The 72,089-nt window shown below is 37.2% G+C and overlaps 3 protein-coding genes across 5 annotated transcripts; all 3 read right to left on the reverse strand.

The window, feature by feature from the left end:
* Positions 1-8,646: 8,646 nt before the first annotated feature.
* slc6a2 (solute carrier family 6 member 2) lies at positions 8,647-35,784 on the reverse strand. 3 transcript variants are annotated; one of them, XM_026173437.1, is made up of 15 exons: positions 35,631-35,784; positions 34,738-35,215; positions 33,519-33,650; positions 30,912-31,140; positions 23,858-23,996; positions 23,546-23,680; positions 22,826-22,929; positions 19,618-19,742; positions 19,318-19,430; positions 16,955-17,083; positions 16,209-16,308; positions 15,232-15,332; positions 11,930-12,094; positions 10,766-10,837; positions 8,647-10,482 (listed from the first exon to the last, which is right to left on the reverse strand). In XM_026173437.1, exons 2-15 carry the CDS (start codon positions 35,033-35,035, stop codon positions 10,459-10,461), a joined length of 1,866 nt encoding a protein of 621 aa, XP_026029222.1. In that variant the 5' UTR covers positions 35,036-35,215; positions 35,631-35,784; the 3' UTR covers positions 8,647-10,458. The 3 variants fall into 3 exon arrangements, with proteins under 3 accessions (XP_026029222.1, XP_026029242.1, XP_026029232.1); XM_026173457.1 differs by lacking the exon at positions 35,631-35,784 and adding an exon at positions 35,355-35,622; XM_026173447.1 differs by lacking the exon at positions 35,631-35,784 and having other exon boundaries at positions 34,738-35,622.
* Positions 35,785-41,362: 5,578 nt separating this feature from the next.
* Positions 41,363-50,587, reverse strand: lpcat2 (lysophosphatidylcholine acyltransferase 2). The gene is made up of 14 exons (XM_026173470.1): positions 50,059-50,587; positions 49,541-49,683; positions 47,615-47,832; positions 46,995-47,107; positions 46,766-46,826; positions 46,294-46,352; positions 45,783-45,817; positions 45,508-45,562; positions 45,214-45,296; positions 44,690-44,815; positions 44,407-44,560; positions 43,638-43,736; positions 42,764-42,905; positions 41,363-42,424 (listed from the first exon to the last, which is right to left on the reverse strand). Exons 1-14 carry the CDS (start codon positions 50,167-50,169, stop codon positions 42,246-42,248), a joined length of 1,578 nt encoding a protein of 525 aa, XP_026029255.1. The 5' UTR covers positions 50,170-50,587; the 3' UTR covers positions 41,363-42,245.
* Positions 50,588-50,998: 411 nt separating this feature from the next.
* Positions 50,999-64,985, reverse strand: mmp2 (matrix metallopeptidase 2). Its single transcript, XM_026173479.1, has 13 exons — positions 64,611-64,985; positions 64,183-64,409; positions 63,245-63,393; positions 62,461-62,589; positions 61,510-61,683; positions 60,589-60,762; positions 59,528-59,701; positions 59,229-59,384; positions 58,982-59,108; positions 55,346-55,479; positions 54,582-54,741; positions 53,531-53,640; positions 50,999-52,098 (listed from the first exon to the last, which is right to left on the reverse strand). The coding sequence occupies exons 1-13, from the start codon at positions 64,761-64,763 to the stop codon at positions 51,995-51,997; spliced, it is 1,971 nt and encodes a 656-aa protein (XP_026029264.1). The 5' UTR covers positions 64,764-64,985; the 3' UTR covers positions 50,999-51,994.
* Between the last annotated feature and the right edge of the window lie 7,104 nt (positions 64,986-72,089).

The following is a 72,089-nucleotide window of genomic DNA, read 5'->3' on the forward strand; positions in this document are numbered from 1 at the left end:
GCTGCCAGAGCTTCTCAAGCTGCTTGTAGGTTTGGAATTCTTCTCCTTCTTCTTCTTCTTTCATGCACTTATTTTTACCAAATTACCCTTCCATCTATTTACACAGCATTCCTTTCCACGAATACACATTGTTACACTTTGTTCTGCTTTGAAGAGTTTAACTCTTGGCAAATTACATAACAATTTACCACTCCATTAGATGCAGCCTTCCCTAGGTAACTTACTATGTCTTTGCAACATTTAATTTTCCAGTAAGTATTAAGCCAGATATCAGTTTTTTGATAGCAATTGAGCTATTTTTGACTACTTAAGTACAGTAAGACTTTTGGATAACCAAATCTACACCAGCTGGCTTAACAAGGTCCATGTCAAGTGTAGGGAACCAGGATATACTAATGAGAAATAATCTAATGGAGCAAGCTATACATAGACAAGGACTAACAATTGATGGAATAGTACTGTCCTGACCAACCCAACCCAAGGAGAGAATTATGGAACACATGTGGGAATTATGAATGAGCAGAAAGCCAACATCTACCCTGACCAAGAAGCACCTGGTAGCGTATTACAATAACTTTAATAGAAGACAGCTACTATCGAAGCTGGAGATCCAGAGGCTACAGCATCGTGGGAACAATACTGAAAAGTATGGACATAATGACCCAACCCTGGTAGAAAAGAGCAATGTAACTGAACTAGATCATGCTCAGCCACCTCCAATCACAGATGCATCTACTGAGCTGATGATGGAGATTCTAACCAAACTCCCTCAGCTCACTGACAAAGTCCCATCAGCGAAGATGCTTGCAAATGTGAACACTGCTCTGTGCACAATCCCCACAACCCATATCGCTGAATTCAGTGAGTGCATATACAACACTACCACAGTAATACTAGAATCACTTGGGTATAATTTCAAGGATGCATGCAGAAGAAGGCCACCACAGAGAAGAAGCCTAAACAACAAGATCAGGGAATCCTGGAAGGATGTTAGCTGGTTAACTAAGATACAGAAGAGCATCATGGCATTCATGTGTTACAAAGAACACCAGTCCATCAGTTACTTAGGTATTACTTAAGTTACTTAAATACTTTCTTAAGTACTTTCTCTCTATCTTACAGAGTGTTTTGTGGATTTACTAAGGTTCTGAAATATTAAGTATTGCAGAAATTTGCTGAAAACGTTAAGTTTTCAGTGTAGTGGTCCTAGACCAATTCACATGCAGTTACTTACACAACATACATAATGCTGCAAAGATAAGTAAATGTAACTTTACCCGAAATATGTCTGTTTAAGTTTATAACTTGCTTTCAGTGTTAATTCGGTTCCTTTAAAAAAAACCATCTGGGGCTAGTCGAGTTTAGATTGGCATAAAATGCCAGTCACTGGTGTAAAAGTCCTTAGCAAATGTAAACTATATTGTACAAACATACTTACACACTCACATGCCTGAATGAATCCATTTGTGTACACTCCTGCCACATTTACATCCAACGTAAATATTCACACAAACAAACAGAGCTGCACTGTTACCCCTTGAGGAGAACCTCATACTATATTATAAGTCACATGCAAAGGGTATATTGGAATCACTCCTTTTATTATTATTTACACCAGTTAATCTTTTCAAAGGCAAAATCATGAAAAACTCAAGTGGGAGAAACATTTTATGGGTCTTGCCCCACTTCTATGTTTCTGGCTCATATGTGAAATTAGATACACCCAGTTAAATTTCAAGACAAGACAAAAGAGCCTCTTGAAGCCATGTCCTAAACCCAGTCCAACCTGAGTCGAAGAATTTCATCTTGAGACATCATTTGATTCAGTTTTGGATTTGTTTGTAAAGCGAATGCAGATACTTTGTGAAATACTCATAGCATCAGTGTGAATGTAGTAAGAATATAAACTGACATTTGAGCTCAGTATTACTGAGCTCAGACTTCAAACTCACTTTGCTCACTATGTTTTCTGTATGTCTATAACATTAATGTGAATTTAGGAACAGTGATAGGAGTGCACACACCTTTGGTGAAAATTTAAGAACAAACAAAGGACAAATGTTGGCTAAATTGCATGTAAATGTCATAAAATACAGACATAGAAATATACCGAATGGAAAGAATTGTTGTCCTGTCCCATAGGTGCAGACCAGTGTACCTCAGTTTAAGTGATTTTCCAGCTTATGTTCAAAAGTTACTTCATGTGTAGACCAACACTGTGCCTATTTTTAAACATGAACTCCCAGAAGGATTTATATCAGATTTTTATGGTCTGCATGTCTGGAAGTATGTGCACATGCTTGTCTGCTTGTGTACAGTATGTGTATGTTTCTTTGCTCTTGAGATTTTTTTAAAATTAAAACAAGACATATACTTAAGAAAGTAAAGAAATTAAGAAAACTAATTTCTTGTTCTCAAGGTATACAGAAAGTACGGATGACTTTAAGAGCTACTTAACCCAAGGCAAAACAACCCAAAAACCTAATTTTAAGCTGAAAGCTATTTGTCTTCTATTTGATAACTGGTTTATCACACAGCCGGAAGGCCACAGATCAGTTATGAATTAACATTCTATTAGATAGAATATATATTCTATTGAACATTTACTCTTTTGTTGGTTTTAAACCTGGACTATCAGAAATGTTTACTGTACCAGGAATTTTGAAAAGTAACTATATGTAACCATATCTTAAGTGGGAATCAGATTTTGACGTCTATTAGATTTATGTCTCCTTTTTCTTGGAAGACAGGAAACAGGCACTACTCATTTTAATGGAAAATTTTGCTTCTAAGAATAATAAAAATGGATGGGCTTAAACTACAAAAGTGGAGGAGAGGGTCACATAAATTTTAGAGTTATCTCATTCTTTGGAAAGCAATTTCGATATAGTCCAGGGTTTTGGGGGGTTTTTTGGTACAAAGCTGATGGGGGGCCCCAAGAAATAAACAGGAAATACATCATCCAGAGAAGTGTGCCCTTGGGAGCAGAGGAGTTTCCTGAGGTATGCTGTCCATTGTGCTATGCCCATGCTTGCTCTGTGATTTCTGAATCTCCAATTCAGCTGTGTGATTAAAGACTTCCAAGCACTTAAGTGACTATTACTGTCTGTCATTTTTGTTACAGACACAATATTACAAGTGTTGGACAGAACTAAAAAAATAAAAAAGGTTTAAATTAATGTAATAATCAAATTTGGCACCCAATAATGGAAAATACCTAATGGGGCATTCTTTTCATTAAAAAAAAATGCCACATGCTAAAGAACCGGGAAATGTTGTTAAAGCTCAAACAGTAAAAGATTATTTTTCTCACAGCTGGAGGTCATGATGGAAAAGTTCATTGCTTGGTGAGTTTCCTTTATATTTCCAAGAAAAACAAGGCATTTTTGCTGCACTAAGGGGAGGAACTGATGTCTGGCATTCTGTTTAACCTTCAACGTCCACAGTAACTGTTAACCTAAGACTTTATCCATCAACACAAATAAGGTTTTCTTCAAACTGTATGCATCAAACATGTGTGAACAAATAAGAACTCTTAACTTTAAATAGGTTTCTGCATGATTGCCAAGCTAATGTGACACAAAAAAGGGTTGACATTATTAACACTATCTGAAGTCAGACATATTACTGTTTCTGTATTATTATTAATTTAATATTAGCACTTCTTAGCTGTAGAAAACAAAGGTTTTCTAATCTGAACCGATGATCTTATAGTGTTTTTGTAGCAGCACAGTCAATGCTCTACTTGTGTCTCCTTTTTTGAGTTGTCTCCAGGAAACAGAACACTTTCCCTCCAACCAAAAAAGGATTTTACTGCTCAGTCATATGGATTATTTCAAGACAATTGGATTGTGAACATAGAACAAGTCCTCTGTTTGAAGAGCTGGATTAAAAAATGAACCTCCTTTGCTCAAATCCTATTAGTGCTGTACACAGCTGACAATTAAGAAGCAGTCTATGTTGGTCTGGCCTGACTTTTATTAGCTTAACAAATTTGATGAAAGTTTGTGGTTTTGACCTTTTTGCTGCATTAAGGTAGAACTAAAACTATTCAAGCCCATCATCAAAAAATGATCAATTATAAAATGTTAATCATTAAATTATGTCATTCTGAAGCAGAAAACAGTATTTTCTTAGTCAGTGAAATTATGTAATTTCCATTTTGCAAGTATGTTTTCCATTCATCACTACAGTCAAACAAATCCAGAAATTGTATGCACCTTCTAAATGTGTTTGTGAAGTAATTTTTGTTAACATAAACATTGCCATACTGTTGCTGCCATTTATTGAATTATCACTGTTAGCCTAAGTATGCAAAAGTAAGCCTTTTGTTGTTGTTCTTGTTGGGGGAGGGGGTTGTTTTTTTTACTACACCCCCAAATTCATTCATCTATTAAAAAATGTCCTTTCCATTTTTTTTCATATCATTGAAATAATAATAAGAAAACAAAACAGTGATCTTTTCTCTGTGACCGACCCAAAGCAGCTTTTGCATAGTTTTGTTACTGAAAAGGCCTTTATAACATATAATCAGACAGCATGTCAAAGAAAAGCATTAAGGACTTTAAAGATCCATCAAATGAAATAAAATATTTTGCAACTCCATTTTAACCTTTTGATGTTCCTTTAATCTTTTTATTCTAGATGTTTAATGTCTCGTCTGGTTATGGAAATATAGAAATGTATCCCAGGGCATGTCAGTACGCTGTGCAGACAACAGATGGGTTGCATTCAGACTTCATGCAAATGGAAGGTAGAACAGACTCTTGCAGTTCTTAGCCAGAGAGATCAGTGAAAGACTGCTTTTCAGCCTGATGTTAATGGTTATGAGTTCCAGCTTACGCACAGTGCTGTGTCGCTTGTTTAAAATAATACTTAAAGAAAAAAAAAAGTTCCAATTTTTATTTTAAAAATCTGCATTCTACTAGAACTTTTCTATGAGCACTTTTTACACAACTCATTCACACAATGAAGCTACGCCTTTTAAAATCTCAATGTAGCTGATGATCTCCTGAAGAGCAATATATTCAAGCTAGTGAAAAGATGAATCACTGTTTGATGAATAACAGTCACTTCAAAATGGAGAGTGAGGTTAGTATCATCTTTTCTCTTGATAACACACAAATCAAACCAAACAATATAAACAAACTCACCATGGATATTATGTAATGGATATTAATTTGGGATCATAAATTGCCCTTTGTAGGTTTTGGTTTCTTTGCTTTTATTGAAAATGCACTATTTAGGACGGTACCTACATTTGCCACCTGCCTCCATGACTAGTTGGAACAGTGGCACCCCAGTGCTGTGATCCAGTTCAATTAAACTTAAATTTAATTCAGATCATTTTTATATTTATAGTGCCAAATCACCGCAACAGTTGCTTCAAGGCTATTTATATTGTAAGGTAAAGACCCTGCAATATAGAAAACAGAGAAAATCTAATCCAGATGCCATCACTGTACCTGCTATAAACACATAGTGGTTATTTTGTCATATATTGAACACTTAGCACTGTTTCTATTTGTTCTGCGTTTACTTATCAGTGTTGTTAATAGTTTGTAACAAGTCTTGTGTTTGTAAAATTGGCAATCGTTTGTTTGGTATACTTTGGTTCTTTGTGATTGGACCTGCACATGTAAGTGGTAGCTTCTTTAAGTAATGAACTGCAGTTTCCTTTAGCTTTGCTGCAATATGTGAACCTTGCACCTTGAGACTAGGTCATACTCTAGATTACTGCCTCTTGGCACATTGCATACATTCTTTAAATAAAAGTGTTTTTATTCATTTTGTCTGCTTCATTTACATTTTATATTATGACTGATAGCATTCCTGTCAAGTCAGAGCTGATGTTGGATATTCATAAATGAATAACACAATAACCACTCCATTTATTTAACCATTTATTTTATTTAATATTTGTTTATTGTCTATATAATAATAACATTAGTTTTCCTTTGCATATTTCATGTTAGGGGATGTAAAACATTTTCCTTAAAGGTTCAAGGTTCTTTATTTGTCACATCAGAATCAGAATCAGAATACTTTATTGATCCCTGGGGGAAATTATTTTTTGTTACAGTGCTCCATTTTAAACCAACATTAAGACAAGACAGACAATACGCTAACTAAGAATAGTACAATATATACATATATATACATACATACATACATAAGTCACTTATAAATAAATATTTGGAAAAGAAACATGTGTAGCTGTAGCAGCAAACAGTGTGTTAAGTGGATGCGTTGTACAGGGAGATGGCCACAGGCAGGAATGATTTCCTGTGTCGTTCAGTGGTGCTTTTCGGTAATCTCAGTCTCTCACTGAACGAGCTCCTGTGACTGACCAACATGTCATGGAGTGGGTGGGAGGTGTTATCCAACATTGTCTTTATCTTGGACAGCATCCGCCTCTCCGACACCACCTTGAGGGAGTCCAGCTCCATCCCCACAACATTGCTGGCCTTACGGATCAGTTTATTAAGTCTGTTGGCATCTGCGACCCTCAGCCTGCTCCCCCAGCATGCAACAGCATAGAGGATCGCACTGGCCACCACAGACTCATAGAAAATCCTCAGCATTTTCTGGCAGATGTTGAAGGACCTCAGTCGCCTCAAAAAATAGAGACGACTCTGGCCCTTCCTGTAAAGTGCTGTGGTGTTTTTAGCCCAGTCCAGTTTATTGTCAATGTGTACTCCAAGGTATTTATAGTCCTCCACAATGTCAACACTGACCCCCTGGATTGGAACAGGGGTCAAGTGTTTCCTGGTCTTCCTGAAGTCCACGATCAGTTCCTTGGTCTTTGCCACGTTGAGCTGCAGATGATTCTGCTCACACCACGTGACAAAGGAGTCGACATGCATAGTTATACAAGTATAACACACAGTGAAATGTAGCCTGACACACTCCTCGACATGTGCAAAAAAAAAAAAAAAAAAAAAAAAAAAAAAAAAATATATATATATATATATATATATATATATATATATATATATATAGTATAGTATATACATTGGGTATATATATATATATATATATATATATATATATATATATATATATATATATAGTATATACATAAGGATTTATAAGCCTGAATGGATTCACATGAAAATATATACAATTCTTCCATCCATCTGGCTATGAATCACTGTGACTGACTAAATCATGTAGACTCTCCTTACATCACCCCAGGCCTATCACCCAGGTCCTTTTGGTTGATTCTAAATTGTTTGGAGACCTCATGTGACATTCAAATAGTACTCCTTAAGACAAAAAAAGGCGACTATTACCGTATCTGCCAATACATGCTGCCCCCCAAGCTCTATACAGCAATTAAGAGCTAAACAATATTAGAACCTTCTGTTTCACCGTGATTCTCATTAACCTATGTGCTACTGAGCCTGTGAATTATCTTAGTGGCCTGCAAGATAATAGGGTAAGGGTGCTGGATGTCCTCTAGCCATGCTTTTACCTATGAATTGAAACTGGTCAAGCTAAGGAGTTCCTTAAAAGTAAGATATCTTTATGTCTGTTTCCATATCAACTTTTGAACAAGTGGGTGCCAGTCACAGGGTTAATGTATAGACAGAACCAATTATAGCTATGGACTCTATGGCGTTGCAGTCCAAACACACGAGTAAAGGTAAAGGTAACTGTGCCTTATTCATGTCTACAAATAAAAAAAAAATCAGCCATGTATTTCTGCTAATTATCTTGTGCAGCTGATTGAAAGGGTATGTACTATTCAGCCCAGTTATGTGTGTGACACAATGGCCAAAGAGGGTTTTTTTTTAAATTTACCTGTATGTACCTCTGTGTACTATGTACTATTATTTATTCAGGTATTTTTAGTGACCTGAAAAAGATTACTGACCTGATACCTCCTGTGCAGACACAATTAGACCAGTATCAGACTTATTAGAGCATCCTTATTCATACATGGTGTATGTTTGGTGGGCAATGAAATACTGAAAATAGTAGTTATGGAAGTGATGGCTTGCTTACTCACTGGAATCTTTCTTAAGCTTTAGCATCACCTTTCCATCAAATTAAATAAGGTTAAATGTAGACCTTGTCATTTGCAGTATGATTGTGCTAGTATTGGAAACAAACCTCTAGAGTACTGTCGTACTGCTGGATGTAATATTATCCTATAAATACTCTGGTTGATTTTACTTAAACCACTCATAATCATCCTGGGCAGTGCTCAGGAAGCCTAGAAAGCGATGCCTGATCCATTCTAAAATAGTATTTAGAAGTATCTTTTTTTCAATGAAACCACAGAGATAGCAGAGGGAAGTGTTCTTTTTAAACTCATCATGTTGAAAAAAAAACCTGGCGTGTATTGCAGATTATCACTGTAATTTACTAACTTTGTATTATAGTTTCAGAGTTTCTTTTAGAGTAACTGATGAACATGAAAATGATACCACCTTAAGGATACTGAACTTTAGTAAGCATTAACTAAAAAACAGAGTTAGTAGCATGAGTACAAAGGCACAGTGAACCAGTATTAGAAGTGCTTATCCAACAGTAAAACTAACTGTGTTCATAATGTCTATGACAAACAGATGAAGTTAGCAATAGCTGAATGCTTAAAAACTAAAACAAAAGGAAATAAAGAAAGAAAAAGCAATGTTAAACTGTATAGAAGAAATTCTTTATTATCATCGTGTTGATACTTCAGAATTCTTCATAGACATTTGTCACTCACGATCAATAGGACATTGGTGTTGTACATAGCATTACTCTAAACGTAGTCCAGTAAAGCCAGGGTGGGTTTTTTTTCACATTCATATGTGACAAAGTAGCCCAAGGTTACATGGAATATAATTTTTTTTCTTAGCTATACATCAAACACTATATTATGACTATGGACAGTTACGTTTAAAATACTTTACATTCACGGTTTGCTATAAACAAGTTGATAAATACAATATTAGCTATAACAAAAGAATATATTCATATATTTCTATATCTTCTTATATATTCCACATATATTTGTTTTTTTCTTTGTGGCTTTATTCCTTTTTCTGTTATGATTCAAGGTTAGACTCCTTTAACTTCATCCCAATAAAAAAAACAAACAAAAAAAACAAAAAAAAAACAGGAGAAGATAAAAAATATCACTAATACAAATTGTTGGCACTTCTATGATGATGAAAACAGGAACACTACAAGTCGTGTTTCAAATGAAAATATAAGTGTTATAATCAAATAACATAATCATTAATATACAGCACAAGAAAACGAGGCATTTGATTGTTGTATTCTGTGTAATGTGCGCTAACAGCATATAGCATGGTTTGCAACATAATCCCAATACACAACTCACACTCACACACACACACCCTCACACACACACACACACACACACACACACACACATGCTCTCACTGTCCTTTCTCTCATTGTCTCCTTGAAGGAAAAGCCACAGAGATTCTTTAGAAGCACTAAACAGACAAAAAAATGGAAGATAAAAGTCACACAACACAAATACAAAGCTGTTTGTAACAGTTACGCCATTTGTTTTGGTGAATTTTTTCCCCTGCACCTTAAGTGAGCAGCCAGAGACTAACCAGGTTATAAATTAGCCATTCTTTGAGGCTAAGATTTAATTATAAGTTTTCCTTATGCTTCTGAAAGCGTAAGAGCTGAACGAAGCCTGCCACTGTTCTTTGAAGCTTTGGAGTAATACATGCATTATTCCCTTTACTATAACACAGTGTGACACAAAAGGATTGTTTCTTCTTGGTTTTTCATTTGATAAAGAGCTTGACCTTGATGCACTGTTGACTCCCAGCTCTTTGAAATTTGTGTCAAAGGACTAGGAGATTGCCATCCACAAAGCGGTTGGATTGTAGTGGGTTCCTGAGTCGACACAGTGTATTTTATTTCTTTGTCTGTGAACTGTAAGAAACATAGAGTGTCTTGCTTGATAAGGCACTGACATTGATAAGTCACTGTGCACACAGAATGGTAAGAATAAAGACTTTCTTCCAATAACAACGCAATAATAAAGAATCTTTAAAACAAGTTTCAAAGTTATAACATTTTTAGTCCCCTGTTTAGTAGTATACAGGGAAATGGGATTGCTTCTGTTTTAAGTTTTATACCTTCCAAGAGATAATGAAAAGTGTACAAAATGAAAACTAAGGTGTATAAAAATCATGAGCAAATAACTGTAAATTTTTCCCACAGTGTGATCCTCCCTTGGTAGTGGAAGCTGTAGAATGATTTCCAAATGTTAGCAGGCAGGCTCTTGAATCAAAATGCTTGAAGCCACTGTTGACAACAAAGGCCTTGGGTGGTAAATGCAGAGAGAAGAGGGAGGCTGCTGAGAGAGGTTGGAGCCTACTGTTCTTCTTGTCTGTCTGACCACAGGTGGCACACAGGAACTTCAGACACCAGATGTGAGGATGGATGATAGCATTCTGGGTACTGTATTTGTGATCAGATGGCCAACCAGTGTCTGAGCTGTAACACAATAGATATACTCATCCATACTTCATTGCTTACTCACAAGGGTCTGTTTTATCAACATGCTAAAAGTACCTTATTATATTTTGATATTGTTCTCTGTTCAGTAAAATGACATTACATTACATTTGTAAGTCTACCATACATTTTGTTTGCCTCTCATGCACACTTTGAGACAATAGTCAATAGTCAATAGTTAGTAGACACACCTGTGTTCAAATCCAAATTAATTACAGCCATTTAGCCAGTTCATATTTAAACAAAAAAATGTGAGCCTTACTTTGAACTGCCGGACTTTTCCTTCAGCAACCATGTGATGTTCATGTTCTGGAGTGATGCAGTAAGCTATCCTCTGCAAAACAAGTAATTACGACAAATCAGTTCTAACAGAAGCATGTCCTCTATTAAGTACACACACACAGATAGATAGATAGATAGATAGATAGATAGATAGATAGATAGATAGATAGATAGATAGATAGATAGATAGATAGATAGATAGATAGATAGATAGATAGATAGATAGATAGATAGATAGATAGATTTTTTGAATGAGTTCTTCTAAAGAACATGCAAAATACTTTATCATGAGGAAACTTCAGCCAAAAAAATGAATAGGCATCATAATAGTTTTCAGCACATGCCCTGAGAAACCTGAGAATAATATTTATCACTGAGGATCAATGGGAAATGCCAGAAGGATGAAGGAATTGTTACAATGGAGTGGCGTTAACAATAGTTAACTGCTAAGTGTTCAATATAGGTCTCAAGAGTTTAACAAAAGCAAATTCACACAGCATTAGTGTACACCAATGGAAGTGACTGAATCTAGCTACTCTTATGTAAGATTAATTTTCACTGTGTTTGATGCTCTATTTTATGTGTATTGTATACGTATGAAGAGTGATACTTTTTTCACCAACTACTTATTTATACTTCTAGTTGCTCTTTGCACTAAAAAAGAAATAATAATTCTGAGCGATGATCCTTCAAATCAAAAACAGGTTAATCTAAGCAAAAAATGATGTTTGCTTTGGGTGCGAGATTGAAGTCCATGGTGAAATATTGGACTAGCAAATGATCAGAAAGAATGTTTTTTTTTCCAGTGACAGATGAGACCCATGAGAAAATATCCATCAAAGAATATAGATAAATTAGATTTTTGTTTTAAAATGTTTCTAACAAAGTGCTTCCTACAGTGAAAACGTCTTTTATATTTGCTTCTTTTCAATGATCAGCCTGCTGAAAACCTTAGTCAATATATATATATATGTCTTGATACACACTTAATCATCCAGGTAAGGAAATTCAAGAAAGTTGAACCTGTTTATCTGGAAATTGTGTTTTCAGTGGGAGAGACAAACTGAAGAAGTCACTTGGATGAGTCACGAAATTAATACAGTTACTTTTAAACGTTGTGTGCTGAACATATCCTGATACAAACCTCTCGGAAGGTTCCTGATAGACTGCAGAACTTATACATCGCATAAGAAGGAACCATCAGCATGGAGGACAATGCCACACCCCAGCCGATTTGGTTGGCCCATTCAGGGAAGACGTAGTTATCATAGCTCAGGTCTGATGATGTCAGACTGGCTATTACCACAAACTGTTGAAAATAGAACAGAAAAGAGAAGAAAAAGAGAATAATAGACACAATATAAAGGTAAGATCTATTTGGAGTGATAATGGTCTTAATGTCTGAAATAAAACATGCATAGAATTGTAAAACAGGCAACAAAGGCAAAAAAAAGGAAAAGAATAAAAGGCAGGAATGTAAACAGAAGAGTGAAATAAAAGCTCAGCCAGGTGAATGGGGAGTTGAAGGAGCTTAACATGTAACTGCTGACTAATGTTTTTACACAGGGTTACAGCTTGGCGGGAGAGTGTTTTGGAGAGGATGTGTAAGGTTCTTGTGCAGTTTGCAGTAGGGAGATTGCAAATACAACTAGAACTATTAATTGAGACTAATTAAAACTAACCTGAAACTGAGGAGGTTTTAGATAAGGAAGAATTAAAACGGATATAAAATGCATCTGGTCTTTAATTGCAGGTGTAACCATGAAGATTTTTGGTACATATTGCAGGTTGTTGCTCATTATAGAATTGTGCTCATGTTCATAAAAGCAAAAAGCTATACAAGGGGTCTATGATTTCGTTTGTGTTTTAATAATTTAGGTATGGTAAAATTAAAGGTTTCTAGACAATTTAGAGAACCAGTGAGAAGCATAATTAGATGATCAGAAACTGAGTACTACATTTAAATCACCAATAGGGATGGGAATTGAGAATTGATCTGATCAGTTCTTCAAAATTGTTAAATTGCTTGCCTGTTGATTCCCCTTTTCATTTCCACTTAGCACTTGCACTGCTACAATCAGCTGATTTCATTTCTTGTGGAGTGTAGAGTGTGGATATGACCATTACTTTTAAAAGGACGAGAGCACGATGGTAAAGTGAAAACCAGGACAGAAACAACTGCATTATGTTGTTAACCCTAGCTTTTTGCAACCATCTGCACAGACCCTGTGCTAATGCTAAGCTAGCCAAAAACCCAGACTGATGTTAAAGCTGAGTGCTCAAAGCTGGCAGCCCAGCAGCCAGACCCAAAATTTCAAAAGGTAGCAAACAGATGAGCAATCAGGCTGCAGCCTCCACTTATACCTGTCCATGTTTCTAAAGTAGAATCACTGCAGCGATCACTTTAAAGTCTCTTTGTGTCCATCTTTGCTTTGTGTTGTTGGGTTTGTGGTCATATCTCAATACTACGATAAAGATCATATACTGTATGTGTCATTAGGATAGAGATTTGTGTTGGTGTATGGGACTATAGCCCATAGATTTACATTGTTAAATTGTAATTTAAGACAATGTGTTTTGGGTCATTTTACAGAGAAATGCAAAAGTAATGTAACAAGTAATATAATGAATTACTTTCTCCTCAAATTAATTATGCAAAATACTCCATTACACATATTACACATATTACACAAATTTGTAATTTGTGTAATAAATAACTTTTTTTGAGTAACAACCCCAATACTGATTACAGTAAAAACAGTAAAGTTCTCCCACATGCACAAACATTTGCCCACACAATAGGCAATTAATTTGCATTAATGGAATGCCTTTGAAATGTTGCCTAGTGATGGTGGTGACACCAACAGAGCCAATAACAACCCAGTGAAAAACAAAAAGAAAATCAGTAAGGAATTAAAGCAATAAGACATTGATAATAGAATTGGAATCACTAACTCCTTATCAATTCTTATCCCTAACAAGCAACACACTTCTATGAAACCACACACCGCAAAATATGTGCAGAACATGATTGAAAAATGATATTTATGAAACTAATTTAATCTGTTTAACTGTTTATGCTTCAATAAACTGTTCTCCATCTCTCGTGTACTAATATATGAGAGGAAGGCATGTGATTGATCCCAAATTCTTTCAGCATTCATTGAGACAGTATTTTCCCAAGTCTTGTGAATGAATGAATGCATTCAGATTCTTTAATGAAGTTGGCTGTAAAAAAAACAGCAATGCTTCTAATGGCCACAAGAGTTTGTTGCCTTGTAAGACATTTTTGCCTGTAAATCTAAGTTATAGTCCAGAACAAATTATTACTTCACACAGAGAAACACATGGACACTTAAGTGTATTCACTGACTTAAAAAGTAAACACTGAATTCACTGCCATATCGCTGCCATATTACTTATCTCCTAGCTTACTAACAAATTAAACTTTTTAGTTTTCAGGAAGGATATGTATTCTGTTGGTGTACAAAAGCATGTAACCCGGGGAATTCCCTGTATACGAAAATGTATACATAAATAATGGTAACTTGTTATTATTCATTACAATATGTAATTTTACTAATTTCTGCAAACCACCACGCATATATATTAAAGGAAGCACATGGCTGTCTACACCCACTTTTGCATAACAGTGAATCGAGCAATGCGCTTCCTCTAATGCACGTGGAATAGCGCACTGCTAAATCCACCTGCCAGTGAGGAACTCGCCAGGAGGCACGCTAAGGTTCAAACAATTCTCCCTTATCCCACCCTCCTTCTGTGCTTATGTGCATATGTGCTCTCTCTGGTGTAGTAAATGTTTTTGTTTTTTTTAAGTTCTCTATTCTTTCTCTGTTTTTTATTATTTCTCATGTTACATCTTGCATGAGCTAACCAGTACTGTATCACTGAGAAGGAAACTTAATGCTGGAATGAAATGGACCTGCTGGATTATCGTAGGGTCTTTACCTAGCAATATAAAGCACCTTGAGGCAGCTATTGTTGTGCTTTGGTGCTATATGGCAGCCTCGCCTCTGTCAGTGCGCCCCAGGGCAGCTGTAGCTACAATGTAGCTTGCCATCACCAGTGTGTGAATGTGTGTGTGAATGGGTGGATGACTGGTTGTGTAAAGCGCTTTGGGGTCCTTAGGGACTAGTAAAAGCGCTATACAAATACAGGCCATCTAAATAAATAAAACTGAATTTAATTAAATTGAATTGAACTGGACCTCAATGCAGCTTTCAAACATTAAGAATGCAAGATATTCAAATTAATTAAATAAATAAATACATAAAGTAAATAATAATTCCAAGAAATCCAGTCACTGATTCTTGAAACATTTTAGTTTTATCTGGCCTTGCTGAGTATGTGTCTTGGTCTGAGCTCAGATACTATGCCTGTCCCAGAGTATCGGACTACAATCTTTCTTGTTGTTGCCGCTCTCACCAACAGAAAAGCAGGGCTGACATATTTCCAGCACAGCCTCCAGTAGAGTCCTGGCTTGAAGCCCATCATTCGCTCAATATCTTCACTGAAGCGATCCACACCTGGGGCGAGCATAAAAAGTTAAACAGCGAAGGTTACTAATCAGTGTAGGCTTCAGCCAGCTCTTTGTGCCAAGCATGTAGTCTCACTGGACACAAGGAGAAAATGCAACATGGTTTACACCCTCATAGTCCACTATTATTTTTCATGAGTGACCTGAGATAATCTAAACCTGACATAACCCATCAAGCATCTTATTCATATCATTATTTCAAAGAAATGACCATGTTGTTATCAACATTTCTTTCTGCCTCCTAGATATTTTAATCTATCTATATCTATCCAGTTTTGCTTGTCTACAGATGACTTAAAAGATTAGATAGGTGTGATGTGCCAAAAAGTATTCTGTCTTGGACTTGGTTTATTCACTTTTCTCTCTCTCTCTCTCTCTCTGCCTCTGTACAACTCTCTTAATGACACTTTTAAGTCAAGTATGTTATCTTGTTCATCCCTGTGCTGCAATAGTGCAAAATACAAACAAATGCAAACTGGATATGTGTTCCACTAAGGCAAAACTCATCACTAAACTTAATTTTCTGCTTGTTGGTCTTCCCTTGCTTAACCTATGACAGACTGTCTGCTTTTTTCCACCATTTAAATTTCTGTCTTATCTATCCATTTTCTTCTGCTAATCCAATTCAGGTTCACAGGACAGAGAACAACTAAGTTTTGCACTGATTTGCAGAGATCTTTCCCTCAAAGGAGACAAGTGGACCAATTCCATACCAGTAAAATCCTAACAGGATTTTAATGGGATAAATGTTCATCCTCTCACTTTAATTGGATACCTATCTGTATAATATAGATACATATACAGATATACAGATAAATAACTTAACAGAATATTAAATAATAAAGAACACCATGGGCATACCTACCATAAAACCACGACACTCCAATGGCCTCGATCAACACACCAAAGAGTATTGAAGTCCCTGCTGCATGCCTATCTAACAAGGTCAGGACATACATTCCACCCTACAAAGCAGGAAAGAACCATCATTTAGTGTGTGTGCCATATATAACTGTTTTACTTTGAAGATAATGCAGCTGGTGAAATCAACCAACAAGTCTCTCTCAACGTAAACGAACTAATAGACGTCATATACAAATTTTGTTCTAAAAGATTATTTAAAATTGAGTTTGTGGAGTTGGCATCTCAGGATGATATGCCATGCACATTTGACGTAAGTAAATCTTTGATTTGGTCTGTTTCCTTTCTCAAGGATACGCCAAAAGAAAGGCATCATTCACTTTACTAATAATTTTACTGATCTGATAAAGGGAATAAACCATGTGATTCACTAACACAATTTCATCCTGTCTCCAAAGTTTATATTTCCACAGTCAGCATGAATTTTACCTTGCTGGTGATACCATGTGAATGAAAACTGAATATTGGCTTTAAATAAATTATGATTTGTTATCAGAGCTGGTCTTTTTCTTTGAAAGAGTTTGTTTCGTGATGGCATCAAGTCATGAGACTTAGTCCCTTGCATTTTAAATGTCAGCTGTGTTTTACAAAGCAAAAGTATATTACAAAAGTAAAATATTTAAAACAATATTTACTAATTAGATATTCATGAATAAGTAAATAAGCAGATAAACATCCAGTCATACTGACGTTGGTAACGCAGAGCAGAGCAAACAGGAAGGTTCCAAAAGCTGTAGCGAAGGTGAAAAGCTTTCGGTTTCTTTTGAGAATCTTAAAGTCATCTGACAGGCCTGTGATGACTGCCTCCATGCCACCCATCTGGGAGGGGACACACAAAAAGACACAAGACACTCAGAACTGAATCTGAGCCATAAGTGAACTCCAATGGCAATCATACAACTGCAACTTTGCAATTTCAGTCAATACTGTTATGGCAGTGTTTTAGCTACAAGAGGTGGCTTCAGAGGAGAAAAACCTTAGTGAAATATCTACATATCACACAAAATGGCGATAGATATGGTATATTATAAAATAATTGGAAATCCTCAAATCTGTACAATATTTTATGAAATAATAATAATTGTGAAATAGTTATTACTCTGTCCTAAGATTAGAGTGGGATACAGGGATGCAGATCATCTTTAAATATGTTAATAATATCCAAAATACAAACTTTAGGTATTTGGCATGACTGACAGTCTAGATGACTTATGATATAAGAGCTTTTTCATGCAAAAATTCATTTGGTTATAGTGTAACAATATTTCTATTAATATTTATGTTTGTAGTTGTCAATTATCTGTTTATTTTATTCATTCACTTTATTATTATTATATTTCTGTTCTTTTACTGGCATGTTGTTCGCTAATCATTTGATGACACCTGAAGCCACACATACATTATGCTAGTTTCCTTTTGTTTAAATGTACCAACATTTTTCATGTTTTGTGCCAATAAAGAGTCTAATGAAATAAATACCGTTATACTGTTTAATATTTTTATTACACACCCCAATCTGTTCTATGCAATAAGTGATTGGATCGATAAGTTAATTTTTTATCTATCTATCTTATCTATCCTGTTGTTGTAGTTTAACTTGACAATGTTAACCTAACTGTCAAGTCGACAATACTGCCAAGCAACATACGACATGTCACACTGAAAGAGAATTGTGTACACATTAAGGTCAAACCATTGTGGACACTTTTGTGTAGACAGTGCTAAAGGAACTTGGCCATATGTGACCTCTGAGTATGGTGTGAGTGGAGCTCTATTGCTCCTCAATGTCTTTTTGCTGCATTTACAACTGTGCTTGGAGGTGTCTACTTTTGTTGCATCATTTGTGAACCACAGTAACACATTTTTCTCAGAGTGCACATTATTATTTACACTTTTTTCTCTCTTAATAAAATTATTTCTTGTTGTGCATACATAATAATGTATTTCAGCTGTAACATTCACCACACAACTGCTGCCTTATTTTTGTCTTTGGGCTTTTATATATTTTTACAACTTAACATATTTATTTTCCACTTGCATAATGTGTGAGCAGTGTTGGGAAGGTTACTTTTAAAATGTATTCCACTACAGATTACAGAATACATGCCCCAAAATGTATTTTGTAACGTATTCCGTTACGTTACTCAATGAGAGTAACGTATTCTGAATACCTTGGATTACTTAACAACTAGATTTTTAAATCTTAATATAAAATGAGTAACAGTAGGGTGGACATTAGGTAAGGCTGCACTTTTTGCAGCGATCTATAGAAAACTATTCCGCACGTATATAAAACAGGTCCGCGGCTCCGAACCGTAATAAAGGGACCTCTGGCTAATACATCGGGTTCGTGTCGGGCTCGTAGCCGAAAACTAGCTTTAGTTTGTTGTCTGGGTCAACTTTGCTAACGAGAGACAGAGAGAAGCGTTGAAAGGCTGCTCCAAAGGAACTTATTGTTTCGGAAGAAAACACGAACACAGTGTACAGTCCAGTCTTAATAGCTTACTTACAACTGGACTACACTGCCCATGAGGCTACATTCTTTAGAGCTATGATTGTAAACACTCTGCCTATTGCCTTCATATTAAATAATTTTTTGAACAATAATTTTTAATAATATTTCTTCACGTCATTATGCGGGCTGCAAGTAGAGGTGACATGGGCCGTGAGATTGAGACACAGGCAATAGAGCCTCTTAATGCGTGTTTTGTCTGGGCGTTGAAACCAAAAATAGAGAGGGCATAGTCTAACATATGAAACAGGAAAAGACCGCCATGTAATCCCTTTATTTCAGCAAAGTAACTATATTATGAATACCACCTTTTTAAATGGTAACTGTAACAGAATACAGTTACTCATATTTTGTATTTTAAATACGTAATGGCGGTACATGTATTCCGTTACTCCCCAACAGTGTGTGTGAGTAATTATATATTTATATATAAAATATAGAGATAATTGGAAAATAACTGTTTATAAATAAGCGGTCCACTTTCAGTTGTAAGGATATGAGTTTAGTTTAAGGAGCTGCTGTAATAGTCTGTAGTACTTACTGCACTGTCAATGCCTAAAGTCAGCAACATGATGAAGAACACAATGGCCCAAAATGTTGAGCCCGGAAGTGTTGAAATTGCTTCAGGGTAGATTATAAACACCAGACCTGCACCTGTATATACAATGAACAATTCAGCGTTCCTGTATGTATCTATGTGTATTCAGTATTAAGTACAGATGATCGAATACTGTATCAATCGTTCCAAAGTTAAAAATCACATATAAAATGCATTACAGCAACATAGGTTAGTGAGTGATGTCAGTCTTACGAATGCTTTTGCTGCTATGTGAAAACTTACCCTCTGTTGCCACATTTTCTACTTTCACCCCATGTTTTTTAGCCATATATCCGAGCACAGAGAAGATGGCAAACCCTGAGAAGAAACTGGTAACGCAGTTCACAGTGCTGGTCAAGAGAGCATCCCTAGATTAAGAAAGCACATGCAAAAATAAAAAGTTAAGAAGGAACAGTTTTCTTTTTTTCGGTATACCTTCTATTTTTAAAAGTGCCAACTATCCGACCTTTTCGATCTTTATAGTACACAATAGTTCCAATGAGCTAGTATCATTTGTTCACATTCTATGGCATCAAACATTGTTAAATCACTGCTAATATAAGTGCTTCTCTTTTATGGTAATCTGCATCACAGTTTGTACTGGGTCAAGAAGGCAAAAAAGCTAAAATGAAGCCGAATGTTACTTGTTATCTTTCAAATGTTTCATGGATTGATTTACATATAATACATAATGAGAAACTTTTGTCCCTTGCTTCTAGTAGGTGGTTGGAAAGGCGATTATGGTGCTTGGTCACTAACTTGCTGCTGTTAGACCAAAAGAACAAATCCAACTTGACCTTGACATCTTTATTGGTTTAGTGAGTGACTCATCTCAACAACAAAAAATTTTCTACCCCCTAACACCACCCCTTTCGACATTTATTTTTAGTTTATAGGCTGTGAAAAATTTATTTTTATTCAATTATTTGTATTCATTTCACTTCTGTAAATGTATTTAATGTCAGGATCCTGGTTCTCTCGACCCAGCGTTTTGAGTTGTTTGTGTCTTTGTGATTTTGCATTATGATTAATGTTTCAGGTTATTTTTGTTAATCTTAGTTTATTCCTTAGTGTCCAGTGTTCTAGTTTAGGTTGCAGGTTTTAGATATCACCCTGGGTGAACATTGGGCGATTGTGGCTCAAGAGTTGGCAGTTCGTCTTGTAGTCGGAAGGTTGCCGGTTCGAGCCCTGGCTCGGACAGTCTCGGTTGTTGTGTCCTTGGGCAAGACACTTCACCCGTTGCCTACTGGTGGTGGTCAGAGGGCCCGGTGGCGCCAGTATTCGGCAGCCTCGCCTCTGTCAGTGCGCCCCAGGGCAGCTGTGGCTACAATGTAGCTTGCCGTCACCAGTGTCTGAATGGGTGGGTGACTGATTGTGTAAAGCGCTTTGGGGTCCTTAGGGACTAGTAAAGCGCTATACATTTACCATACCTGAATCAAATGATTAGTTTATTACCAGGCCTCTGGAGAACTTCAAGACATGTTGAGGAGGTAATTTAGGCATTTAAATCAGCTGTGTTGGATCAAGGACACATCTAAAACTAGCAGGACACCGGCCCTCGAGGCCTGGAGTTCGACACCTGTGCTGTATTCTCTGTTTAGTTCCCTGTGTATTCAGTAGGTTCCCCTCGTGTACTTGCCCTCTGTGTATCTGTGTTTACATTGTGATGTTAGTTCTGGTGCCGTGTTCCCACTCCTTGTGTTCTGTTTCCTTATCCCGTCATGTGCTTCTTCATGTTCTCTTTCTTCCTCCAGGCTGTCTCTGTATGCTTCCTGTTTTAATTTGAAGGTCTGTGTCTCATGTTAGTGTATTCTGCTTTGCTTCTTTGTCTTGTCAGCACTGATTTCTCCAAGCTTTGTTCCCCTCCTGTCCCCCATTGCCTGATATCTCCTGTGACTATGTAAGCCCTGTGTTTTCTCGTGCTTGTTGCTGGTTTGTCTGTGTTGTCTCCCTGAGTCTCCCTGTGTTCCTCTGCATGTCATCCTCTGAGTTTTGGCTTCAGTTTCATTTGTTAGGTTTTTCCAGTTTAGGTTATTTCTTAGTTCCTGTCCTCAACACTTCCACTTTTGTCTGTAGTATCTCTACTTATAAAGAAAAGCTCACTCATCTCATCAAAGTCAGTGCCGCATTTGGGTCCTCTCTTATCACAATCCCGGGGAAATCATTTACATCTGTCTCGTTAAACAGGTCTCTGTATGTGATCCCCTACAATTTTCATTTAATAAGACGAATTAACATAGTTTATTAATAGTTTAATGATTACACAAACATGATTAGATTTTAACTGGAATCTGGTGTGTTTTGATATTAGACTTCCTGTTATTTTAAGCTGTTTTTCTTTGTCATAATAATTTCCTTTTCCATTTGTTAATTGAAAATTATTAGGCTAAGTTTTAATTAGTAGGACTTTTATTTCATTATTTAATTATCATTATTTTCACTATTTAGCTGGTGTTCTGTCTCTGTTGGTATTCAAACAAAACTATTTCCAACTTTGCTTGTTCTTCCAGGCTGCTGCCTTTCAAATAGTTCAAATCTGCTCATTTGCCACTAAGGGCATAATGCAAATTCCACCTGCCAGCAGTCCACTCACATTTCTAAATGGGACATGAGAGGAGGAAGGCAAAAGAGGCCTAGTTTGGGGTTTAGCAAACGTGAATAAATGAGAGAGGACAGGACAGCAGGTTCCATAATGCATATATCAGAGTGTAGTTAAGATTTAGCTTGGAGGCCTCTGTTATGACTATTATTTATTATCTACTTATTTGACAATATAAGCAGTTAATAATAATATTCACTTATTTAAGCTATTTTTAAGCAAGCGTTGTCTGCCTGTTGCACAAAGCAGACAACTTTCTCTCTTTCTCACTCTACACACACACACACACACACACACACACACACACACACACACACACACACACACACACACACACATTCTCTACCATCCTAGAGGGCGTCTCATATATATATGTACATATATATATATACATATATATATGTATATACATATATATATGTATATACATATATATATATATGTATATACATATATGTATATATGTATATACATATATATACATATATATACCATAGGTCAAACTCAAAGTGTTTTGCCAACAACATTTCCCTGTAAGAGGACAACTGCAACCTAATTATGTGGAAAAGATTAGTCAAGTCTCCAACCACATTTCCTACGTTTCCTGAGGAAAAGCAGCATTTAAACAGACCGGTGAACATACAGCCTTTGGCTATTATTTGGCAGCTCTTCCTGGCCTGTACTTTATCTGCTCTGCTAACACCTGTTCATTGGGGTAAGTTAGACAGATTAAGATCACCTCTGCAGCATAATCCAATTAAAAGCTGAAAAAACAGGGCAGCTTAAAAGCAGCAGGATAAATTTTGCAGTGGGCTTATTTCAGATTATCACAAATATAATGCAAACTTTTACCTGTAACAGTTGTTGTCAAATTTGTTGTAACTAGAAAATGCAATGAGCACACCAAATCCTGCACCCAGCGAGTAGAATATCTGTGTTGCAGCATCAGTCCACACCTATGCCAAAAGTAACAAGAAAATGTATCAATTCCTAAAGAGAGGGTTCCCACCTAAAATGCCACACAGCCATAGGCTGACGTGAATACACTAACTTTCATTATTTCCCTGAATATCATCTTTGAGAAAACAAATCATTGTCTACCTGCACCTTTTTTTAATCAGCCAGGAACACCAGGCTCTATTTTACAAAACATGTCAGGTATATTATTTATGGATGTTGTGCAAATGTTTTGCAAAACATGAATATCAACCCTTACACACATACATGAGCTCAGACAGTGGAAGACTGTGTCTCAAGATTGTGTGTATAGAGCACATTCATTCATATACTGTACATTCATTCAGTCTGGGAGGCACTAATGAAATTTAGCATTTAACCCTAAGCATGACATACTCCACCCACTACATAACAGTAACTCAGAAAGTGGGCTGTGTAAATCGACTTAGACACTGACATGACTGTTTTTTTGCAGCAGCAGGTTAAGTAATGCACCTGAGGGTTTCATGACCTAACTCCTAACAACAACTCAATAACAACTCAGCATCTGAAAAAAGCACAAAAGTGTAAATCTGCATAGCACTGAAACAGGGAATTTCATAGTCTGTCTCTGACCTCTAAAGTTTTTAGTCGCTTGAAGTCAATAGAGAGGTAAGCTTTGATGCCATCCATAGACCCATCTAAAGTTATGCCTCGGATCAGCAGCACAAAAAGGACCACATAGGGCATTGTAGCTGTAATGTACACCACCTGAGTAGGGAACAAACAGAAAACAAAAAGGAAATCATACTTTCCTTTTTTTTCAGTGAACCGTTTTTTCAGTGAAAACGTGCAATACAATGAACTGTGGATATGAACAATCATCCCACTTGGTATAAAACGATTGAGAAAAAACTAAGAAAACTGTTTGTTGATCCATGGCTGTACCTTGCCGGACGACTTGACACCTTTCCACAGGCTGAAGTACAGGATGAAGACTACCACGACCAGGCACAAAACCAACTGCCAGCGAGGCCAGCCCAGGTCCTCGATACCACTACTTTCATGAAGATTCAACACACCCCGTCTGCAAAAGATGATAAATAGCATTATATCATGACACCAAGAGGGTTTATCTTGCCCTTTTCATGCAGTGTATACTTCCATTCAAACAATTTTTAGTATTTCACAAGCTTTTTGAAGAATTACACAGCATTGTTGGTAAATAACAAAGCCATAAATCATATATCTATTAAAAATTATACAAAAAACAAGTGCTATATATCAATTTAAACTGTCGTGTAACACTGCTTTTAGCATAGGTTGTCACAGATAAAGCATCTTAAATTCATTTATGTATTTATTTTACACTGAAGCTATATCTTACCAGACATGCTTTTTGATGAATAAGCTCATTCATTTTCTACAACAGTTCGGGTAGTCTTAAAAATAGTAAGTTAACAAGTGTCCTGGGTAAAAACAACTTGTGGGACAAATGTGTCCCAACATTTCCAACTAGTAGCTGATGGTTTCCTTAGTTTGTCACTTAACATTGTTGGCTTGTAAATGTAAGGGGGCTTGATCTGTGTCCCAGCATTTTGAGTTTATTTTGTATTTTTGATTCAGATTCATTTGTGTCAGCTGCGTTTTCCCAGGTGTTTCCACTTCCCTCATTACCCTTCTGTGTATTTAAGTCCTCTGTCTCCCTCTGTTCAGCGTTGTTTCGTCTGTTCGCCTTAGATCATGTCACATCAGGTCCCAGGATTATTTTATGCTTCTGTTCAGTTTAATGTTAATGTTTTCTTGTCATGGTTTTCATTGTTAAACCTAGTTTATCCCAGTTTAGGTTTTAGTTTAATTTTTTCTAAGCTCTCTTTGCCTTGTTTTTTGTTTTGATATCAGCATTAAAAAACAGCTTGCTTTTTGTTATACTTAGTTTTTCTCTCCAGTGTCTGCTTTTGGGTCCACACCTCAAACACTTCGGCCTGCCCGGCTCTGACAGTAAATTTAAGGGATGAAAGTTGTTTGAAATTGGATGAAAACGCATCTAGCTTCCAGGCTTTCGAAGTGAATTAACTGCTTTCCTTTGTCACCCAACTGCACACAAATGCTTTGAAACTGTCAATAAAGACCTATGGCATTGTTCTACTTTTATAAGGCTATTCCTCAAGCAAAATGCTACTGTAAGATTAAAGGTTGTGGTTCAAAGATTCAAGTGCAGTGTTATGACATAATGAAACAAAGACAGACAAATGGTATCTCTTCCTTCCCTATCTACAGTAAATATTGTTTTCATCTGCTAGGCCATTCTTTGAATGTTTGCTCTAGAGTAATGGGAAGGAAGTTCACAGCATCCAATGCTTAGAAAAACCTGTACACATATTGTATGGTGAAAAGTTCATCTTTCAGGTTACTTAATATGTCATCCTAAAATATTAGTATGTCTTCCAGCACATCAAAAAATCACTTTTCTTTCATAACACATTTAGAAGCAATACAAAATTGGCAAATTTAAGTTATAGAGGAATTAAATGAGATAACAATGTCTTCATGAGTGCATTTTCTTCTGAATCTTTACAGTGACTTTTCTTGATGATCAAATTAATTTTGGGCAAAGATTATAAGACTACACACTGGTCATAGATGGATAAACTCATGAGATCTTTCTTTTATTGTTAACCAAATAGAAATTTTTACTTTTAAAAGTTTCAAAGTGCCACATAATGTTGGATTGATTATGAATGTCTTCTAAGGAGCTTGAAAAGAAAGTGAGTGAATTTTTTTTAAAGATCTTTAGGTAAAGAAGTCCAGTCGCTTTCTTCCAAGCTCCTTAGACTACCATGACCTGAATGAATGAGAACCAACACAGACATAATGAATATCTGTTTTTATACAGTTACTCATTACTATTACTAAGAAATATCTACAGTTTGGCTGAAGAGTATAGAAAATAGTATGATTTTCTCTTTAGATTAAGATAACAGATAAATGAAATGCTGGTTTTGCTGTTTTTAGGTGTGGTTGCAACATCTGGAATTTATTTAAAATAATAGTAATAATAATAATAATAATTATAAAATAATAATAATAAAATGGGCAGCACGGTGGCACGGTGGTTAGCACTGTTGCCGCACAGCAAGAAGGTCCTGAGTTCAATTCCACCATCAGGCCGGGGTCTTTCTGTGTGGAGTTTGCATGTTCTCCCCGTGTTTGCGTGGGTTCTCTCCGGGTACTCTGGCTTCCTCCCACCGTCCAAAGACATGCAACTTGTGGGGATAGGTTAATTGGATAATCCAAATTGCCACTAGGTGTGAATGTGCGAGTGAATGTGAGTGCGAATGGTTGTCTGTCCCTGTGTGTTAGCCCTGCGACAGACTGGCGACCTGTCCAGGGTGTACCCTGCCTCTCGCCCTATGACAGCTGGGATAGGCTCCAGCGCCCCCCGCGACCCTGAAAAGGATAAGCGGAAGAGAATGGATGGATGGATGGATAATAATAAAATGTTTAGATCTACTCAAAAGCACTGTGAAAGGAGGCAGTTGTTGGAATGCATGAAAAATGCTTTCCAAAGCATCAATTTAGGATTCTGCATCCATGGACCCCAAGAGATCAGCCTGTCCCAATGAGCGCTTGTGATGGGCAACAACCCAAAAACAAGCCAGGTCATGATATTATAAATTGTTAGATGTTGCTCCAGAGCTGATAAGTACTGGGAGTTGGTTTGATTTTAATTGGATATCATTATCGTGCAGTTAAACATTTAAAAGCACTTTTGTTCCTTTCACATTTGCCCTAAGACTTTCCTCAAGAAAGATAAAATTCAATTGGCATGCAATGTTATGGGCTGATAAGCAGTGGAACTGGATTTGGATCTGATATTCAGGTTGCTTACACAACAGCCCGACACAAGTATCCTCAAGGACATGCAAACTGAAGACTGTTCAGAGACAGACATTTGCTGATCTTTTTCAGATAATGTATTCAAAGCTATATGGTCTTTGGGGAAGAAGATGCTCGTGTGAAGACATCAGTTTATTTGAGGAGAGGAGCTGAGAGTCTCTGCTCTGGCCTGTAGGCCTCATCTTAGTGTTATGCTGTAATGCCCCAGAGCCTCCTTGCTCATCTGATAGCATTGCTAAAGCACTGCCAGTACATGCGCACTATAACATAAATCCAGGCCCCTTTGGCCGAGTTACTCTAAACACATTTAGTCTAATCGTCACTCACTAAGCCAGTTGTTCTGCTATCCCAACACTCACTGTTACCATTACTCATCTCTGTATATTTGAAGCTAGCACACTACTTTACATTCAGCCTGGTTTTCAAGTTGCTTAAAAAATTTGAAAAAGCACATGTAAAACTCAGGACCAAAGTCCTGAGTGTCAAGTTACACCTCTATGTAATTTTAATCTGCTTTATTTAATAAATTACATGTGATTGGAACAATTATTTCAACAAATGTTAAATTCATGTGTGCGCCAGAAGCAAAGGCAGTTTCTTCAAGTGTCTGTGAAATTAGATATTTTAGTTCAAATGAGAGCTATTTATCAAGTCTAGTTATCCTTGACATAACATCAGATGTGATTGCTTTCAGGCTAGATCCGTAGAGAATAGATATTGTGTACGATAATGAAAGGAGTTAGTGTTGCTGACTTAAAAAAATATTTCTAGTTGTAACTTTGGTTGATAAGCTCATCATTTATGTTAATAATATACTCTGACAGGAGGAAAACATGGAACATGTTTTTTTACAGAATCTGTCTTTAATCAGATCTAATGAATCATGTCTGATTCCACTTGTCATCAGGGAGACTTAAGGATGGAGCCTAGTGTGTGCCCAAAGCTTTAGTACCTGGGAACAACAAATATAAGACAAAAAAACAAAAGTGAATTAAGAAGAAAACTGGATTGTGTGAAGTAGTGTAGACACACAACATACAATGTATCATTGGATGCTGGCTCTTATTTTAAATCAACTGAAAGAATCCACTAATTTTTCAGCTCTGTTTCATTTTATTACTTTGGTTCACTTTTCACAGTTAGTATTATATAGCTAGCAAAAAAGTATAGAATCACATCTAATGTGTCAGATATTTGTTTCAGGAGTTGGTAGAGACCGGAAATTGTTGTTATAAGAGGAATCATACTGTAATATTACTGAAAGCGTAAAAAACCAAATTACAGCACAGACCAGATGGAAAAGAGTTTTATATTTCTTACAAGTTTGTTTTTTGTAAACAAAGCCTAGTCATTATGTTATTTTATTAAGAAATTACAGAAATACAATTTAGAATTGTGTAAGGTTTCCCAAAGCAGTTTAGCCATTTCAAAAGTACTTTGAAGCAAACTATTAGACTAAATATTAAGTGAAAGCCGGTGGTTTTTTGACATGTATGGCTTTAAGCAATGAGACAGCAAAGATACTATGTTTTATGGTAATTGAAATGATTCAGTGATCTGGGTATTTAACGTTTGGAAGGTTTCTTTGATCTGATACTGTAAAAGTTATCATATTAATCACAGAGGAGTGCCCAGCAAATCTCTTTTCCCCAGGTCAGATTTTTTGGCAGAGATCATGTTTTTGGCTGTCCTTACGTGACTCCTGCAGCTGACGTCTTCCAAGCTAAACCCTTTTACATGATTTAAAATTTACTTTGATATCACCTATATAAGGCCAGGTCAGCCATAGTGTATGTTTGCTGTATATGTAATGTAAAAGCTCTTCCTCTCAACTGACTTGATATAAAAGAAGTGGAAAAAGATTTTTTTTTAAAAAAGGACATCATCAGGGACATCATTCAAAATAATACAAATCTATGAGAAAACTGCAATCCATGCAACAGAATTGGTTGTCTCACCTCTATCTATAAAGAGCCAATCAAAAGCCAAAAGAGGAAATTCTTGTTGATCGACTGATGCAATAGAGGTTCACCACATTTTCACTTATGTAGTTACAGAAACCTAGCTCTATTTTTTAACATACTAAGAATGTACGCAAGTATACTTTCTTTTCTCCTTTTTTTGCTTTAGTAACATAACATGAATCACATGGTCTTGGTTCAATGATCTCATAAGCCAGATAGTTTGTGTCCACAATCTGATTTGAGCCATTGGCAAGATAGCTGTCAAATGGAAAGACTTGGTTCTAGAAGAATTCAGTGGAATAAACTTCCATTGAATAAAATTCCATTGAATTTTATTCAAAATTAACAATAGTTAGAAATCATTATTTTATGCTATAATAAAATCCCATCAGATGTTTGCAGGAAAGGTAACAGTGAGGTGAAAAACCTCAAATGAGTTATTATTAAACACTTTTTAGGTCTTTGTCAGATATTTTAGTGTTACTCTGAGGGTACAAAGGCTGTATCAATAATCAGGCTTTTTTTAATTTTGGTTGAAAACAACCAATAAACAAGCTGGTATAGGATCATTAGACCCTACACCAAAGAATAATCAACTGACAGCTACTTCCTAAAATATTTGTCATATCAGTTTAATTGGTTGACAATATGTGTACACGCTTGCTGTCTTCTGCCTATAATGTACTGCACTGAAATGCTGTATTTGGCACTTAGGTTGGTAAACCATGTAAAGTACAACCCGTTTTTTGAAGGCATTATATTTTACAGTTTGTTTTACTGTTGAACTTTGATACACACTAACTTCGTGTTACAAACTAAGCTCAAAAGGTGAAGCAAGAGAACTGTTGACTCAGTTGGCCTTCCTCATGCTGTGCTTTGGCATTGCTCCTGTGTTCAAAGCTAGCTGTAAGCAGGAGGATTTATTGTCCCCTGCAGTGCGAGATCTGTCTTAAAGTACCCCATTGTTGTCTGTGAATGAAGCTCAATAATACATGAGGAATATATATTCTGAGATGTGGTTTTATGGATCCTGTCTATGCTTTAAGTAATATTGCATCACTTCTTTGAGGATCTGACGTAATCCAAAAGGTTAGAGCCTGCATGTGAATACTGACCTCTTTGTGTTAAATAAAAAGTATTTGGTACCTAAAACAAATCAAGTTTAAGGGTTCCTGAAGTTTGAAAGATAACTATATATACTGATTAAATAAACATACATGCTCAGCCGAATGGGAGTGAAAAATCTTGAAAAGCTCATTGGCTGTGGTGCACTGTCAATGTATTCTGTGCGTCATGCTTAGCATGTGTCCCTTGTATTGTCCAAATCATTTCACAGACTTCCTCTGGACTGCACAGTCAGTCTTCACAGAAGCTGGGGAAGAACTGGCTGTCTTTGAAGTATAAACAGATGGAGTGTTTTCATTCACTTCAAAGAGTGCATTTCAACTTTTTATGTTTAAGCCTTTTACAGTGAAAACATTTATAGCTGGACAATTTTGAAGTCTTCTACTTCTGTTTCCATAACTGGTAGTTTCCCTCTAGAAGTATTACTTGGGTTATTTTAGCCAGGTGTATATGTTATTCTAATGTTATTGTGAGAACAACTTCAAAACTAGAATGTTTCACTTCAGTATGTCATAGTTAAAATGTAAATTATTATACTGTATTCAGTTTACTGACTCAGGCTAATTGCATCTAATAAAGCAACAATACAAAAAAAACAAATACTTGAGTTTTGAATGAACAAAACATTTAAACACTGTCTTATGAAGACAGCAAGTTCCTGTTTAAGCAGGTCAAAGCACTGTCATCAATTTAAAAAAAAAACCCATTTATATACAATACTGTGATGAAGATCACTACATTTTTTACGTTTACTATTTACTGATTTACTATTTCATTTACACTATATACTCAATATACATTTAGCCTTCAGATTTTCATAAGAGTTTTACTAAAAAACAGATGTAGACATGCTTCTGGTTTTTAATCTAATGATTTTGTCACTCATCAAAAAAGCTAGATGCTAGGATGTTCCTTTGCTTTGAATTTAAAAAATCTGCCAGTTTTCATTTTTGTTAAAATCCAGTACTCTAAATAGTTTATTGTCTGACAAATTAATTTCAGAAATCACTTACTCATAGTATTCTGCTGCCGGTGTATTCTTGTTCTTGGCGTATGATGTGCTATTATCAGGAAGAGATCCATTGAATTCAGTGCAGTTCACACTATTCCAGCTGTTCCCACATTTGAGCCATGGCAGCTCAGTAGTCATGGAGGAGAACAGGTAGTGGAGTGACCAAGCAATGATGACATTGTAGTAGAAGCCAACATACAGGGCTATGAGAATCACAGTGTAGCCCACACCTAAGGAACATTGGGTTATTAATGAGAAAGAAATTACGGCTTATTCTCACAATATGGAATTCATGCAGTTGTCAAGTTCTTTTTAAAAAACACTCCAATGTGGTTTTTTTCAAGATAATTTGTAAAAATAAGTGTATAAAGCTGGAGGTATAATAAATAAACTATGGAAAATGAGGTGGAGTTCACCCATTACTCAAGAGAAAGCGATATAATCAACAAACAATGGGTAACACAGGCAAATAAGCACTAGAGGTTGCAGACATGGGAACAAGTTTTTGTTTTATCGTTTCGCCATTACCATGACCTGCACCTATATTTTTTCATTGGGACTGTAGTAAATGGTAAATACACATATCTGAAAATTTACCAGTATTTTGAAAACAGAAATACTGTCCACACACACACACACACACACACACACACACACACACACACACACACACACACACACAAATATATCCACTATATTTTCATGGATTCTGGGTGGGTTATTTTGCCTACTCTGGAATGTAATGTCCTTGCATGAAGCAGAGAAGCCCATAAACCCATCACCCACTCATTCTACGCAGGAAAAAAAACAAATCCGCCTTAGCACAAAAGCCAACAAAAGCAGTGACTGGTGCTGTTTTAACAGTGGAGACAGAGGGACTTCTCTGGCGTTTTTTTAAGATACACGTTGTAATACCTCCTTTATTGTTAAACTTTTCAAGTTTTTATACTAACTTTTTTTGTACATTTTGTCAAATGAAGTTTAAACAGTTATTGGTTGCATAAGTCGTGATTAAAAAAAGATTAGGTTTCTTCTCAGTTGATTAGTTTTATTCTCCTACATATTTCATTGTCTAAGTCAGGGGTCCCCAATCTCAGTCCACGAGGGCCGGTGTCCCTGCAGGTTTTAGATCTCACCCTGGGTCAACACACCTGAATCACATGATTAGCTCATTACCAGGCCTCTGGAGAACTTCAAGACATGTTGAGGAGGTAATTTATCCATTTAAATCAGCTGTGATGGATCAAGGACACATCTAAAAGCTGCAGGGACACCGGCCCTTGTGGACTGGGATTGGGGACCCCTGGTCTAAGTCATCAGGTGCACACTAGTCTACTAATATTTAAAGTCTGCCAGGAGCACAAGTGTAAGTCATGTGTATGAGTATTGTAAAACAAAGTTCTAAAGCTTCTGACACTAGAGTTACAACAATATATGAACATGGAGTAGCTTGTATAAACATTATATGAAAGCAACAACCTACCTCACTGAACAGTAAGATACATAATAACATGTGGCAGAGTAGCAACATGTTGCTACCCTGAGTTGTTGCTATGAAGATGCAGAAGATAATTTATTGATGCAGGTAGTAGTGATGGACTTAGCCTAACAGTGGTTCTTTCACTGTTAGATTGCAAAAGAGAGCATACAAACTTTAGTACAAGGCCTATAATCTATGAAAATGTGTGGCCAAACAGTGTCCACTAGCTATTCAGACTATAGCATTCTATTGCACGCTGTAGATCTGTTTTGTTTTTAGGTAGTAACTATCCACATGTTTTCTGCACTCCTGCTGATTTTTTTTAACTGTGTTGTAATACCATTGCAGAATTTTGCTTTGCAAAGAGCTGTTGAAATCAGCATCTGAAGATTTTGGCACATATTGGCAGTCAGTTATCCTCATAAAGATAACAGTAGGGAATCAGTGCCAGCGAAAATATGGAGGGCAAGACTTTGGGAAAAAAAATACAAGGAGAGAAAAACAATTCACTCTTATTCTGACAAAATATCTAAATATTCTGAGCGTCTACAGTTGGTTTACATAATATGAAAAGCACTTGTCATTTTGGTGGTAATAAATTAAAGGTTTTAAGCTAGCTGCAAACTCCAGTGAGGTCACTGTCCTTTTCTGTAAATCTAAAGTAGACTGGGTTTTATTGGAGTTGTTTCAGTGTTCTTCTGTCGAATATGAGTGATTAAATTGTAATCATCTATTTTCCTTAGCGTACTGTTAACATTGGCCTAGTGTGGTTTTGTTTCACTCGTGGAAAGTTGACATTTTAGATTAGATTAGATTAGATTAGATTAGATAGATTTGCAGAAGGCTGCAAGGTTGGAAGTACAATAGGTGAGGGATTAAAGAAAATACAGAGAGATGAAAGAGCCAATGTGACAGACACTAGTTTAAAGTGACACTATGCACCTCTGAGGGCGAAAGGACAAGAACAGATGGACAAAATTAAAGGGCAAGACACTGAACAGAAGCAAAAACAACATGACCAAAGCAGGTACACAGATTAGGAGATCAGTGAAGGGTGAAGTATATAGACATACATGGCTGTGCAGGTAAATGTAGAGTGTCTCTGTGTTTGGGTGTGTCACAGTTCACCTTTAAAGACGGGGCATATTTTCCAAACCGTAGCTGCTCCTTCTCTGTTATATTGGCCTAAGGCAAGCTCCATGTAGAACAATGGCATCCCGGCAATGAACAGGAAAAGAATATAGGGAATCAAAAAGGCACCTGGAAGGAGAGAAATAATATCAATTAAATATTAAAAAAAAAAACTAACAAGGGTGCCTGATAGTGAAATAAGTGCCAAACAAAACACAATATTCAAAAAGAAAAGGAGAAAGGAAGTGGTAGGGGCCACAAACCATAACATACTTGTAAAAGCAGCACACTATAACATAGAAGTGGGATGGCTCATGGCTATTTTCATGCTGTGCCTCAGTAGCACACCCACCAAAATGGAAACAACCTCTCACAATTGAATTGTTCTTGACATTGTCCATCACAACTGACACATTATTCACAGTAATGAATACATTTTGCTGAGGGCCTATATGATTGACAGGTTGGCGGTAGAGGTGACCACTGTGAACACAGACCACAACATGTTTTTGTGAATGCATATGCAGACAAACATATAGGGCGCACCTTCTAGTGAGCACTCTGTTGTCATTAGTGTTGAAAGTAAAACACCACTTTGTTTTAAATTCCTTTGTTTATTTAACCACACACTGTACTTTTTTTCTCTCACTGCTGTATAGCATCAATGCAGTGTTTGGTAGTTTTGTAAACAATCCATAGTCCATTAAAGTCCAGTTTACATACATTGGCTAAAGCTATTAAGTACATTTGAAAAAATATATATTTTAAGTTGATTATCTTGTCCCCAGAATTTATGAGGAGCCACAAGCCACTTTAATTTTTCGTCACTTTCCATTATTTATCTGACAGTTTCAAATCATTAATTTCATGTCTTGTCATCAGCTCATTTAGTTAATTAAAGGATATTTACTTTATTTGCTTAGGAAATAAACATAAATTTATTTTTATAAATAATAAAATAAAATAAAATAAAAACATATTTACACACACTTTACACACACGTCTCATCATCATCCTCATCCTCATCAATAAAGGAACACCAGTACAGAAGAAAATTTTACTAAGGGCACCTAGGGTAATTTGTAGTTCATTTTCGCTGTCCGCTATCTTTGCCGTTACATTACGACTATTTAGTGACAGAATCAGTCTGGTAATTAAAAAAATAAATAAGCATCTTTATATACACTCGTATTAGAAACAGAGGCCACATACTCACCCCCTCCATTTTTGTAGCACAAGTAAGGAAATCTCCAGACATTAGCCAGGTCCACCGCGAAGCCAATAACCGACAGGAGAAAGTCTATTTTCTTGCCCCAAGTTTCTCGGTTGTCCTCGGAGGAGGATCCGGGTGGACCTACGCGACAACCATTGGTGGGAATGATCGAGGAATTTGTGTACTGGACGCCGTTCTGATCCTTCACTAGAATCAGTTCTACCTCTTTTTTCTCCACATTGCACTGTTTCATTGGGGCAACCGATGAGAGCTTGTGCTCTGGCATAACCTGGATATTCATCTTCTCTGCAGTGAGTACGAAGCACACGCTGGCGCGGCGCTCTCACGGCCCCCTGCGGGTTCTGGTGGAGTTAACGGTCTGGGTCGGTGCGCTTGAATAAGGACCGCTATCCCGCCGGCAAAAAGCGGATACGCAAGTGTTCTCCGCCGACACTACAGGCGATACTCCCGTGTACATGGGCTGAAAAGAAGGGAAAAGAAAAAAAAGAGTTTAGAGAGATTTGGTGTTTGTGCGTAAAGTTTCAGTTACGCACAGCGGGAAACTTCTTAGAACTGCGAAGATGGAAAAAGCGACGTTATTCGTCCTGTAGGAAACAGACCTACTGAATCCGAGTTACTATTATTAGTAAACCATTAAGGAAAATGCCTGTGGAATCTGATGTAGTGAGGAATACGAGGCGACAAGTGAAGCATACTTCAGAGTAAAATCCTCTCTACGTCACAGCGCGCACTGAGCGCATTGTGCGCTGAACAATCTACTTAACAATTACCTAAAACATTAATCATAAGGATAATTTAAAAAAAAGATAAATGGTTGAATGCCATTGTTGCTAACGCAATTTAAAGTCCTGCAAATAAAAGGCTTCCCCCCATACTTGGTAAAGTTAAGGACACGACTCTATGACCCGATACTGTTGTTGTCCAGATGCTTCTGAGGGAAGACTGCCCATTCTGAAGGAACTTTAAGGCTCGCCTTCTCCAGCAGAGACGATATAAAATGCGAGCTTTTAAATCGCTTTCCCCTCTCCCTTCCACGTGATATTTCATAATTGAACGCTTTCTCTCCAGTTTGATGTCGACTTTTTTTTTTTTTTTTTGGCTTGTCATAGCTCAAGTTTCCATAAATCTGCACGCCTACATCCGACTGTACAGTCGTGGTAAGATTGTTCCACCTGGAACGAAACTTGTACGAACTTATACGAAGCATTGCTTTTTCTATAAATCAAGTATGTGAGAAAAACAAACACACAAAACGTACACAGCACAAACTTGTTAGAATATGTTGATTTATTTGATGTTTAAGTTTTCCGTGTCAAGAATGGGGTAAAACGATAGCGCATGTAGGCCTATGTGCATTTCTACTTGGTGTTTGGATTTAACGTTGTCCAAGAGACATATGATCGCTTTACCTTCATGTTTTTATAGCACGTAAATTTCACATACACCAAAACTTTTTTTAATGTTTTCATTTGGACTTTATCTGTTTCTTCTCTGCACTAAACAGATTGAATTACAGTTTTCTAAGAAGCCATAAAAGCATTGTGTCCCATGTGTAATTCAATTCTAAAGCAGCTTTTGCCAGGGGCAATGATTTCTATTAGATATGGTTGATCAGTTCATCCCATTAAAGTCAATGAATGTCCTCTTTGCTCTCCAGTGCTTGTTTTAAAAAACCCTAACAGGGCTGGTTGGAGGCGTTTTGTTTGTGAAGATTGAATAACTGCAGTGATGGTAAGACAAAGGACCAGGTAACAAGGTAGGATAATGTGTTATTACTGCCCTTTTCTTCTGAATTACTTCTATTCTTTTGCACTTTATTTTGCAGTGCCAGTTACATTTGAAAATGGCATCTCTAGGTAAGAATAAAATTGACCATAATCAGTTAAATTGCATGTACTGCGTTTTGTTATGATGTACCTTCAACAAGTGTGTTCCTTCAAATTTTCAGTCATCTTAAATATTATACAATAGCACATTTATTTTAAAGGTAATAGTCCTCACAGTTTTTTGCTGTGCAGGTGCATAATGCAGGTCAAATACTGGGAATGGGCAAATCAGTCTATAACCCTAATCATGCTGTATCCATGGAGTTTTTAAGTCCTCTTCTATCCTCCACTTTTTCCTCAGTCTTCTTTTTCTCTTAAGATTTGGATTCTTCCTGATTGACCTTAGGCTTAAACTGTAATAAACGGAGAGGCAATCTCTCAGCTGCCACAGCATGACCCTCTAGAATTAACCTGAACATTTAGTTAGGGGCAAAGCAAAGACTTTTCCCTTCTAATGCCCTTTAAAACCACACAAACATTTCTTTCCATACAATGCCATATGCACCTATTCTACTTAATAGTTTCAGTCTTGGTAATATTATAAATATAATGACAAATATATACCTTTCTGTCTTACCTTATAATTAAGTTCAAAACAGACACATATGACACAGCTTAAATGAGACTTTCAGGCTATTCTGTAAATCCATAGGCCACAATTTTAACGTAAAGGACCTTTGCCCTTACACATAAAAACAAAAATGCAATTCTTACGTGGTCATTCCGCAGACTTAACTTACCAGGTCTTTACTACATGGCAATCAGTTCATGGTATTAGTACTGAGTGGGTTTGTTTTGTTCTGCTGCCCCTTTAAAGCTCTCTGTTTTAAATCTCTCCAGGCCTCACTAAGGGAGGAGTGTCATTAAATTTTCCCCTCTAGGCTTTAGTAGTATCTGCAAAGATTTAACTACTTCAGCAATGTTAAGTCTTTTTCCTTCTTGCTGTATACATTTACTGAGTGAAACAGCAGTTTGAGTCAGATGTCTGGGGACAGAGAGCCATGTTCCGAGCAGCACACAGCACATCCTTAAAATATGCCTAAGACAATCCAAACTTGCAGATTAGTAAAGAGAGCTTCAGCCAACACGTACACACAAAAGAAAATCTGTAAGAATGCCATTGTCTCTAAAAAGTCCTCCATCAGTCCTCATCAGTATATCAAAAAGACTTTTATCTTTCAGTTGGTCACATCCTTTCAACCCTTCAGTTGTGGGTAGTAATCATTGGCCTGAAAGGGGAAGCCTAATAGCATGCTGATTGACATGATTATGGTTTGAAAAAAGGCTACAGTTGATCAGGAAGTCTTACATAAAATTTCAAATTATAGATTAGAATCAGACTGCACTAACATCTCCTCTAAGAGACACATTTCAATTTCCATCCTCCAACTTCTACTTTTCTATGATGTAACCATAAATACATATTGTGAAACTGTTGTAAACACTGTAACGCATGATCAAGTTTTGTTGGCAATAGGAATCAAGTAGGAAAAAAAGGAAGAAAATGAGTGTCTAGGCCAGTGGTTCTTAACCTTGTTGGAGGCACCGAACCCCACCAGTTTCATATGCGCATTCACTGAACCCCTCTTTAGTGAAAAATAAAAAAATGATTTTTTTCAAATTCAAGACATAGATGTTTTTTTATTGGTGCACAAAATGAGCCGTGCATGTCACGGTGGAGGCTCTGCTGAACCCCTGAGACTGACTCACCGAACCCCTAGGGTTCGATCGAACCCGGGTTAAGAACCACTGATCTAGGCATTATTTGGGGTTTGTTTGAAAAATAGAAACACTTTCACACCTTTGTTGGCCAGTCTCACTGGCAAATAAAAGACACATTTCTTTATTTCAACCTCATGCTGACCCATCCTCGACTATTACGCAGGAAAAGTTGTTGCCCTTCATTCACAGAACCATCTGGAAATCAGACAGAGATGTAAAACACCCTAAACACTGAGCAAGAAAACAAACTTTCACTGCAGATACTGGCGCTGGATAACTGATGTTTTATAAGGTTCCCCGAACCTTGCCCTCACCGAGCCCTTCACTGTTTCTATAAACCACTACACAGGAAATGAGGCGCAATCACTTTTCTGAGAGAATAATAGGAGAATGAAAATCAACAAGGTGTCATCTGGTGTGATAAGGAAATGTAACAATGAAATTTGGAGGAACTCCCTGAAGAGCTGTAGGAGAAAGACTGCTAAGCTTAAGCTAGCAAAAGTCAAGGGTGGTCCAACATGTGAGCTGTGAAGGTGTGTACTAATGAGTGCACCGATCGCAGTAAAAATGTATTAAATCAAAATACCAGCGTCTAGAGAGGAAACCATCCAAAAGAATTAAATTAAACATTTACACTGAGCTACAGTTGAACCCAGCACCTGTATCACGTTCAGCCTTTCCAGCTGGCTTTAGTACAGCTGAACTGACAGCAGATTAAACAGTGGGTTCATCTTTACAGAGGGCCATAATGCTGCCAAACATTCATAGACTGTTTTTTTTTTTTTGTAAACTATGCAGCACATCTCAAAGTGAAAGCCCATTATGCCATGCCAAATCAGTGGAAAAGATCTCCACTTTACAATTGATACAACCAGGAAGAACAAAGCATTTGTAGTGGACCAGAGATCAAAGCCTTTATCATTTTTCTTACATGTTATCTTTTTAAGGCCTAATTTCAAGCTTGGGTGGGGTAAAAGCGTTAATACCTTTTACGTACTTTCATCCAAACATTTCCAGCATTTCAGCTTGCCAACCTCTTCTTGCCAGAACTTTTGTGCACTCCTCTGACCTGTAAGCTAACGTTAATACTGTGTTTTTGAAACCTTATGTCCATGTTCGTCACTCATAGGAAGGAGGGTCAGACGACTATGTATACACACACCCAGGTATCCTGTTTTTATAATCAGGAAAGTCGATTCTATAGGAACATGAAGTTATTTTGATTTCTTCCTCTTATGTAAGATTCCTAAAACACCCTTGCAATAACAAAGCTGGGGACTTTTCATGTTTGTTTGTTTTTTTTTATTAAGACTTCTTAAAGAAGTCCAGACGCTTTTCTTTGCAAGCTCCTTTGACTACGATGACCTGGATGACTGAGAACCTTCACAGACATATTTTTTTTATTAATATTACATAAAAGCAGATGAATTAGACTATTCTGTTGTTTCTGGAGTTACATGAGCAAAATGTGGATTTGGATATGGTCAGCATTTATAGATGTTAAAACATGATATTTGGGATTGCTTGGACTAGAGTGTTTGCCTTGTATACTGAAAGTCAAACCTGTCAGCGCAACATAAAAATCATCCTTAAACTTTTTGAAATACACTAAATGGATTTCAGATGGATTTCAGTTTGCAGAGTGGAACTCCGCCAAGACTGATTCCTGGTTCTGATTTTGCCTGAGAAGGCAGCTCGGTTAAATTGAGGCCCAAAGTTGAGTCACATTAATTTAGGAGTGAGGCCTGTCGGGTTTGACCTTTCCTTCCAGCTTGGCACGGTGAGTCCCCAATCCGTATGAGGCCTGTGTCCAGCTCGCATCCACAGAGGCTGATCACTCACTCAGGTCCTGAGGAGACCAAATCAGATTACCAACACATCTCTCCCACAATCTACTGCGACAGGATTGCCCTGCAGGCATGGCTCAAATGGATACAGCAATATACAAGAACCATCCAGAGGAAAGTGTGAGGATGGAGGGAGATGTGGCCAAAGAGAAGAGCAGAAGCTGGGGGTAGGGAGGGAGTCACACTGTTGTAAGCGCGGCGACAATGTGATTTAATTGATTCCATGCCACCTCATCAATTTTGATTAAAATTAAATGAGCGTCTGTATGTTTGAAAAGGTTAAAACAAATTGAAGGTGGAAATCACAGCTGGTAATCACAGTTTGTGTAACAGCGGGCTTTCAATGAAGAGGCCGCTCTCCATCGCTCATTTCTGCCTTGTCTGTGCATATAAAGCAAGACTGTGCGTTTTTGTGTTTCTGTAGATGTGAGAACAAAGTAACCAAAATTGTATTAAGACTAAAGTTGCATTTAGTGGTTGTTCTCTGCTGAGATCAGGTGAGGAGGATCACACAGTTGTGCTAAAACGTAAGGTAAACGTAAAAGCAACAGTTTCACCAATCAGTTGACAGATCAATATGTACCAAATGATAAGTGATTATAATCTTTTTTTTTTTAGAAATTGAAAATTCCACAAATTCTTAAATGATAAAAGTGGACACATTCTTTCAAGACATGCAAGGATGTTATTTTATTTGCATAAATATTTCTCTGATTCAAATAATTTTAACATTTAAATCCATAGCAAGTGTAATCAGAAAAAACCCCTGAATCATGCTATAGATATCCATAGCTTAAAAAAATCATCCATGTTGGCCAGTAATGAGGTAAATCTTACAAACATGCACAACAACATTTATCCAATTTTATCAGTACATGCCTGCCTTTAATTCCTCCCCCAGTTTAAACCTCATTGTCTAGCGCCAACATCAAAGTAAGGTACAGTCAAAATAGACACAAGGTATTTTAACTCACATTGTCAAGTGGGTGAAGAAAAAAGGCACACACAACAGAACTGTAATGGGTAACTACTGACACCTTGTGGTGATTTTGGAAAAACAGCAGTTCAGCTGTAGCCTGTTTATTGCACTTATGCCTTAATAGAAACAAAGTCTATGAAAGTCATTACAAGTTTCCTCTGTGATGAATAAAAAAAAATGGCAAAGAGGATTGTGTTCTTGTTTTATTTTAAAAATAACATTTTGCAGTGTTAACAAAAAGCAAAACATAATTGCAATACAACCCACTAAATAAATAACAATGCCTCTAGTTAATCGGGTCTGAAAGCATACCCCACTGGAATATGCTGTTGTGTAGAAGCACCGTTGCCTTTTTGCTCACAAATTGCCCTATTTTCAGTGGTTGATTTGCTTTAGTAAACTTAAAGCTGCACAGACGTGGTGCTGTCTCAGCAACAACAATCTTCAGTAGAAATGCAAATAGATACACATGCAAAGCAAACTTCTGGCTAATTATACAGCTGAGTTACAAGTTCTGTGTCCCTGAGCACCGAGGGTGGGAAAAGTGTAATGCACAGCATCTATGCTCACTGTAGACAAAATTTTAAAACAGAACATATCTGGGTTGCTCACAGTACTCTAATTATACTGTAATAAAGAAGCACAAGGACTCTTTGCTTACATTTAAAATTTGTGTTGATTTGGCAAGATTTCCCACTCTGTTAAAGAAAAATTACAAAGACAAAGGATAAGGTGCACAAGGCTGTGCTCATCTCCATCAGTAAAAACCCAGCAAAAACCACAGTGATGACTGAAGAATAGGTGTAAACCTTATTTAAAACAATGACCAGTTTTCAGACATATTGTCCTGCTATGACGCACCCCATCTGTGTTTCGTGTCATAGCAAAGCATACACAAAAATACACTGACAGAAAAAATTTGGGGGTAAGTTGCTTTTTATCTATAAGGCACTAAAATCGAAAATCAAAGCTTTCTAAAACTATAAAAATGCAAGCGCTTCACCATATATGACCATTTCTGCTGCAGTGACTTGAATATGCTGACAAGACTGCAACAGCCTTGTATTCATTTCTCTTTTCAGTGAAGTCAAATAAAAGTCACAGTTATGGTCTGTCTTAGTCATCTTTTTTGTCAGATGTGCTCTCCTCTGGCTCTTCCCCTGAACTGGGCTGACCAGCAAGTTCCAGATCACCTGGGTTTGCTTCTTGGATAGCTTGATATCTCTGAAGTTCCAGATAGGTGGTGAAGAGCTTGGCATACTCAGGATGGGTTGCAGCAAATTCTTGAAATTCATCTAAAGAATCAGAACAGAGAAAAACTACAGAGTGCTGTACACACAATAATAATGAACTATTTTTTGAACAATTTAGTCAGTCTGACCCAGGGCAGCTGTGGCTACAACTGTAGCTTGCCTCCACCAGTGTGTGAATGTGAGAGTGAATGAATAGTGGAATTGTAAAGCGCTTTGAGGGTCTCGAAAAGCGCTATATAAATGCAATCCATTATTATTGTTATTATTATTTTATTTATTTAACATTTTCTTGACAAAATATCACCAGGAATCAAATAAGAGGCCACAAGACATAACGGGAGCTTTGCATTAGGCTTTTCTCTTCAATTAGATTCTACTTACTGAAGGTAATGAAACCAGAGCCGTCGGCATCAATCGCTTCAAAAAGTTTGGTCATGTCTACATCTGACACACCCAAAGCAGAGCACAGCAGAGCAGTAAACTCGTCATGGGTGACTTTCTCATCTTCATCTGTGTCAAAAAGCTGCATGAAAGATAATAAAAAGTGAGAAATGAGTAACGACTTTCAAGAAAAAGGTTTCAAAATGATCTTGGACGTTGCACGAAGCAGGAGAAAGTAAGTTTTGATTAGTAAGTTCAAATTGCATCTGACTTTATGGCCAGCAAAATGTTCACAGCAGACACACATTGTTAGCCTGACATTATGCAACCTTCTGTGAATTGTATGCTGCCTTTGTTCTTGCTATACTAAAGCTGCTGCTGTGCACAGACAGTAAGGGCTGGGCTGGTTGATTTTATCTTAACATTGGTCATTTTTTGCATTTAACTTATTCCTTTTGCAAAGTGTATATGCTTTTTATATTTTGGGGTATATATTTCATATATAAACATCATATATATTCATATTCATAACAGTTGCACTGTTTATACTTCTCACAAATTGTCACAGATTACAGTTTAAGCATCTCAGATATATCCTTCATAGCTACTAGTTTATCATGATAGAGTGATAAAACTACTATCAGCAGGAAATGCATGATGCAATAGAAGTAACATATTAGGTGTACAGAAGGGTATTTATACAGAAATGTATAAATACCCTTGAAGGTCATTTGCCTTGCAAAAACCATAGTAGTGCTACCTTGGGCGAGTCAATAAAGGAGCTGTTGTAATTTTTCGTGCTTCACTCCAAGAGATTTGCATAATATTCAGCCCCCAATATGAACACATCAGTATGAGAAATGTATGGTCTCACCTGGAAAGCCATTTTGAGAACATCCTCAGTGTTAGATGGCCTACACAGGATATTCACACCGATAACATATTCTCTGAAGTCTATAGTGCCATCTCCATTCTAGAGAGAGAGGTCAATTAGAACAGATGAGCTGTTAAATGTAAAGATTATTATGATCGACAGCATTTAATCATTTATGGTGCAAGCGCTTGTTGTCTGCTGTTATTCGGTGTCTGGTAATAGTGATAATACTATTTGATTAAGTCTTTACTACTATAGTGATTTGATAACAAGTTTATGAAATGCACATGATACAAGGTAACATTCAGTTTTTAGTAAACACATGCTCTCTGATTCATGTTGAAAGTGATGAACACAGATAAGAGAACAGAAAGTATGAAACTCAGTAGCTTTCCCCCTCCAACTGGTGCAACACTGTGACACAGAAATGTATTGGATTTTCACTTCATTTCACATACCCTATTAGAGCTTTATAAAAATAAATATAAAAGGTGTTTTATTTTTTAAGGGTTTGCAAGCGAAGTTTTTCTAAAGTGCCTAAACTTACATAAATACTACAGCTATCAGTAAAATGAACTTCACTATTTTACTGATCATTCACATTCAAATGTGTCCATCTAATAAATGTCATTCGCTTGGCCAGGCCAAATACTGGCTGTTTTAAAACCTTGTGAAGTGGTGCCACGCCACGGCGATATTTGAAAAGGGTAATGTTCAGTTGATTTCAACATATAATGTTTAACAAATATTTAACATACAAGTTTCTCACCCTGTCAAACAGTCTAAACAGATCCTCGAGGACTGGGCTGACAGGAAGCTTTAAGAAACTGGCAAATTCCTCAATAGTTATGCGTCCCCCCTTACAGGTGCTGGCCATGGTTGCAAAACCGTCAAGTTCCTTCCTTATATTGTCCCACTTCAGACTAGTTGAGCCAAACATAATGGTGACAGGTTATATCATAATCAACATTAACAACAATAAGAACCCTTTGAAGCTGCATTGGTCAGTACTAACTGCAATTTTTGGTAACGCTCATATTACATGTTCTTACTTGAGTTTGCGACTAATTTTAGTGAACTCAACCAAGCCAGCCTCCATCGGAAGTGTGAGTTCACCAGCTGAGATCATTAAGCGGCAATCTTCATATGTGTGGTCTGTCACAGGAACGCCCAAAGCCCTAAAAATAGAAGGTTTGCAGACATTTAATCAACTCACTATAGTAGTCAAAGGAGGCACACAAAGATTATAGCAAAGCAATAGCCAGATTCACTGTGCATGGATATAGACCTAAAGACAGTAAAAAATGCAAATTTAGTTTGACAAATTGCACTCACTCTCCAATACTGACCACTTGTTTATTTTCTTATCAGCTTAGTAGCCTTGCATGTGCATAACACTATATTTATGACTTATTTAAACATTTATACAGTACTTTTACTTTCTATAGCAAATTGTTCCACTTTGCATTTGAGCAATATGCAGTGCAATGTGGTTTTGCACAGAACCTCTTTACGAAAAGGCAACATAAATTGCTTTACATAATACATTATACGCTTAAGACTAATGAACACTTACTTGGCCATAGTTTCTCGTACTCTGCTGGCAAACAGAGCGGGGCTTTTCTTCTCTTCCTCTGTGGGGATATGAGGTGGGAGGAACTGGGAAGCATGTAAACAGATGAGAAGTGTATGAGAACAGTCAAACAAAAAGTACACTTAAACCAAAAAGGAAAATAAAAACTTCTGCTAGCCTTAGTTTAAAAGAGTCCTTTTGAGTACATCATATATCCAAAACAACTAAAACTCTTTAAACGACTTCATGAGATAATGTTATTATACAAACACTACGAGAAATCAGAAAATCTCTTACCTCAATTTCTACTGTTGTGTAGAGCTGGCACAGTGTCAAAAGCAGAAGTGTTTTCCTGCATAATCAAAAAAACTGTTATACATTCTCATTCATTAGAACTACAGTGTTGTAAAAATAAGGCAGCCATATAATTGTGCAATAATTATGTTTATTTTCTGGGAAAAAGTGACAGTTTACAAATGCATGCAATTTATAAATATGCATATTTAGACATGCATACTTATAGATCGAGTGATGTATACTGGACAAGGCAAAACTCTATAAAGCCTACTCACGACTTGAATCCTTGCCATGTCCAAGTCACTGTATCCTACAGAGAAAAAACACAAGTATATTATTCATTCATTCCTGAATCTTTAACATTGGTATAAGACAGTCTGCACATAGGACTGTGTCATATTATATTATCCACTACAACACTGGTATAAATTTTAAAATCATTTACAAATATATAGGAATGTCATGCTTTTAGATTTCCTAGTGAACACAATGATGAGACAAGCCCACAATCCTCACGAAAATCTGGAGGGAATTGAAGCTTTGGACTGCCGAGCCACAACCAAAAAAAGGTAAAAGATTTAGAAAGTAAGTCGTTCTCCAATAAAATGAAACTATCATAAAAAATACGACTGTTCATTTGTTTGTGAGCAAATCTACAAATCCAACAGGGAATCCAATATATACACTATTCCTATAGTTTTGCACTACATCACTGAACAGATATTACTGGCTGTGTATGTATATGTACGAAAAATGAAAATCTATTACTGTCACAACCCTACTTACCAGTTTGTTAGGATACCTCAGAAGCACAGGCTGCACAGGAACACCAGGAATGAAGGCACCTAAAAGTGGCGTGGGGAACAATAGGTATTAAAATTAAAAAAAAAACCCACACAGCGTGTAGTTAAACATGAAGTGCATAGCTGTAAAACTATATGATTTTACTCTGACTTCTCCATTCTCTCACCACATACAGAACCACTCTTATAGGCATCAGTTAACCAAAAGTTAAAACACAAACCACATCAAATATTGATTAAATGGAATAACGTACGAAGAAGCACTCTCTGTTATGAAATCGATGTATTAAATGGATTTGATTTATGTTAAGAGAAAATACTAAATGTTCTATAATACAGTAGTAGATCTAAGTTTTGTATAGTAAAATGTTGTTATCTTTTTTAAATGCATTTGACATGCTGATAGAAATTAAACTAATGATTACACTACACAAAATGTACATTTTATATCTTACCTTGTTTGAACGTGATAAGACATGAGCGATTTGTACATGTTCCTTCTGGAAATATAAGAACCTGAAAAAAAAAGCATCCTTGCTGAATGGTAAAATAATACCCCTCAAAATTGCAAAGATTGCTTTTAAAATAATCTGAGTCAACACTGAATACAGTTTTTCTCCTTTGGAAACAATGAATAAATTCATATAAAAGTCATTTTTATTGAGAATGACTGCAGTGCCAGACCTGTGGCCACTGGCCTCCTGACTTGGCTCTCCTGTTAATCTCGTTGATTGTGTTCTTCCGGGAGTCTGGGTCTGTTCTAGATACCAGCACTGGCTGGAGACTCCGAAGGAACCCTAAAGAGAGAACAAAAGATTAATGGTAATGAACATACAAAAGAATATAGTAATCTTGATCATATTTTCCACTAATCTGGTGCACAGGCTTTAGTTATTTGCATTCGTTTGTAAGTGTTAAATAAGACAGAGTGATATCACTGTTTAACAAATCACATGTGACAGATATGAAATGAGTTATGTGTTGTTATTACTTTTAAAAAGATGGATGAAAAGGCTTATATTAATCAATGTCTTAGCTCGTGTTTACTTCATAGAGTGCATTTGTAAATTTTACTTACTATAACAAGGATTTATGTCAATGACAACTCCAAAGTACTGGACTAATTGATACCCAGTACAGGCAGCAAGTAATGACATTCCATTGTATATATATTACAAGCTCTCCCACGTTTCATAGAGAGTGGGAAACTGTGCATTCAGGTGAAGGCAGATGGAAATGGACTATAACAAACACAGTTTGTCCCTACTTTCCTGTTCGAAACAATCATGCAAAAAGTATCTTACTGCCAAAGATGGGTGTGGCGAGGTTCTCGACACGGGAGACAGTGGAGGGCAGGCCAGCTACAACGCAGACAATCCCATCAAAAAAGGTGGAGTGGGGGGCCACAGCCAGGATGGGTGCGTCATGGCTGCTGGCCTGCTTACCCTTGACCACCACTCGAAAACCCATGCTGAAGAAGTAAGCCCTCCCCAAGGCAGCCATCACTCTTTGACACAAAAATCTGGAGATAAAAAAATTTTTTTTTAAATTGCTGAATTTTTGTGAATGAAAAAAAATGTGAATGGGAAGTGACTGTCTATTCTACACAACAGTGCAAGAAGCTTTGCATGAGAAAATCCTAAATTCTTTACATAAAAAGGGCTGGTATAATATTTTTAATGGGTCTATTTAGACCTTCTTTGTTTATCGGTTCAGTATATTGACTGATGTGTTGTGGTAACAGGATGTGTTTCACAATTTCGTGCTTTTCTTTAACCTTAAAGCACAAAGTATGTTACTGTTGCCAATTGCTTCCTCAAAAACTGTAGAAAGGAAGGAAGGGGTGTTGCTATGGAGTCAGAGATACAAAATGATGAATGACATTATGAACTTAGTTTCACATACTTAATATGAAACAAATTAAAGAGAATACAAACATGAATATTTAAAGATACATTAATCAATCGGCTCTTACAGTAAAACGTTTTAACGTATGCTATCAGTCAAGTTATTATGGTTAAGTTTCACTTCCTTCATTATGCAGTGTGGGCTTATGCCCTGCTTTAAACTATCATGTCACACTTTCTGTGCTTCTGAGCAATTTGTCACAGGCTCCGAAAATAGTATACAGCCTTTAAGCTAAAGGATGGTTCATCATTTTACTAATGCAAACAAACTATCAAGGTTAAAAAAACCTGTGGTTCGACAAAGCAGGGTGGCGATTTTCACTGGTATCTGCAATACAACACAAATTCATTGATATAAAGCTTTGTAGTAACAGCCTAACCTGTCTGTCAAAAAAAGACAAGACACAAGATTACAAGATTTCAATAGTTTAAACTTATATTTTTTTTCTGTCAGTCATCTGCAAAATGTATGAAAAATGTTGTAGTCTAAGATCACAAGAACTGTTTACACTGTGAACAAGTGTGAAGAAGCCAACACACACCCAAGTAAAATATAGACTACAAAACTAATTGTCATTTTCAGACTATATGTACAGACATACTGTTTAATAAGTCCAGTGGAATGAGTCCTTTTCATACAAGATATAAACAGATATAGAAAATTATTATAATTATAATGTCTGTTATTACTTTTGGACATCAGAGGTGAACAAAGTGGCTAAAACATCATTTCCAGTTCCCCTTAACCCCCCACCGACTAGTTCCTTTCTGAAGGAAACTGAGGTGAGGTATTGCTTGTGAAGAGGATATGATCTAGAAAAGCATGAGTCGACATGAACACAAGTAGCTGCTAATTCATTATTACAGGAACTATTATTTTTTTTGGCATGTTTTGCTTCTGTAAAGCATATGAGCGAAAACTGACTTTTTATCCTTCTTCTCACCTCAGTACAATTCATTACTTTTGCAAAACTTAAAGTTCAATATGTTTATTGTTTGATAGATATGTTCAAAGCGTTTAGTAGTAGTAGTTCAATTCACTTTGACAGATGGTGATAAGATGGCGTGCAAGGTGAATGCAGTTGCTTAGCAAACAAAATGTCTGCAGTAAAAAAGGCAAATGGGTTGTTGATGTCCCAGATTAGCCAAACAGTTTTTCTGGGCAACCAAGTTTTGAAAAAAGAAATAAGCAAAAGATCATTTGCAAGTAAACAAAACTGATGTCAAGAATAAGCTAAATATATTATTATTGTTTTGCTTTAGGTGTGATAAAGTCGTGGCCAACTCTGAGAAAGACTGGATGTTACTGGTATCCATAGTTACCTTCTCCATCCTGTGCTTGGCTCCACAGCTCCTTTCAGAGGCAGCTTGAAGGTGACAATGACAGACACTGGCCATAACACCATCAGAACCAGGGTTATAAAGATAGCTCGAAGAGGGACCAAGAAAATTCCCAACAAGACACACTGCAGGCAGAGGAGTACATTTATGCATATTAATTACAGGCCCAAACCTCCCTGGTGTTCAAGTCACTTGCTGCCTGGCTGAAAACTGACCTCCCACCTAGCAGAAATATGCACGAGCCTAGAAATCCACATTGCTGGAAAGCTTTCTAGAAAGCTCCCAATGGCTCAGTCTGTTGTGCTGCATAGGAGGCTTTACAAGCTGATTGTCAAAGCCGTGTTGGAGAAGATTACAGGCCCTGGATACAGCAGCCTGAGTGCACTATGTCACACTATGAAACACTGTTACCAAACGAGCATTCTTCAAAATCCTGCCTTTGTGCAATCTCTTAAAAAAGCAGAAGAAGAAGAAAAAGAAAAAGAAGAAGAAATACTCACTTTAATTATAGCAGCGTTGCTTAGTTTGGTGTCTTGGACAAACGGGTTGATGACCGCAGGCAAAAGCAGAGATTGTTGCCTCGGCAAGGCACCTACTCGCTGCGGTGGCATCGTAGTCCAGTGAGCGAAATGACGGCTGAAGTTCTAATTTGTAGCCCCGTGATGTTACCATCTCACTTCCTCAACAGAGAACCTGTTCTCATTTGTTGCTGAGCCAAACGGTATCAAGCGCGAGTTACGAGTACAAAACTCAAGCACGCGAGAGCAAAACCGGTAGCTTCAAGCTCCACCTCCGCTGTGCAGTGGGGAATTAAGACTGTTAAGTGAATGTTTGTACACTGTCACTAAATTTTGCAAGGTACTGACTTTAGACAGTACCCTTTCGACAGTATCTAAAATATAGTGGTATCCCATTTAGATGCCTCGAAAAAAATTGGTTCAGATAGGAAAAGATTAAAATTGTCTCGTAGGTTGTGTACTTTGATAAAATAACACTGGTTAGGACTCCCGGGGGAGTAAATGCTAAAGAAAGTTAGGACGATCGCGGTGTCACGAGCAAATAACTGATTTTATGCAAAGGCTACACATTTATCATAAATGTCCACAAGATGGCACAGTTTCATAACAAATTATAGTCTTTGCAGGGGTTTAGATAAAGTCCGTTTGCTCTATTCAATGAATTTTATATCTGATTATTTTAAAGTTAGCCCGCTTGTTACTTATAGAACCTTAAAATTTAAAGAAGTGCCAGCATTACTATATATCATAAAGATGAACTCTATGACAAAGCAACACTGGTGTAAGTTCATAACACAAGCATTATAGATCTACTTTTACCACTAATGTGTTGCAAGAGTATGTATACAGTGCACTAAGGTATATGATCTCCCACTTTTTTTTTGGTACCTAGCGGATAAGGATCACATATCATGGCTAATCATTCACAATTTTGTAGATTTATTATATTGACCATCTTTATTGATGACAGTGCAAAAAGCATAAACAAACCATCACAAGGAAAAAACATGTAAAAAAAAGATAATTAAGCAATACTACTGCGGTACTCTTGTCATGGTTCCATTATGCATGAAACCTATACAGCCTCTAGAGGCAACCTGTGCCATTAATCTTTCTGTACCATTAGTGTAGGGAAATGTAACATGGAGTTGACACGGAAATAATTTGGTCTTCCTATTGTGCCACTCCCTTGTATAGTCCTAAACAAAGTGCTAATCAAATGAAGGATAATGTGTCTGGGAATACTACTTTTATACATCCAGAGGATACTAAGTAGTCCGATCAGACATAGTTATACAGAATATAATGTATATATATGACTATATGCAAAAAGCGATCTCTAAAAGCACCATTTTCGGTCACATTGTGCAAATTCATTCTTTCAAATGTAGCGCACAACAATGAAAAACGTAATTAAACAGATACAATTATTAAACTGCACTAATTACACTGAAATAATTCTAAGCCAACATGATTTCCTCTTATGGTGTTAAAGAAATCAAATTTGTATAAAAAGGCAATATTGACCAGCACAGTATAGCACTGCATTTTAAAGCAGTGTGGACATACCTGATGTCTGACTTGGGAAAAAAAAATCTATAAAATAATAAAAGATGGGGTGCATATTGTAATAAATCTGCATAACAGCATAACAAATAAAATGTCAAAGTCACACAGAAATGTAGCAAATATCCAGTTGCATATGTTCAGCCTACGAAGAAGGTTCAGGGGTGGCGTTCTACAAATCTGGAGACCGGTTATACAGGCTGCAGGAAAGCGTGCAGAGTTGCCATGATAGAAAAATTACAACAGTTTTCACTGCAGCGACCTTAAGTTGTCTTCAATACTACAATAATGTCCTCATGAGGCTCAAGAGGTCACCATTACACAAGTTAGTTGTGAGACATTTTGGAAATGTTCAACATCCGAGCCAGTCCTTTGTGATTTCACCCAACTTCACGATCTTCAAGCTGCTGTCTTCTAGTTTGAAATAGTGGTTGCCTTTGAAGAAGTAGCTGTAGTCTGTGAAAGACAAGCAGAATACACATTGTGTTTAAAACATTTACTAAGCTGAGAATTTTCTTTATTAAATTTGCTCGAGTCAAACAAACTACCACGCAATAACAGTGAAATAAACAAGCTTCTGTACAAGCGTACAAGAATTAAAATACCCAATCAGAAGCCAAAGTCAAGCCTCGCGTTCTCTGAATTATGCTAAGGAGGAGGTACACAGAGGCGCCTCTGTAGAGGGTGAAAGACCTTCTTTATATAAATATGTTTGTTTACGGTGTGGGGAAGGGGCTATGTGACACTTACAGCACTGTCTGTATGTTAGGAGAGAAGCAATGAAAAAGTCCCTGGTTGCTTGCCATAGGCAAAAATTTGCTAACCACCTCTGACCTCAAGTATACATGGCTGACAGTGAGAATCTCAAAAGATATTTACTGGTGGTCTCACATTAAAAATTCACCATTTACTTCTTACAGTGGCTGCAATGCACTTTGCACCAGCAGTAAAAGTAAGTGTCAACTAACCTGTGATATTGACTCACAAAAAATGCAACAATTCTGTCATTATAAAACCACTGATCACTCCCTGACTTCAGAAATACTCCTTATGGTCTATTTGCCTTCCTGACATTCTTTGTGTAGCCAACTCCTCTAAACACTTTTTTTTTTTTGCCTAGAAGGCGTCACTGTTTGCTCAATTCTGGTATATGAGGAGTTTTACTGACAAAGGCAGAGTGCCAGACTCACTGATAGAGCTGACTGGATTTTCCTGCAATTTTACCAGAAGGAATGCTGCTGTGCAGACAGTAATCACACACACATAAAAACACTAGTGTCGTTATCAGAGCATAGCAACAGTTGTGTGGCATATTCTTGGCATATTGGAGCCATGGCTCTAGAAGCGGTAGAGTCAGGAAGTTCCCCATTTGCTCAGGACTCCAATATTTCAACAGCTTTCTATATTATCTGGTACAAACATTCACAATTCCCAGAAAATAAGACCTTTTGGGGAACCTGTGACTTTTCCTACCATAGTGAGGTTGATTCATATTTTCCAGTCAAATGTCTTGACATTCCTTTGGCATGGGCTGCCATGAAATGTGGCGGAATCAAACTTCTCCTGCTTAGTTTGAGCTGTTCTTTTTGTTTAGTACTAATTAAAATATGACAGTGTTCTAAAATGATATACCTATGAAACCTTATACTCATATATTGTTTTCAGTGGAAAGAACTACAATGCTCTGTAACTAACAAAGTTGCAGGTGTAGCTTTTTATCCTTTTCCCTAAATACTGCCATATCTTGAAAACTTGAAATCACTTTTTCTTGGAAAATAGAGTACAGCAATGGCACAATGGTGTGAATCGTGCAACAAATTCATTCACATACTAATAACTGTTCCTGCCATATTTTGGTCAAATTTACTTGTTAAAAGTATTATTTTACCAATGCCATTAAGACTGAAGGCAGAGTCAATGCCATCTGGGATGCCATTCCAGGAATCCGCAATAAGTTTTGGGAAGCCAGAGTCCATTGTCTTGCTGGTCTCATCATATCTGTAAACACACAACAATGAAATCACATCTGAGGTTTTACATATGACATGTATTACATTAATAGCATTAATTTAGCACCGAACAACTCTATGCTGTGCCAAAAATATGTAGTGTATTGACATTTTTGTCAGAGGATGCCTTCAGAGCTTTAGTAGCTAATCTGACCATCAGTTTCATAAACTGTTGTTCCTTTCTTGCATCATTTAGAGAAGAGAATAAAAGTAAAAGAAGTAGAGTAACAATCCAGACTGTTAACTAGGTCGCTCCCATACCCAAAGAATTTAAAAAATGTTTTTTTTATAATGCACAGTCCTTTTATCAAAGTACAGTTGCTGCTTTGCTTTGCTCTCTGTTTTAGCCTGTTAAAAATTGGGTGTGTGCACATCAGCCAGATAATGACTAATATCATTGCTATTTAATAACATAGGACGTTAGTTAGGGCAAACTGTTCTGGCTGCATTGTTATTATGATTTACTCTCAGTTACTCAAGGTTTGTGGCTGTAAATGCACCAAAAAGTCGATTTACAATTGGACAGGGACTGTGGACATGGCCAGCATGCTGTACCTGTTTGTTTAGGCCAAAGAGCCTGCAGACCAGTGCAATATGCACAATAGAAGTGAGATAGCCATGATTTCACTTTTTTTTTTTAAAGACCCTCTGTTGTTGAATGACATTCGTTGGTTTGCATCTGATAAAGTGCATCAGAAACACATATGATGGCACTTTCCCAGATAAAACAAACACTACGGCTTCATATGTGCAAAAACTACAAGCTGTTGAGTTACTGTACCGTTTAGGTCACACCAAACACTAACTCAGTTCAGATATAGCACACAACTGCAACAGTTTATGACCTCAATTGCAAGAGCTAGGTCGAGTCACACAGGGCTTTTAATTACATTAAATGCAAATCTTTGCACAAACTTTAACTCTCCTTACCTCCAGAATTTGTCTCCAGCAAAGAAGTAAGTCTTCCTGTTCTTCCTAAAGTTGAAGGCAGCATCGATTTGCTGCAGGTCAGTGGGGAGGCCAAGGCTGGACAACCTTTTCGGGTAGCCTGTCTCCAACTGATCAGCTCTATAAATCCAAATTTCATTGCCTGGGAGAGAAGAGTAAGATAAAAAGAGAACTCACTTTTAGGATACATACAATATGTTATTCTAATGAAAATCACTAAACTTTTAAATCAACATTTAATCATTTATTCTTGTGTTGTCCTCGGGATTCCCATATACTTGTTTGCCATTCACCTAGGGGTCAATTTTGACCCGAGGACAACACAAGGGTTAACTCTATGAACCAATTTTGCAGTGAGATAATAAGTCGAACATTTACCAAACCATCTTAATGTCTTTAGAGTTGATGGATATATCATGTAAGTCTCATCAGTATTCAGGAAAGTTGTCATATTTGTAAAATGCTGTGAATATTTCATAAACCACTAATAAGTATGCTGGAAGAGTCCACACTGCACTTAAGAGTGTTTGGCCTACATTCTGGTGCCTCCTAAAGTTTCAGGTAATAGAAATAGCTGACCATTAGGGGAAATGCATCCAAGTGGTAAAATGGGGAAGACACATCTTCATTACTCATTAAAAGTAATGCATCTGTTTCCTTCATCACCTTATAAGTGCGAGGTTATGTCAATATTAAAACAGATCTAAATGTGCATTTTTCAAAGTCTCTTGCTTTCCTCAGAATACCTGCAAAGAAGACTGTTTTTTCCTCTGGATTTTCATAGGCAGCATCTATCTTGGCGGGCAGGTCAGGCCAGTAGGTGGCCACTAGCATTGGCCCATTGGGTTTGCTTCTAAAGTTGACTGACCTGAACAGGAACCTGCAGAGAGAGTGGGTGGATGAGCAATCATGAGTTAGACAGGCTAGGGAAGAAATAAGAGTGAAGAAGTAAGAGTGAAAGGACCAGAGGGGCTGATGAGGAGGTGGGGAGAGAAAGAGAGAGAAAAAGCATGTGTATAAGAGATCGGGGTTTTAGTGCAAGTGCTTCGCTGGCCGAGCCAGCCACAATGGTCTGATTCATGAGCATCTGGTTCTCGTTAGGACTAAGGCTGCAGACGCCAGCGGAACAAGACCCATCTTGCCCGGATTTCCAATACACAGCTGCGCAACAATAGCAGCTTACCATACTCTTTTCCACTGACCTATTTTTTAGACAGACAAAGATTTGCCAAAAACAAAGATCAGTTGTCATAATGATAAAGTGAAGATGAGAATAAAACTTTACAAACAAGCATAAATAGAAGTGTGCATACATAACACTTGCCCAAAGTTACATTTGTCAGGATGAAAGATGAGACATATTCCAGTCTGAACCAACCATCTACGAATGTCATTATTTTATTTGTGTTCTTGCAGATCAGTTTGCTGTTCGTGCACTAACAATATCCAGAGGGTTTTCAGTCTGTAGCAGAGCTTTAATTTTATCCTTTCCTCCCTCTCTTTTCTTCCAGTATGCACTCAATAAAAGGAAAAACAAGATCTGCCTAGGGGTGGTAAGGGGAATACGTGTACAGAAAATATTCAAGTGATTTTTCTAAAGCACTCCTGTTGTTTTAGATCTCTGAGTCTGTTTTATTCTTTTTTTATTTACCTGTATTTTCATACAGGTAATTACTAATAACCCGAACATCTGAAGTAGATAATCCATTGATCTTGGATTTGTTCTTAACAAAGTCCTGTTTGAACTGTGTAAAAATACAGGTTGATGATTATGACAATGCAACTGAGCTTTGTGAGAAATATAAGTTTTTAACACATTGATTTAAATGGCTCAATGTACTGACCCACATTATAAGTTTGCCTAAAATGCATTGTGGAAAAGGCACTAAAATTGTATAACAGAGCAAAAACAAAAAAGAAGATAGAAAGAATTTCACAACTGAAGAAAGAGTAACAATAGTATCTGTCAGGGAAGCTGGAAAAGGTACACCAAAGTATTTCTTTGAGAGTTATGATGGTAAAACAAAAAGTTTGGTTTGTGGGGTTTAACGCTACATCCTCTCAGACATGGATTGTGGTGTACATAAAAAAGGAAAACATTCGACATTCACAAACCAGAAGAAAAAGAATAAAGTAGATGGAGAACAGATCTTTATCATTTTTGAGTCTAAATATGTTTAAAGTGCACCAAAAAAGTCAGAAAATAATGAAACATTCAAAAGCAAAGTTCAGTCACAGGTATTTGGCAGTGTTTGTGAGGCCTATTGTATTTTTATACTGTCATTATCTTTAACTACTACCATTCAACAAAAGTGCTTCTATAAAACAGCAGTCTTTCTTAACAGTTTTTCACCAGCCTCTGCACAACAGTCACAACAATCTCTACTGGTTTTACGCTTCAGAACAGACCTAACCAGCAGGTTGGCCAAACATTTTCAATAAGTCAGACTTTCTAAGTACCTTCTCCTTAAGCCTTGAGACAGACAGACCCACTTATATGCTGAGCTCAGGGAGTGCTGCAAGTATTACTCATTGCATCACGTTAAGATTTGTCTCACAACATAAATATGCTGAGCTAACAGAATGAGAGATTCCACTTTTACAGTGGGAGAGTCAAGTGAGCTTAGCCCCAGAGCCCAGAGGGTACAGCTCTTTCTGTAAAGCTATAAAACTTAGCATGTACCAGAACTCTGCAGCATACAACTCTGACATGCCCTTCAGGCAACTTATGAAGTTGGACCAACAGGCCTGTACTAAAACTTTACCGATCCCAGATTTCAGTGAGATTTACTGTTTGTTCACTACAGTAACTTCATAATACTATGTCCTCATTTTCCCACCCTGATCTTCAGAATAACTTTTAAACTTTGCTTGATTAAATTTTCACATAGCAACCTAAAATTCACGTCATATTGAATTAAATGTGTTTGAAAACATCACACAACAGCTTAGATTAGTGCACAATGGTGCTAAAAAATCTGGCAAACAGGAAAATGTCTAAATATGTTACAGCTCAGCTAAATTTCAGTGTAACATATGTATATGGAACTTTTAGCCACCTTAAACTGAACCAGTTTGCTCTGAATACCATCTCTCTGCAAAATGACAGTTTAATCATCTGTTACATTCCACCCAGGTAGGTGATGCTTAGCACTGCTGTCATCCTATCATTTAGACACAATGTCATTTCTTTTTTAAGATATTATTTTTCCATGGCTTCATTTAAACAACGGTGACCTGAGAGCCGAGGTATGTCGGAAACTTGTTCTTGCCTTTACATTAATGTGACTGTGTGCATTTTCAGACTTCAACAATGCTTAAAGTGAAAATAAAATTTTCACTTTAAAAAAAAATTGTCCCAACAGTTAAATAAGATATATAATGTTTCAGATGGAAGAAAAAGATCATTTCAGCTGACTTGATGACCAACAACTGATCCAAAGTTTCATGGTTCGCTGCACACTCTCTGCTAGAGCCACAGCAAGGTGAAAAATATTGTAACTCAGTGAAAAAAGCCAAGCTAACTGACTCTTGAGCATTTTGCTGATGCATCTACTCTTAGCTGATTTCCAAATGATTGTGACAGGATATGCAGCTCTTAACGTTGAAATTATAGTGTTTGTGTCAACAATGTCAACAGCTAACCCATCATTTGTTTGTCCTAACAGTTCCTTTTTGTAACATGCCACTGGGGTAAGCTCTTTGTAACAAACTTCAGCTGTTGCAATGAAACTGTTCATCTTTCTACGGGAAGTACCCTGACTCACGAAGACTGTTGACCGAACCACAGGACTTTATGCAACTTCTTTTCTACAGAGTCAGCCAGCAGACACATAGTAAAGCTACATGACTTTGGATTCACTGGCGCCGGTGGAGAAGAGGAGTGTAGACTGTTTATGAATGATGACTACTTTGGTTGTCACTGCTTGAGTAGAGGGATAGCTTGTTTTCAACTCTTACTAATTGTCATATCACAAAACAACAATATGCTCACAATCTTCAAGTGGCACAAGACTGTAAAAAGAGAAATCATAATTAACAAGAAACCTCATGTTAAACTGCTCATTGTTTGCAGTGATGTGATTGTGAAATCCAGTTGGTGCAGGCTGCTGTGTTTCAGTCACGCGATACAGCCTGAAGCAGGCAATTTCGTTTTCTTTATCGCTCTTCGCACAGATCACAGACAGGAAATTTAACAGGACTTTGGCAGTGCTTTCAGTGTTCACAAACTCAGCCTTTACATCACATTTAAGACTCAAAAGAGCAACTGGGAACATTACAGCTTGCATATCTAGAACACTTTGCCTGGGCTTCAGACTTTTCTTACATTGAAGTCTTTTTTTTTTTTAAAGATACATCAAGTTGCTAACTGAGATGATTACCTGTCTTTGAAGAAGAATGTTTCTCCTCTGATCTGTGCTACAGCATCAAAGATCACTGGCTCATTACAGATATCCATTGGAGTGACAGGACCCTGGGTTGGAGGCAAAGGCTTGTCTGTTGGCACACCTGTTGTCAGATTTACCACAGTATTTATTATTTAAAGGGGTCTGCAAATTATCCACTGACAACACAATCATTTTCCCAGGCACTTATTGGTATTAGACTCTATGTGGCATTTTCTCTCACCATACAACTCCTGGATGCCTTTGATGTCATCATTGGAGAGCCTGAAGGCTTTAGTAAAAGTGTAAACAGGGGCCATCAGTGCACCGGGGTCCTGAGAGTGCTCCAAACCAAGAGCATGACCAAATTCATGGGCTGCTACCAGGAAAAGGCTGTAGCCTAGAAACAAGTTAGTTTAAACAAATATCTATTATCTTTCCACAGTAAAAAAAAGAAAAAAAAGAAAAAGATAGATTCAGTGTCTTCCAATCCACTGGCTCTTGGGAAAAATATCCCCAAATACCACTGGCAAATTCTTTTACCTTGATCAGGACAGAAACCCCATTTGCGGTCATCATCGTAACTCTTGGTGGTAGCGCACCACATTTTGCCATCGCTGCGTCCAGAGGTGGTGCAAGATTCATAAGTGTCTCCCAGGAAGGTGAAAGGGAAGGCACAGGGGCTTCCATCTGCATTGCCTCCCACTGTTGACATTGCTGGTAACAGCAACAAAATGCAAAACAGTAAATGCAAAATAAGCACTGAATTCAGTTGCTTAATTATCTTATAAATTCACTATGCAAAGTGATTTTTTTTTCTTTCTGGAAAAGTTTGGGTTATTATGAAATGAGTGCAGATGATGTTCAGAAATAGCACGATGAAAGCAGCTGGCACAACACACACGACATCAATAACTAATCCATTAGGCACACAACCAAAATGCACCCATCCAAATTGATTTTCTTTCAAAGAGAGATCATTTTCTGTCTGGCAAGAGTGGTTTTGTGTTAAAAGAAAGAAAGAAAGAAAGAAAGAAAGAAAGAAAGAAAGAAAGAAAGAAAGAAAGAAAGAAAGAAAGAAAGAAAGAAAGAAAGAAAGAAAGAAAGAAAGAAAGAAAGAAAGAAAGAAAGAATAAAACAAAAAAACAGTATAATTTCTTATTCGGTACAAGTTCTCACACAGGACTCTACAGCAAAGCTTCATCCCTAATCAAATAAAATCAGATGAAAGCACCAACGGTAGTACCTCTCCCTGTATGCCTTTCTCCCTACCCCAGTACCTCAACCCTAAAACAAGCCCCACTGACAGAATGGAAAATAGGCCCTGCTACTGCACATTAAAATACTTTTATAGCTATTCAGCCCACCACGAGCATAACCAAAAACCGCAGCTGCAGAATTCCTGTAGCCCAACATATGGCAAGGCACTATGCACTGCTCATCAAAAAAAGCACCGCTAGTGAAATATTTATTTATTTAAGTGTTATTGCATAATGAAGGCCGTGACCACTATGCACACCTAAGTGGACATCAACTTGATGTGATTATCTTTCATTTTACTATATGTTATGTGAATAAGAGACAACACATGACATACCACTTACCAGTTTCAGGACAAAAGCCATACGTTTTGTCGCGGTCATAATCCTCAGTAGTGGCACACCAGCGGTAACCATCATCTCTGCCCTGAGTGGTACATCCATCATACTTTTCCCCCTGAAAGTTGAAGGGGAATTTACATGGAGCCCCTTCTGCATTTCCACCCAGGGTGAAAAGTACTGCAAATCACAAACCAAATGAAGTTACAGATGGCCTAATAAATTTAAAAACAGTATTTGTTTTTACATTCTTCTAAGTAAAATAAGAAATTCAATTGTAATACAAAACCCTTGATCACTAAGTAGTGATATAACACAAGGGAACACAATAAACTTGAATTAACAAAATAGGTACATTGGAACTGTTTGGGGTTTTTTTTACTTCAAAACTAAAGTTGAACAAAATAGAAAACTCCAGTGCAAACAGGCCTTACTCGTGTTTTTATCACATAAAATGACTTTGAACATGTGTATTTTGGCAGTTAGTTGTAATAGCATCTGATCATGTTAGTACCATGGACAGCAACATAACAGAGATAAACAAAATGTTTGACAAAGCCTCATGTTGTAAAGTGGGGCAGTAACTTGGAGAAGAAATGTTCCATAATTCACTCCAAATAAAACAAATTTAAAGAAAAAAAAAAAGCATTTTCCTGGCCAACCTACTTTCTTCATGTTCAAAAACAACAGAACAGCTTTGAGTATAGCTATGATGTGATATTAAGTATTGCTTTACCAGTACTGAAAGACTAATTAAATGTTTTGTCTGGTTCAATAAGATCCAAGTAGGGCACATCACGCCTAAGGTCATGTGGGGCCACAAAAATCACAAGTTTCAAAAGCAAAATGTCCAAACAGACATCACAGCTGCATGTCAAACATATAGTATATGCTTTAACAAAAAAGGGACCCACTGGATAAGCTTACATTCATGAGGGCAGAAGCCATATTTGCCATCTTCATCAAAGTTGTAAGTGGTGGAACACCATAGGAAACCGTCATCACGACCCTGAGCTGTGCAGCTGTTGTACTCAGTGCCCATGAACAGGAAAGGGAATTTACAAAACTCGCCATCAGCATTGCCAAATTTCACCTTCACCACTGTAAAACAAAGAATGCATACATAGAAAGGAGTGAAGATATATGAATATTTGCTCTATGGTGTTTGATTTCATATGATGGTTTCTCAATTCACTATAAAACTTTGTAGCATTAGTTTCACACATGTTTAGAAGGTAACTTTTGTTACAATAATAGCAAGCAAGCTAACATAACATAGCAAGCTTCAACTTCCTGGAAGTTAAAGCAAATATTGTTGTCTAGAATTTGGAAAGCAGTTTCAAAGTAGGCTTTGAAAAATGTCCAACCAAACTGTATAATGCAGGGTACAAATGATTTGTATGTAACAGTATGAACAACAAACACATATTGAGAAAATAAAAATTCATCCAAGAGATCCTCATCTGTTCATCTGTTTAAGACTAGCACCAAGAGAAATGGAAAATAGGTTTATAGATTATTTCCACACAAATTAAATATCCAGACATAAGGATGTTAAAAAGGGGAAGTACTTGGGAGTAAAACTATCTGGGTCAATGGATGCGAATACAAATGTGTGCAATAGAGATTTTTCTTTTTTTAAATTTAGCTTCCAGATGGCTGTAGTTTGATATGATGTCAGGTGCCAGAAAAAGATGCTTGGAAAATAGCATCTGAAAGTTATATTAGTTTCTACAATTTCAAATTCTCACCTGACAAAGTTTTAAATTAACTTTACATAACAGTCTAAGCAAAAAAATGAAGAACTAAATAAATTTAAGAAATCATCACTGGTGGTTTTGCTGCATGCACTTTTTGTAACTAGCATTCTTGCATTACCTTGCCCCTCTCCAAGTGTCCACTGCTCATCATCATCAAAGTGAGAGTCTCCACCAATTCCTGGGCCTGGAGCAAAGGCATGAGCCAGGAGGCCATCCTTGCCATCAAAGGGGTAACCATCTCCATGCTCTATTGATGACATCATTAACCAATCAAAACATGTATACTGACTGCTTAAGACATGATGTGACATTTGTCCATGTATTCAAAGATTTCTGTTTCTGAAACAACAATTCCATGTCTTCTTCAGCGGCCGATTTTCAGTTGCGTTTCCCTATAATTACTAGATTCTTTCTGAATATAGTCAGCTGTGACCAGACAGAATGCGGGTAAATATCAAGTGGTTATTTTAGCTGGAATGTTTGGAATGAACTGGGTTAATACCATAATCCCCACTGTCTTTAAAGAATTCCTAAAATACAGGATGGCGGGATGTAGAGTCACTTTGAAAAGAATGTTACTTTAAAAAGATGTATGTTTTTGCTCCTTCAGCATTAGTCTAGAACTCGGTGAGCTTCTGTTTAAATATTGACTTGTGCTAATTATTATAGGAACATTCTTAGAATTTTATCCTGTGGTACAATCTCTTTATTCTATTACAAAGATGTGGCAGATCCAATAAAAGGAGGATTTTGAGGGCTTACAATTGTATTATTATAAAACAAACTGATACATTTCTTTATTAATTGTGATTCTCGTAAACCCACCTGAGTACAGATGTACAATAGTTTTCAAATAACAAATGGAATATCTATATAGTGTGATGTTTATACACATAGTATACCATTGCGGCCAAAATTAATCATGATGTCAGCTTCTCCATCCATGATGCGAGTAAAAGTGAGTGGCGTGACATCACTCCATACTTTGAAGGCCCTGAAGAAAGCATCATTTATGACTTCTTCATCCAGATCGGGAGTGTAACCCAGGATTCTACAAATTGAGTAGAACAAAAAAAACAAGCATGACTTGAATTGTCCAATCAGGACAATCTGTGAGTGTTGCAAATTCTCCTTTCATTACTAAAGATCATGGAAAATAAAGAGGCCAATATGAGTAATCTGTAAAAGCACCTCCTGAAACAATGTTCAGCCGCAAACCCATTTGTATGCCTGTCTACACAGTCCTTTTCCTGAAAACAGTCTAAGATCTCATAGTTGTTATTGTCTTTGGCTTCCAGTCTTTCTTATAAACACACAGACAGAGAGGCTGGAATGATCAGAACATGCAAAACCGCTGATATAAATAAACTACATCCACATCATAGTAAACCTCAAACAGAATGAAAACAAAGGACCTGACACATACTGTGTAGGAATGCTGGTGTTAGCGAGACATAAAGATGCAAGCACTTCAAGACTGTGTGGATGGGGGTAGTGTGGAATGGAGGCTGTGGAGAGGGTGGGGTCGGTTTTAGAGGGTTAGACAGGGGCAAATATGTCTCAGTACAACAACTTTGATTTATGGGCAATTGTTAAAGCAACAGATTTTTAAAATAGTGCTGTGCAGTAAACGGTTTCCTAAAGTGCAGCATGCCAAGTAACTCAAAAACTATTAGATCACACCCAGTGGTAATGCCATAACCATTTTGCAGGCAAAGCTGATTAAAACCTCCGCAATTGTTTGAGAACTAATTTGGAGTCACAGTGGATTGGCACTCACTCCCATTATAGCATAATCCATAGCCTCTCTAATCATGTGTGTTATTGTTAATTCTCTGACCTGTAGGTGACGTCCTTGTTCTGCCATTTGGGTTTTCTGTGGAAGAAGTTATAATTGGCCACATCTGGGACACCGCAGCGGGGTTTTTTCATGATCTCTACAGTTTTGGCATCAATCTCTCCAGTTTCTTGCAGAGAAAAAAACTTTTGCATTTTCTTCAGGGTATCCTTGAGCACCATAAGATTACATCTGTCTTGTGGGCATCCATAAAACTTGTTTAGATAATGCTAAAGTTTGGATAAAAACATAAAATAATAGGTTAGCGTTCTTATGGTATCTTTATATAAAATTAGAGCAATAAGAAATAAATAATGTGAAAACTACTCCTGTTCATTTCTGGTACTCCAGGGGTAAAAACAGTTCATTGCTGCCTGACCTACTTAGACATATCCTGAGGAAGGAAGAAAAAAAAAAAGACAGAAACTTACCAAAGCAACTTCTTTGTCTGTTCTGGGGGTATCGTCTCCAGGAAACCTGATAATAGGAGAAGGACGAGCATTTACTGTTTGGAACACGATGAACTGAAGCAAAAACAATTTGAGAAGACTCCGACGACAACTGAATATCGTCGGAAAGCCCATTTTCTCTGGTTAACAGTATATCTTGTGCGGTAAGTGCCGTTCGCAGTCCTTGCAGCCCGTCAGCTTGTGTTGCTTCTGCTCCTCAGCAGGATTTTTTTTTCTCCTTAACGGGACATCCTGCACCTCGGGTCTGCGAACTTTCTTAGTTCTGCTTGCACATGCACTTTTCCCCCGACGCCTTCTGCGCAGTCTCCAGGTTGGGAAAGAAATGGGGACGAACCAGCAAATCAAATGCTGAATGATTCACCGACTACAGTTCTTAGTCACTCGCTTTTACCAGAAAACGTCTACAAACAAATAAAAATGTTCTTTTTTTTAATTGTTTCTTTTATCTTTTTTTTTAAAGAGTAGGATAATCATCTAGAGGCGAAATTAACCAATTTTGGGCCAAGCTGACCAATTAAACCAATGAAGACCTGCTTTTTAAGTGTGCATTTCTTAAATTAATATGTGCAGATTCCAAGATAAACTATAACCTGCATGCCAAGAGGTTTCAGCATGTTGTTTGACTTTTTTGTTTGTTTGGGAATGATCTTCATGATTTTTCTTTCCAGACTTAAAATCACCTATTTGTTTACTAAAGTAAGTTCTGCCAACCAATTCAGCCAATAACCTTATAACTGGTAGAAGTGGGCGACTTTTTTGGTACTTTTTTTGCACTGTTCACTGCTGTCTGAGAGCATCACCACGCCTCCCTTCTAACTTTCTGACTTCCAGCGACCGATTTTCTATCCCTATTCATGAATTTCTAAATAATCATTCGCGATGCGGTGGGTAGGGGGAGGAGGGAGGAAATCATTATACTGGATTAATTTGGAATTCATTGACGCAAAGCTGCTGAGCGTCACCACACAATATATTACCTTGCCAGGAGAGAAAAACAGCGACACCCAGTTGCAGAAAGGCCAGAAGTTATTCAAAGTGGTAGATTGACATCTACTGGTAGGATGCGAAACTGGTCTCAATATTTGGAAGCTAGAAAGAGCCAAGTGAACCATATGTATTGTACCCATGAAAACTAATAAGGGTGAGAGTGTGTGTGTGTGCCGGGGGGAGATTTGCTAATGCTGACTTATCCCAGTATACATGTTATAGAAAATAAATACACGGTAAAAAAAAACAAAAACAAAACAATAAATAAATACACTGCTGCTTACCATGAGTGGACTTCAAACCTCATGAGACATTTTATTTAACGACAGCAATCTGCAGATAAAACATGTATATAATACCAGGCCTTGTGTATATATACATCAGTGTAACTTTGTGCTGAAATAAATCTGGGTAAATTCCCAGATGATTAAACATTATACTGTTTTGCTGGTAATACCTGAAATTTTATTGGGAGGATTATATTGGTTGGGTCTAATTATTGGGGGGGTCATAACCTCCCTAAACCCCCTGGAAATCACGCGCCTGGATAAATAAAGGTTTACAAAATATTTCTTGTGCAGTGGAAAATGTATCCTTTACAATGTTTCTTATGTAGTTTGGTGTATAACACTTTGCTTCCCAAAGCCAACAGTTATAGACTATAATGTACACTAAGTGAACTAACCTACTTTAACTATTGAATAGTAACAGTGGTGATTGGTGCCCTCTAGTGGTTCACATATAACAAGTACCTGGTCTGTTTTGTGGCCCTTGGAGCCAGTGTTCTTTCCTGATTTGTAATCTACAGCACAGATTTAGGATTTACTCTAACTCTCTTTGACATCTCTTTGTTTCCGCTCTCATACTGGATTACTCTGAACAGCATATGAGAGCAGACTCTTTAATAGAGAGAGCTGAAGGACTTTTTTTGCAAAGAGATCTGACAGATGGATAGCTCACAAACAGGATTTTGTGGTATATCTAGCAAAGCAATTTCCCTTCCCTTTAGCCAGAGTACAGTTAATTTTTCATAGCCAGGGCTGCTGTTGGTGGTTGCAGAGTGAATTTAACATCCATTTGCCAACAATATCCAGGACCTGTCACTTTGGAGCATGAGCTTTATTTCATGCACTGATACATGCTGCCATCTCCTCTAACTGACACACTGGCAGTGATCTCTCGCAGAGCCGGGGAACAGAATGGCTACCTATTAAATGTACATGGGCCTGCCTCTCCAAATAGAAAATGCTGGTATGTGAAAAGTTGAGCCACAGCTACAGTAATTGAATGCCTTTGTGCATATGAATGCAATTTTGTCGGCAAAAGTGGCATAAAGAGATGGAGATGATAAGGTTTGATTTGCATGTAAATTGTTTTTCTCTCTCCCTCATTCTCTGCTGGATGTTTAAGCCTTTTCTAGATTTAAGCACCGCATATGTGTGTTTTGATGAAATGGAGTTGTTTTTATTTAAAGTGGGTATCTTGTTGCAGTTGATTGCAAGTGCATCTGTCCCATTTGTATTTGTTTGTGGCTGAGACAACTGATTTAACCATAATCACATTGGTAGGGCTTGCTTTACACTAACACAGATGATTTGTACTTCATTGTTTATATATATGCATGTGTTTTCTGTCTTTCTAGCAATCTAATGCAAAACCGCAATATGCTTGTGCTGGTCCTACACCATACAAACTCATGCAATTAATTATGAGTATGAGCAGCCTTCTCCAACGTGCCAGTGAGGCCTCCTCTTGCTTCTGGGAATGGGACACTCTGGACATGAAGGCCAGTCAAATCATGGCTCTCCAGCTGGCTTTGGATCTTCAGCCCCACTGATTGACCCCCGTCCAGCTGAACAGACCGCAGACCTGGATGTCACCCTGGTCCTCTGGCTCTTGCAAGGACCCAGACAGATTCTCTGATGGGTCATCAAACCAAACTGCCTGTATGGCTGGCTAGCACCAAGGTCATGAATGACAAATATCCCAGTCCCACTGCTCTCCTCTCACTCTAACTCAGAGCCACTCAAAGTGTTTGAGCGAGTTGTAATGTTTGGTACTTTTTGGTCCGGACTCGAATGCACGGTGTGTAGTTAATAATGACACTGAGTGGTTTAGAATCAGTCCATTGGCATTGTTTGTTTTATGTGTTTTGCAGGGGTAATTAAGAAATGGTTGCTGAGTAAATGAAAACAGCAGTAGCCCTGTCAATAAATCTGTTTCAAGATAACTTAATTTGGCTAAGCGCTGTGTTACAGAATACTGCGACACATATCACTTGGTTTGAAACATTCTGATGATGAATTATTGAGCATAAATCCATTATCTTGAACATATTTTATTTATGAAAGCACCAAGACACTGGAGGACTTTAACACTGCGGGGTAATTATTGTTCCACATTGTGTCACCGCTCTTCTCTCAGATGCAACTGCCAGCGCAAACTGCAATGAATCAAAGAATTGCGACTTTTGATTGGCATTTTGTGTGTGCACAAGGCCCAAAGCGACATTAGCTGAATTGCTTTATTTAATGCTTTCTCCCTCATTCTGTCTCTCTTTTAGCACGCCTTGTAAACACTGATGCAATAATGCATTCCATTATACAGCGGAGAGGAGATGAGTGTCTCGCGTGGCTCTTCTCCATCTCAATAATAGGTCAACAGCTGTATTTAAAAAATTAATCACATTCTTGGCAGTTGCAAAGGTTAGCCGCAACGCTCTGAGATGCAATATTGGAAACTCAGATCAGCAGCAAATCTCTGCGGAGATGAGGAAGAGTTGCCTTTGATGAGTACAGCATGTAAATGATTTGTGTGTGTTTATGGGACACGGGGCTGGCCCTGCCTCACTCCAAGACAGCAGCGTCTGCACCACTCTGTGGCAGAAACTGGCAACAGCAGATGGAAACAAGCAAGTGAAGAGATGGCTGACCGTGCCACAGCATTTCACAATTTGTTCTCTCTTTTGCAGCAGAAAAGCTATCTCTGTAGCTTAATATCTATATGTTAACAAGTACATATAAATTATGTCTATCTATAGTATATATAAAAGTTTAGGTTCAAATAACAAACCTTAGACCAACTAAAAAACTTGTTTCTTGGGCTTGACCTTGATCCAGTGTGATTTTTTAAGAAATTCAAATATTGATGCCTCGCCTACATCAAAGACAAATTACTCTCAAAGATATCGTGAGGTACAAGGACATGCATATGAAAAATAAATGTCTACCTTGGATTGCTTTTAGTTATTCTAAAATATTCACCGTGGTATTTTGGAGCGCCGTGCCGATTGCTTGTTGTGCACAGGCTGACATTTGGGGATGAATTTTTCAGTAAGGATCTGATTTGGCCGTCACAGTAAATGGATAGCCTTGAAAAGTCAGGAACATTGCTACCTGGATTGTTGGATGAAAATGAAATAGTGCATGATGCAAGTAACTGAAAGGAGTGTTGAAATGCTGCCATCTGTCTGGTGCTCTTGACAGTTCTGAGAGCTGTGCGGCACATTAGCTATTATGTAGTTTGCAAATGTCAGCTTTGGAAGCTTCTGCCTCTCTTAACATATAAATTAGTAAACGCTTTAGACAATTATAACTTTACTACAGGATTCCAGCCTCCAGAAACCATTTACCTGTGAATATTTCTGCCTATAATTCGAGTTGATAGATGAACACCACTTTTTATGCAAATGGTGATTTTTTTTCTTTCCCTTGGAGTATAATTAGGAATAGAAAAAAACAATCCTATGTTAAGTAATTGTCCATTAGAACAAAATGAAAATAGTGTTTCCAAAACAACATCGCCCCTTTGGGAAATCAATTACTTCCTTTAACTCATTAAAGAAAGAATGCCACGAGGCCTGGCAACATCTTTCCTGGTTTCTGAGCATCTTTTTAGTGTATTGAATTGTCACACTGTATCATTAATTGCCAAACAAGAACAGATTCGGTTTAATATTTTGTTTTACTGGGGAAATTTGACAGGAAAGTTGACAGGCCTTTATTTCAAGAAAGTGCAGTATGCTCTGGTAAGCAGCTTTAATCTAATTAGATGGCACACACAAAAACAGAGTGTGTGAATTTAATTTGATGTGTATCTTGCAGCATGCTTCAACAACTGGACTTAATTTAACTTTTTTTTTTTTTTTTGCTTTTTGTTTCTCCAAATTCAGTCATCAGTCACATGTAAAGCCGAAATAAATCCGAACAGTTAACTCACCAAACCTGCTTCCTGGAAGATAAGCGTAATTCCTTTAAAGCTCAATGGGTCATACATTATTATTGTTTGGCTGTACCATCGCAAATTCCAGACAAAACTGAATTTCCTTTTCTGTGTCAATAACAAACCCAATGTCACCTCTGAAGTCAGGGGGGTGCGTGATTTGATTAAGGTTTTTTTGTGCTTTTCCAGTTTGACCTCTCTCACCTTGTTAGGAAGAAAAGGTTGAAGTACTCTTTTCCCCTCTGGCAAGTACAAAAAATGCTGAGTATCCTGTATGAACACAGTTTAACAAACACAGCTTTTTTTAAATGTATGGTTTTAGGTGTGTGCACTTTTGACAGATATCTGTAGATATAGATGGTCAATACGTTCATTTTTAAAAGGCAAAAGATGTTGAAAGCCTGAGCGTTTTCTGTTATAAGGTGAGTCAGTTTCTGATGTTATCCTTGACATAATTTGGATTTATTATGAGTATTGCAAAAGGCCTTTTCTATCCTGACATTAGATTCCATATCTATCAACAGGGATGGCTTGTTTTACCATAAGGCCAGAGTGTAGCATGTATTGCATGAAAACAGCTTTGTTCTGAGATGTAGCTGTAGACTTGGGTGGATGTATGAGTCAGTGTTCCACCCGTGGAAGTCATGCCTCCTTCTATTGCTGCTACCTGTGATCTGAGTCACTTTTAGGACTGCGTCTGCAACCCACAGCCCCCCTGTGTTTTAACTACAGGATAGCATGCAAAGCACCATGTTTGTAGGATATTGAAAAAGACCTTTGACAGGAAGTGGAGCCCCACTGACCATTGGGGATCTGTGACCGTGGTTCTCTAAACTGGCATATCATATTTCTGTCTATATCCTCTTAAACAACAAACTCAGTAGTGTAATAACTAAAATCTCCACAGGCAATTTATTTATTTATTTTTTCACAACAACAAATTAGCAGCAGAAATCCAGTAATTCCTCAGTATATCCTGAGTGCATTGTGTTTGCAGCAATGAAATGTAAGTACAAATTAATCATGCAAACCAGAAAGATGGCTTGCAATCAATTTATATAATACTCCCACATAAAAGATTTTTATTACAGGAAATCTTGGTAGGATTATTTGGCCTATAAAGAAATTAACTTTGTCTCTATGCTAAGTATACCAATGCATCAAGCCATATAGATTAATCTTATTTGATATTACACAAGACAAATGTATTCATATGGCATATTTTTCTAATTTTTTCTTTCTGACCATCTGTGTGTGTTACATCTTACCGAGATTAATCTGCTGATCCTAGTGTGATAGAGGGCAGGTGGGTTTTTTTCTTTCTTCTTTTTTCCCTAATGCACAATAGTAAGTAAGAGCTGATATATATATATAAAAAAACATAATCCACAACATTATATATTACACATTATATTTCTGATATTTGCAATTTCTTAGAGACAGTAATGTTCACATCTGGGCATAGTGAGGCCTTATTTCACTTCTCTGTATTTCATTTGTTTATGTGAATATGAGCATTGAGACTACGCAAAAATGGATAGACTGTGACCAGAAAGTTGATATGTCAATATCAGTGCAATATGAATTAGTACTTTCTGTTCCTGGATCAGTATACTTAGTTTTCCTTGATTCCTTTGATACAATTCTCACATTAATGTCATTCTAATCACTCAGTAGTCAGAATACTCAAAACAGTTAAGATATTTTTCCTAACAAAAGCTCCTAAAAAAGACTTTGTGCAAAAGTCTTTATTCACATATGTCAAAACACTCAAAGTCAGTCAATCACTTGAACTCTGAACCAATGAATAAAAACCTTTTAACCACAGTTTTAAGACTTTGACACCAAGTGGTTATAAGGTTTTATCAAAACCTTTCTGATTTGGAAAGAGAACTGAAAAATGTAGGCCTAATTTAGGGTAAAACATGTACAGACGCAGAAATGGAAGATTATTTGAAACAATACAAAATTGCTGGAATCCAGAAAAGGCCAATGATACATGTGAAACTGCTGCACAAAATAGACAAAGCCACCCTGCTGGGGATCGCTCCTGTCAGCTAAGAACAGGAAACTGAGGCCACAATTCATACAGAAAAGCAAAATGATACATGTGTAACTATGTGATACTATCTCCTTTTTCTTTCAGCTGCTCCCTTTAGGTGTCGCTACAGCGCGTCAGCCTCCATCTCACCCTATCCCTAACTCTTCTGTCACACCAACACTCTTCATGTC

This window comes from Astatotilapia calliptera, chromosome 1 (genome assembly GCF_900246225.1).
Source record: "Astatotilapia calliptera chromosome 1, fAstCal1.2, whole genome shotgun sequence".
NCBI lineage: Eukaryota > Metazoa > Chordata > Actinopteri > Cichliformes > Cichlidae > Astatotilapia > Astatotilapia calliptera.

Bases quoted from the DNA above. Each gene is read 5' to 3' on its own strand.
- slc6a2 (XM_026173437.1), bottom strand. From the start codon at position 35,035: ATGAATATCCAGGTTATGCCAGAGCACAAGCTCTCATCGGTTGCCCCA. The intron at 31,141-33,518 runs GTGAACTGTGAC...AATGTTCCTTAG, and splicing joins AATATGCCCCGTCTTTAAAG to GTGTGGGCTACACTGTGATT. The intron at 16,309-16,954 runs GTCAGTATGACT...CCTGCTTTGTAG, and splicing joins CTCTGCTCTGCGTTACCAAC to GGTGGAATGTATGTCCTGAC.
- lpcat2 (XM_026173470.1), bottom strand. From the start codon at position 50,169: ATGCCACCGCAGCGAGTAGGTGCCTTGCCGAGGCAACAATCTCTGCTT. The intron at 46,353-46,765 runs GTAAGATATAAA...CGCCACTTTTAG, and splicing joins TCTTATCACGTTCAAACAAG to GTGCCTTCATTCCTGGTGTT. The intron at 45,563-45,782 runs GTGAGTAGGCTT...TTGATTATGCAG, and splicing joins ACATGGCAAGGATTCAAGTC to GAAAACACTTCTGCTTTTGA.
- mmp2 (XM_026173479.1), bottom strand. From the start codon at position 64,763: ATGGGCTTTCCGACGATATTCAGTTGTCGTCGGAGTCTTCTCAAATTG. The intron at 63,394-64,182 runs GTCAGAGAATTA...CTCAATTTGTAG, and splicing joins AACAAGGACGTCACCTACAG to AATCCTGGGTTACACTCCCG. The intron at 52,099-53,530 runs GTAAAATAATAC...TGTCTTTCACAG, and splicing joins CTTCAGTCTTAATGGCATTG to ACTACAGCTACTTCTTCAAA.